The 72089-nt window shown below is 37.1% G+C and overlaps 2 protein-coding genes and 1 non-coding gene across 4 annotated transcripts; 1 reads left to right on the plus strand and 2 right to left on the minus strand.

Moving 5' to 3' along the window:
* Positions 1-17369: 17369 nt before the first annotated feature.
* Positions 17370-23381, minus strand: LOC145086108 (putative alkaline/neutral invertase D). 2 transcript variants are annotated; one of them, XM_079023843.1, is made up of 5 exons: positions 23270-23381; positions 22444-22911; positions 20712-21143; positions 19063-19621; positions 17370-17863 (listed from the first exon to the last, which is right to left on the minus strand). In XM_079023843.1, the coding sequence occupies exons 2-5, from the start codon at positions 22876-22878 to the stop codon at positions 17568-17570; spliced, it is 1722 nt and encodes a 573-aa protein (XP_078879969.1). In that variant the 5' UTR covers positions 22879-22911; positions 23270-23381; the 3' UTR covers positions 17370-17567. The 2 variants fall into 2 exon arrangements, with proteins under 2 accessions (XP_078879969.1, XP_078879968.1); XM_079023842.1 differs by having other exon boundaries at positions 22444-22916.
* Positions 23382-44037: 20656 nt separating this feature from the next.
* Positions 44038-44811, minus strand: LOC145089129 (uncharacterized). The gene has a single exon (XM_079027613.1). The coding sequence runs from the start codon at positions 44809-44811 to the stop codon at positions 44038-44040; it is 774 nt and encodes a 257-aa protein (XP_078883739.1).
* Positions 44812-45699: 888 nt separating this feature from the next.
* LOC145090936 (small nucleolar RNA R71) lies at positions 45700-45806 on the plus strand. Its single transcript, XR_013701858.1, has one exon. It is a non-coding gene; the product is annotated as a small nucleolar RNA R71 (small nucleolar RNA).
* The last annotated feature ends 26283 nt before the right edge of the window (positions 45807-72089 follow it).

Here is a 72089-nt window from a genome sequence, read left to right on the forward strand (position 1 = left end):
GGTTAGATAACATCTTGTCTAACGGTCAAGAACAATTTGAGTCACAAGAGATAAAGTTACAAGATGATGAATTTAATCCAGAAAAGATTTGGAGGAGCTGGAAAGGTTGTTAGCAGAGAGGTCGGACGAAGAACAAGAACAAGCTGAATTGCAGGAACCAAGTTGTGGTTTGACCATTACCACGACATGGTACCCTGTTCTTCCGGTTTGTGTTTCGAAGCATGGGGTGACGATTCCAACTTTGGAGAAAGTTCTGAAGCGCGATCCATTTCTGATTAGTACCCGACCGGTCCCAACCCTTGTCAGAATTCTTGGGTTTTATGTATTCAAGCTCGTTTGGCCAATTTTAGAAGAAAAGAGCCAAATTTTACAAATTGTTCCAAAGAAAATATTTAATGCAATGGATGGATGGACATCGAATTTATTAGAAGTTTATTAAGTTGGGAGTCCAGCTAAAGACTCGCACAAAAAGAAGCGCTTGCGGGAGGCAACCCGTCATTAGAGTTTGCTTTTCTTTTTCTTTCAAAACTTCTAGTATTTAGGGATAATTTAGGATTTTTATTTTGATGTTTTTTTATTACTTGGTATTTGGTTTTGATCTTTTCAGTTCGAGTGTAAGCATACATGCGAGAGTCTAGAGTCAAGGTTAACCAAGGGAAAAATCGAGTCCAGGCGAGAGAGAAAACGAAGTTTTGAGTCTAGTTACGAGTCTGATGCTGAAAGAGGTTATTAAGAGCTCATTTACTGAAGAAAAAAATGGGGAAAGTATCCATTTAATATTCCCTACACACATCAGAATCGGACCTTGAGTAGAAACATTTTTTTCCATACAGCGATGGACTCGGCGAGTGCACTTACCTACTCGACGAGTCCCAGTATAAAAACTCGACTTCTGCCAGTATTACGCTACAACTCGGCGAGCCACCCTACAGACTCGACGAGTTGATCCTTATTTTGTCTCTCAAGCTGATGATTTGATACGACAATTGGCTACACCTTTGAAGAACATTTTCCGAGCGTTTTTTTTCGTCTACATTTGGAGCTATACCACACGATACTTGACACCCAAGGCATGGAAAAGTTGTTCCCATGTCTAAAGTTAATTGAAGATGGAGCTAAATTGAAGACGATCAGCCTCGCCACTGCTATCCCAGGGGAGTTTGTTCCAATTCCCTCTTTACTTTAGTATTTTTCTTTATCATGCATAGCATGCAATGGGGACATTGCATCATATAAGTGTGGGGTAGGGGGTTGGTTACATAATAGTCAATTTAAAAAAAAAAAAAAAAATTTGCATACCAAAAATATTATTTTGGACTTAATTAGAAAATTTTGGTAAAAATTAGGATTCCATATTAGAATTGTGTTAATAATTGCATGATAACCCAAATGTTTAGTTGAGCCTATATACGTTCTAATGCATTTGTGGCTTCCTTATTCCAGTGAAATCATGGGACAAAAACACGACCTCGCTTAGTTTTAAGGATGCAATATGTTTAGCAGCCTAAACCTGAAATGTATCCAGGAAAATTTTTATCATTAGCCAATAAAGGTTGAGATTGAGCGCCCCTGCTTAAGCATGTAGGATTTGAGTGAAAAAAAAAGTGAGGTACATGTAAAAAAAAATGAGAGAATTGCAAGAAAAGTTGTAAGAATTTTGGAGCAATCAAAGTGAAGATCAAAAGCTCAAAATTCCGAAGATTCAAAAAGTTGAAGATACCAAAAATCAAACAATAAAGGTGGTGAATTCAAAGATATCAAAGATCAAATTATCAAGAAAGTGAAGAATTCAAAAAAATTCATAGTGGTATCGAAAAATTGTAATTTTCTAGAATATGTATGCTTGGGTTGCTCAATTAAAAACACCTTGAGGGTAAAGAGGTTTTCTGCGGATGGATTCGGAGGGTTGCATAAAATGAGCATAGCTCGGGGTGAGTGGGTGAATGTTTATGAGGATTGTGAGTATTTGGAATATGGGGGGTTCTTTAGGAAAAATTTTAGACACAAATGCATGCGTTGCGGTCTTGGCATAATGGCTGGGTTCGATTGGGATTCTCTTATGTAATATTAGTGTACTAAAATTCAGTTCTGTTTGGGGGCAAGCAAAAGTCAAGTGTGGGGTATTTTGATATGGGCATATTTAGTTATAAAATTCATGCATTATCTTAATACTTTACGTTGATTTTATCTCATTTAATGAACAAAAGGTGCTTAATTAGTTTATAATTTCGTTTTTCAGCAACAATGACATGCTCGGATGGAAAAGGAAGCGGAACTAGCGATTGGAGGCTTGGATCTTGGATTTTGAAGAAAGAAGGATGTTGCTGGACAGCTTGACCCCTCGTCAGTGTTTTGGCCATATCTCATGAACCGTAACTCCGATTGACGAGATTCAAAATGTTCTGAAAAGTAGACACAATTTCGGATGATTTTCGTGTTTTGAGAAAATGCTGATTCGAAACGTACTCGGAGAGTAGGGTCGATTACTCGCCGAGTTGGTCAGAAGTTTCGCGATTCTGGACGCGCTGACTTGCCGTGCACGGGTTTTAAGTGACGGACTCGCCGAGTAGGTCACTGGACTCGCCGAGTAGCCTCTGTTTTGTGAAAATCTATATAAAGGGACTTTCAGATCGATACCCTAGGATGGAGAGAAACCCTAGGAGGCTGAGAAACGATTAGAAGTGCTGCTAGGTCGTGAGGAACTAAAGAATCAACCCTACATTCAATTGTGAAGAGAATCAAGACAATTTTGGTTTATTCTTAGTAACTTTTTGATTTGAATCATGTTTATATACTTTGATTTCGTTTTTGAGTTTATGTTTACTGCCATCATGAGCTAAAAACTTATTCTTCTGTTAGGGTAGACAATTTTGTGAACATGGATTGATTATTTGAGTAGGATTAATTTTAATTGGTAATTATGTTTAGTTAAGCTTGTTAAAGAACCTTATGTGTTGACAATAACTATTCTTCTGTTAATAAATTAGTAATTAAGTTGTATGAACGTCTCTTAGTTATTAATTTCATATGATTTATTGTGACCACATAGTTGTATGTCTAGGAATAACGAATGTGAAACTAGAATTAACTAGAAGATAGGTAAGTTAATGTGTGAGATTGTTTGATGAACATCAGCAATAGGTTAATTGAAGGGTCAATTTAATTAACCATTACAAGTCTTACTTAACCCGAATCAATAATCTAGGAAACCCGTTAATTTAGACAACTGGCCATTGCTTGAGTTAATTTGTTTTCTAAGAATTAGGAATAGCGAACGTGAACCTAATTATCTTAATCGGTAGCCAATGAAGAATTAATCCGATACATTAAAATCATCCATGGGAACAAATGAGTCCTACCTAAACAGAAGTCCTCTTTAATATTGAATTTAGTTGGTAATTAATTGTTTTAGTTGCTAGTTAGTTAATTTGTGTGTTGGTTATTCTAATTAAGTTTCTAGTCTTGTAAAACTAGAGAAAACCCCCCTTTTTTTTATTTGTTTTATTTAGATAATATTAGCATTTATTTTAATTGTTTACCGTTCCCTGTGTTCGATACCCTACTTTCTTGAACTATATTACTAATCGATAGGTACACTGCCTTTCGTGTGTTTATTTTGTGTCTAAGTTAGTAGGATTAAAACTAGTTCGTTTCACACACATCAATACACGTATAGACATAAAGGTTTACATCGACCAGTTCATTTCCCTTGGGTAGCAAGGGCATCCTTCCATTCATCACTCATAGATCAGAGACACTAGTAACTATTATAGGAATAATTAAGAGGTTCTATTCACTCTTTCTAGTACGAGAATTCCAAAGGAGTCAGTTCATTCGCGAGTCTATAACATTTCTCCAGTGCCTCTAATAGAATCCAGAATACGAGATGCATCTTCAGGACACGGATCTCCCCGTCGTCAAGTTGGTAACCAGAGTCTCCTGGAGGGAGAGCGGGCATTGTGTGTATAGATCTATACGGGACTGACACTCCCGCACCCTGACTACTAGCTACAGTCCTCGGCCTACCAAGCCAAGGGGTGAAAAATGTCACATTTATTCCGACGCTTGCAGGGCATTAAGTACTCTAGTGTCAATCAGTATGGTTACGAGTATCTCCATGTTTACCTTATAATTCATGGCCTTAAGACAACAAAAATTAACAATGTATTTATGAAACAACACTCTTAGGATTACTCTTTGTTTTAGACCTTGCTAGTTGTATCGTTCATTTGATACTGTCTGGGGTCTGTGTTTCTTTGTTTTAGACCTTGCTAGCTGTATCGTTCATTTGATACTGTATGGGGTTTGTGTTTCTTTGTTTTAGACCTTGCTAGCCGTATCGTACATTTGATACCGTCTGGGGTCTGTGTTTCCTGTTGTTAGAGTGATTCAGGTGTATCATTTATTCGATACTCTTCTGGAGTCTATGATTTCTTTTGCCTTAGTTAGCAGTGTTTTCTGCTGAGGCATATGTTATTTACCCCTAGTATTTTACTAGTGATATTCTCCTACTTTCTTTAAAGTCAAATACCGTATTTTGGGTAATGATAGTATTTCGGGAAAATTTCTCTTTAAAACACAACACTGTCGAGTCTTGGTAGAAGACTGCTTTTAATTAGAAAATATAGGATTTTCTGAAAAGGACGCTAATACACCGTAGATTCTAAACTACTACTTTTTATAAAGTTATTTTGAATATAATGCTTACTTACACAAATGACACTAAATACTTATGAACTCACCAGCGTTTATAAAAATGCTAATACTCGCTTTCAAAATAACTTGTATTCTCAGGTCAGCAATAGACAGGTACACCCGGGAGCTTTTGTGAAGCCAGCCTAGAACCGAGCTGCATCTATACTATTTTCTGTATTACTTTGATATTACTATAACATGTAACCGATGTAAAATTATTAGTATTAATGCAATGGTTGTTGTACTTTGATTACTATACTACATATGTTGTGATACTTGACTTGACGTCATCCACTCCAGAACGTTTCCGTCGTTCTGGTTTTGGGGTGTGACAGATTGGTATCAGAGCATTGTTTATAGTGAGCTCAGTATATCAATTCATAAAAGATATACAACCTATAAATACATAGGGATAAAACACTCTGACCAAGAATTATACTTTAAAATATAACCATATTTTACCAAAGTATAAGAACATCCAGAATCTAAACACTCGAACACAAGTATCACAAGAAGAACAAGAATAAAAGTCTAAGGCTACAACTATATTAGGCAAGTATTTGACCCGGTTGTGCATGGTCCTTTTGGGTTGCCTTCACCATAGCAACTTGATAAGATGATTTATTAAGAGAGAGTAAATATTATTAATATATTATGAGAATAATATAAAGAATAATATATTGTTATTTGATTAATATAAGTCATAGAATTAATTGGAATTAATTTGGTGACTTAAAGAGATTAATTAAATAAAAGGGTATAAACTGTCAATTGTTTGATAGTTAAGCTTTAGACTATAAATCCTTATAGATATAGAGTGGACGGATTCTAGAAGCTAGGATAGCTTCAAAATCGTCCATGACTTATCTATGGAATGGATTTGGATAGCCTTAAGAGAAGATTATCCAATTAGGGTTTAGGTTGTAACCCTTAAGGAGTCTACAAGTATAAATAGACCCCATAGCTAAGGCAAATCGGCACCTCACCTAAAGTAAGAGAACCTGGCCGATTTCCTCCCCTCTCCTCTCTCCTAAATCATCTTTCTTGCTATTGGTGTTTGTAAGCCATTAGAAGAGTGACAATTGTGACTCTAGAAGCTCCAAGACAACAAGATCAACAAGGAATTCAAAGGTATGGTTCTAGATCTGTTTCAATGTTGCTATTTAACCTAATTAGTCATTAGAAGTCTTGGGTTCAAAGCATGTTTAATTAGAAAGCCTAGATCCAAGCATTAGGGTTTTGCATGCGTACATAGGAAAGTTCTTATGGCTAAAACCCATCATTCGGATGTTGAGCATTACCGTCAAACCTGAGCAGTTATGTAATCGTAAGCTGGAATAAATGTAACCTGATCAACTACATTTATTCGAGATGCGATGAACGTGTGTTTGGGAGTGAGAGTGGTGTTGCAACATGTCTGAAACTTACCAAATAGGAATGCTAGAGCCAAACATAAAGTTTAAAATACTATGGGAGTATTTTGGAATACTAAAAGACTCACATTAATCCCATAATCATATTCAGAAGTTAAGAATCAAACAAGAAATTAAAATACCATAGGGGTATTTTAGCATCCATAGATAACCTTGTGTGAAAAACTAAAAAGATCCTTATTGATATACCTACAATTACAAAGGGTATACTCCCAAGGTTATATATAATAAGGATCCCATAGACTAAGCATGTATGGTTTCGCTCTATTTCCTTTTCCTTGTTTAGATGTGGATATAGAGTAGTATCACATATTCAAAGGCCTATCGGATCTACGTTACATATAATTTGTGTGTCCTATGTAATTGTAGCAGGACTCGATATGGATCATCCAGTGAAATGTTAATAATCTCTTAGGATTCTTTAGACATTTCCATTCTTGCACGAACCCTGTAGAAAACCCTATCCACTTCAGTATTCGACAGAAGAGCTGATTCAGATCTAGGAGAAGTTCATTGAGAAGATTTCCAGTTCGGAAATAAATGAACTAGGACGAGACTATTGAAACCACCAAGTGCCTATACCTTTTTAGGGACATCGGTGGGAAATTCGCCTGAACTTCTAAGATTTCCAGTCATCCATCATGAAGTGACGACACTCAGAGTCAGGATCGGAAGTAAGGCGGAATAGAAATTCAATATGTCTTCATGAGAAAAGAACCCTAGGTAACTATCTGAAGAAAAACCAACGTCGGTCCCAGTCAGGGATATGAGGTAGACAGAGGGAGCCAGTACATGGAACCCGAGAAGTGTCTTTTCCTCGTATTTGTCACGCTAATACACCCATAAAATAATACAATTTAGTGAGTTAGTGATTACATTACTCACGCTATGTGTTAGGTAAATCGCCTTTTCCCGTTGCAAGTAATACGATTAGAGCAGATCCCAACACCTCGATTGAGAGTGTTTAGCCATAAGTCTTCATGAGCCTTTCTTCCCGCGGTCTTCATTCCGAACTGTCCTCAGATCTTTCCAAGCCGGAGAGTGAACCTTTCCTAGTATAAAGGTAACTTAGTAGGAACGACTCCCATCTTATGGCTTTTCCGATACTCATACTCCTACCTTGATACCCGGACTACATCATAGGGATGTAGGTCAACACTCAGACAACCAAAAATTATTGCCTATTATAGTAAGGATATCTATGTCCAGGGTTAACCATCGTCTCTCATCAGTTGTGTTCCTTTCCGTGTAGGAAAACCATGCCTCCGAATAAGCATAACCAATCTACTGGCAAGAAACCTACTCTCCTATTCGATGAAGCTACGTCCCAAGCTACAGTCTCGGCAGCCGTAGCAGCTGTCATGGCTCATCTGAATGCTAACAATGTCAATGTTAGCAAGAGCCCTATCGGGATTCCCGATCCAAGTAATGGACAGCAGCAACCAACCTCTATGTACCCAGCCACCCAAGAACCTCAACCAACTCCACTGAAGAGAAAGTTTAAGAACGAAGAGGGAAGTACCTCGGCTCAAGGACCTTCCGAAGGGCAACGAGCTGAGACAGTCAATACCCCTGCCAGCCCTTCCATCCCGACATCAAGAAGACCATACCTAGGAAACCTCCCCCACTGCAGCAAGTGTAGCTACCATCATCATCGTGTATGTCGGTAACTCTGTTGTACTAGGTGCAACATGAAGGGGCATACCGCTCGCGTCTGCAGAACCCCGATTGAGTTCATCACATCAACCACCAATGTGGCGACCAATCCAGTTTGCCGTCTATGTGGTCAGATTGGACACTTCAAGAAGGACTGTCCAACCGAAGCAAACGACAAGGACATAGGAGGAGTCTAACTCTAATGCTTAGGGAGAAGCATCAAGAAACCCGGTAGATTTTTGGTACGTCTCTCAATCTCAGATAACTAACCGAAAACATTAAAAGGATAATTCTAAATGTGATTACTTCCCCGTTAAGGCAAAAGTCGCAGCACTGTTATAAAATTTAAAATTTCATCAGGTAGAGCTATAATGGCTCGATATATACATTAAAGCCATGTATAATTAAGATGGATAGACCTAGAGTGAGTGATGCTGCCTCATTTCCTGTTCCTCGTTTGGTTGTGGATTTAAGGCAGAGTCGCTCAGTCAACAGTCCTCCCCACTTTAATTATACATGACTAGTATATGTTAGGCGATTATAGAAAGGCCTCGTGAGAATCCATTCATGAAAGGTAACCTATTCTGAAACACTCAGGGCCCTCTATAGTTCCGCGTCAACTCTATCGGTCCAAGTATCCGCGACAGTGATACACGGGACGAAACCCGAGACGCCTAGAACTTGTGCGCCCATTCCGCACATGGCCCTATCGACCCTCATTTTATATCATGTCGATGTATGCCAACTTCGATGCCCCTATCAATCATGGTTCGACTTCGTGCAACCATGTGTAAATCCATAGTGCTGTGTAAAAAGAACTTTCACCGTAGCCATTTCGGCAAATAAAGGTTCTTCCGAACCAAAATATATTAAAACCTAATGCGATCTGTCGGCCGTCCCTCTTGTCTCAAACCTTCCGAAGTACCTAGGAGAAGGGTACCGCGCGTTGTTAACCAACCCCTTCTTAGACAGATAGAAACCGAAGCAAAAGACACTACAGGAATTCCAGAAGACGATAACCACCCGAAACCCACTCCGTAGAACCCCAGAAGGACCCTTCACACCTCACAATCAGGTTCGTGAATTAAGAGGATATAACTCATGGGACTGACTACTATAACTAAGTATATGCACAAGAGTGGTATATAATTCAGATCAAAAAGATTTAAGATGTGTGCTTCCTCCCTACTCCCTGTTCCTCGTTGGGTTGTGGGTCTGGGGTGGAGTCGCACAACTGAACATCCTGCCGACCTCAATTATATACGGCTTGCATACACCAAGTATTAGTGGTTAAGCCGAGTATGAGCTCTACCACGAACCTCATAGCAAAACCCTTCATCCTATCCCATAGAATAGGAATTAGAGTCAAGAGAACCACTGCGGGTTGAGCTACTATAATGACCACAAATCCGAAATTTGTTGTCATCCCGGTTAAGCCAACGTAGTAGCTAACACCCTCAGTTGGTAAAGAAATTTGAGTCGTAAGAGTCAAGGACATTGACTACGACCATCCATTCACGCTTAATCCCCCGAATTAAGCATCTCAGCGAATATCCCGGAACCTTGGAAGTTGCGATAAGTTAAATTCTGAGAAGAGTGGATGAGAAGATTAGAAGTTCCGAGTAACGAAACCCTATATTTCTAGACTTAACCTAAATCAAGAAAACTCAGAACCCCCGGAAGAGTAGTTGCAGAAGATGCTCGCACTACTCAGGCACTTCGTCCTCCTTGTTACTGACAAGTAGTGCCTAGGACACTCCGCCTCCTCACATGGTAGAAGTCACCGTCGCCCTGTAGACAATAGACTACATTCTCCGAAGTGAATACTAGAATGCTAAGAACCACAGGATAACCTCCGCAGCCAAGAATACTTGAATAAAGTACAAAAGTAGGTTGCGTTAAGCCTTATAACCCAGATCCCGAAGAGATTATAGACTTGATGCCAGTCTAGGTGTTAGTTGATGGGTTATACAAGAGCACGCGCTTTCTGCAACTAAAATAAACCGACGCCTTAGAGGTGAGAGCATGTCTTAAAGATTCATCGGACTACTAGGTGTTCCAAGAATACTATCTCGCGCAGAGATAGTAGAACCACCTCCCGAGGTAGTCCAACACTTCGGAAAATCTCTAAGGATTGAGTTAGCCCTGAGCAGAGCTTGCTATTCATGGAATAGCAAAGCAAGTAAGAGCATGATTCCTTCCCGTTAGGAATCATATTGTGAAAGCGTCAACTAGACGATGATGAAAAGTTTCAAAACTTTCTACACAATCGTCTGGTAAAACCCTATCTCACCGACTACGAGAGTTTTCGTTAGAAACATCTAAAGATCCAGAGGTACAGGTTCATTTCGCACTAGGTTGAGATAGACACCTGCAGCAAACAGATACCGTAGACATCCAATTCATCCGATGATCCAGAAAACCTTTGAAAGACAATCGACAAGAAACACAAATCCAAGGATAACCCGAGCTTTCTGAGAACCAACCAGAAGGACTACACTCCCAGTATGAGAGAACGTTTGGAACTTTAGAAATGGCGATCACGCCAGTGATGATCTCGCCATAGGAGTACACTATGTTCTAAGTACTGAAAAGCTCTACCCTTCCGAGAGCTTAGGACCATCCGAGATTCTTTAAAAAAAAAATTTTGTCCAACCCTTGTCAGACCACGACTACTTTTGGAAATTCCACAAGTTTCACCCCAGATCAATCCACTTCTTAGACTTGAAAAGTGTTTGCCGGACGTCACTCTTTGTATCCCACTCATCTTGATAGAAACCATTGCGAACCCTAACTTCGTAGACGCACCTATAGGAATCGCTAACTGAACGAAACGGAAATCCACATCCCGTAAGTGAATGTTTGTTAGAACGCCAAGCAAAGGCCAGAGTTCACTTGGGAGTGCGAGAACCAACCGAATGGGAAGTACCCTCACACCTCTACCCAATTGTTCATGATTACTTCTTTGACTAAACCCTAATTTCGGGACGAAATTCCCTCTAACGGGGGGATGATGTGACAACCCGAAATTTATCCCGTCATTTTTAACCACATCTTCCGTTAATAAAACCGCTTTATTAATTGTACGTTAACCTTTTGGACTAGGTTAATTAAATTGGGACTTATTATGACTTCGTAAGGGTTGAAACAAGTTAGAAACACCCTCAATAATTCCTTGAAAAGTTTTAGTTACAACCAAGTCAAAATACGACCATTTAATCGGGTGCGACCAAAAGCCCCGTTTAACGTCAGTATCGGGTAGATTTCCACCGAGCCACAAACTCAAACCCCTATATAAGGGTGAGTGGACTCTATTTGAGACTTTTCATTCTCTCTCTACACTCTCTCTCTACAAGTTGCTTTTGATCCAAAAACCGCCCATTTCGAGCCCCAAACTAGGCCATACACTCCCTTATTTGCAACCCAATAGCCTCCTAGCACTTGACCAAAGTGTTTTTCGCACATTAGGATGCTTATGCATGTTTAATTGGTATTATAATTACTAATTGTATGTAAACATATGTCATCATATGTTAATAGGTCACTAAGTGTGTTCAAGTCTTTACTTGACACCGAGCACCCAACCGGCACCTCCATCCGATCCACTTACAACAGGTGAGTTCATACCCCTGAATTAACCTTTTAAATGTTTTTACATGCTTTTATGGGGGGAGGGGGGAATACAAGTTAAAACATACTAGTTATCATATCAGTCATATGTGATTAATATCCCGCATGTACAAGGATTTATCACACTTTCAGTTGTTTTACCAAGTATAATACTATAGATGGTTTTCCAAAACGTCTTTACTTGTTTAAATCTTTTCTCAAATTATCTCTCGTGCTGTATGTTTTACTTCTACACTAGTTACACCAGTGTTTTAAACAAATGTTTTCTTTACTTATTTTGTGTTATCAAATTATATTCAAAACGTGTTTATGAATGGTTTTCAATGCTTGTTTTACATAAAGATATCAAGTTGTAAATTCTTATTTTTAAAGGTTTTCCAAAGGTTTTACCAAAGTTTTCTTCTATACTTCTATACTTCTACTTCGTTAAATGCATGTCTGTACTTGTATACTTATATAAATAATGTTTAAAAGACTTAGGAAGGCTAGTTCGCCCTATTTCCTTTTCCTCGTTGGGATGTGGTCTAGTGGGTATCGGATATCTGTCCGAAGGTCGTTTAAACATTAGTTATATATCATGTATACACGTATAGACATAAAGGTTTACATCGACCAGTTCATTTCCCTTGGGTAGCAAGGGCATCCTTCCATTCATCATTCATAGACCAGAGACACTAGTAACTATTATAGGAATAGTTAGGAGGTTCTATTCACTCTTTCTAGTACGAGAATTCCAAAGGAGTCAGTTCATTTGCGAGTCTATATCATTTCTCCAGCGCCTCTAATAGAATTCAAAATACGAGATGCATCTTCAAGACACGGATCTCCCCGTCGTCAAGTTGGTAACCAGAGTCTCCTGGAGGGAGAGCGGGCATTGTATGTATAGATCTATACGGGACTGACACTCCCGCACCCTGACTGCTAGCTACAGTCCTCGGCCTACCAAGCCAAGGGGTGACAAATGTCACATTTATTCCGACGCTTGCAGGGCGTCAAGTACTCTAGTGTCAATCAGTATGGTTACGAGTATCTCCATGTTTACCTTATAATTCATGGCCTTAAGGTAACGAAAATTAACAATGTATTTATGAAACAACACTCTTAGGATTACTCTTTGTATTAGACCTTGCTAGCTGTATCGTTCATTTGATACTGTCTGGGGTCTGTGTTTCTTTGTTTTAGACCTTGCTAGTTGTATCGTTCATTTGATACTGTCTGGGGTCTGTGTTTCTTTGTTTTAGACCTTGCTAGCCGTATCGTACATTTGATGTCGTCTGGGGTCTGTGTTTCCTTTTGTTAGACTGATTCAGGCGTATCATTCATTCGATACTCTCCTGGACTCTATGATTTCTTTTGCCTTAGTCAGCAGTGTTTTCTGCTGAGGCATATGTTATTTTCCCCTAGTATTTTACTAGTGATATTCTCCTACTTTCTTTAAAGTCAAATACCGTATTTTGGGTAATGATAGTATTTCAGGGAAAATTTCTCTTTAAAACACAACACTGTCGAGTCTTGGTAGAAAACTGCTTTTAATTAGAAAATATAAGATTTTCTGGAAAGGACGCTAATACACCGTAGATTCTAAACTACTACTTTTTATAAAGTTATTTTGAAAAAAATGCTTACTTACACAAATGACACTAAATACTTATGAACTCACCAACATTTATAAAAATGTTGATACTCGCTTTCAAAATAACTTGTATTCTCAGGTTAGCAATAGACAGGTACACCCGGGAGCTTTTGTGAAGCCAGCCTAGAACCGAGTTGCATCTATACTAGTTTCTGTATTACTTTGATATTACTATAACATGTATCCGATGTAAAATTATTAGTATTAATGCAATGGTTGTTGTACTTTGATTACTATACTGCATATGTTGTGATACTTGACATGACGTCATCCACTCCAGAACGTTTCCGCCGTTCCGGTTTTGGGGTGTGACAAACTCGGCGAGTCGTAAACCGGACACATTCTTATGAGGAAGATGAACTCGCTGAGTTCAAGGAAGAACTCAATGAGTCGGATGATGATGGTCCCGATGGTTTGAATGAAGGAGAACCCGTCGAGTTCTTGCTAGACTCGACGAGTGGATTCGGGGTTGGATCGGGTTAGTGGGGTATGGACTCGATGAGTTGGTAGACCAACTCGGCAAGTCAGGTCAACTAGGTGTTGACTTTGACCAATGTTGACTTTGCCTGGTTTTGGTATGACCCCGGTTAGGGTTGCATACTCAGATGAATAACTTTGAAGTATTTTCGTGTAGGGATCTAGGAGTCGAGGGTAGTCGACTTGTACGCCGGAGACAGTTCAGATACTGCACGACATCGAGGTGAGTTACCTTCCAATAGGGGTGGGTCTAAGGCCACAATGCCGGCCCACCAACAAGAGTAATTGGTAGATAATTGTCTTTGTGATAATTAGCTTGGCAAGATTATGTGATATGCTTATGAGATATGCTTATGTGATATGCTATGTGAATTAGTGGTAGTAGCAAGGAATAGCCTTTCCCTGACTTGGTCATTAGGACCGAAGGGTAGGTCAGTACCCCAGATATGCCTGAGCGTATGATTATATTTGGTTATTATATGATAGAGGTAGGGGTGAAATAGTCCCCGATGCTGGGTGAGATAGACCGGAGGCTAGTTGGCACCCTAGAACGGCCTGACAAGGGTAGTCGGCACCCCAGAACGGCCTGGCAAGGGTAGGTCGGCACCCTAGAACGTCCTGACATGGGTAGGTTAGCACCCCAGAATGGTTTGACATAGGTAGGTCGGGCACCCCAGAATTGCCCGACAGTATGTATGTTATGTGATTATATGGTATGTGGTATGTTGGGGGAACTCACTAAGCTTTGTGCTTACAGTTTCAGTTTTGGTTTCAGGTACCTCTTCGTCTAAAGGGAAGGAGCCAGTGGTGTAGCAGCGCATCACATACACACATGATTTCCGCTTAGAGTTTTCTGGGATTGTACTCTGATATTTTGTTACTCCAAGATGATTTGGTTTTGTGACATGATATTATGGTTTTATGTATTGACATGATCTTGGCAATGTTTTGATAAACTAATTTAAAAACCACTTAATTAAAAACGAAATTTTTGGACTCAAAAATTGGGATGTTACAATATAATAATAAGAGGCCATGATAGTACAACCATCTTCAAAATGTACAAGTGGATGCAGGAGGACATCGAACCAAAATGACAAAACCCAATTTGTCAAAACCGTGGCATCAATCATTCTTCAATAACACTATGCTCGGATGCTATCTAATCAAGATATGAGAATGCCATGTTCAGGTCCAATCTACTGCAACAATGTCAAGTTTTTTAGTACGATCATGGATAGTTTCTTGTTCGATACCAATCGATGGTATTGAGTAATTGCAGGTGGTGGTAAGAATTTATGTTGTATTTTGGCTCCAATGCCACAGTTGTCATCATGTGTCGATTTTGCTGGTTTCGTCGAAAGATAGTTGCTCATCTCAGGTTATGAAAAGCTTCAGTTTAGTCCGATGATGGGGATTTTAACATCTCGTATCACAAAAAGTCGATTGGGTGAGAAGAGAATGAAGAAGGTAGGTGGGATGGGGGGTTATTTTGTATGATGTATTCATTTTGTCGAGTGAGAGAATTAGAGAAATGAGCACAAGCGAAGGGTATTTTCGTCAGTTACTTATCTGTTCCAGTGAGTTCCACCTTCACCTGTGGGACTAAAGTTTATAAAATTAGTCCCATCGAATTTAGTTTTTGTTCCATTGAGTCCATGTTCTATGTTTGCCAAACACCTTGTCAAATGATTTTGTTTTGTTCTGTCCAATTCTGTCTTACGTGCCAAACTTTGCCTAAATGTTTTGTATGTTGTTTGTGTGAAGAGCCCGATGGGACTGTACATTCGCATCGAAGATATTGGTTTATGTTGTTTTGTAATTCAATTATGTTAACTATATGGTTTTCAAACAAATGGATGTTACATCATGATTAAAGTAAAAGGTTTTTAAATTGTTAATCTATTTTTAAATGAAAAATATCTTTTGTAATTTATGGACATTACAAGTTGGTATCAAAGCTTTAGTTTGATGGATTCGGGCACACCTATAGTGTGTCTAAACTCAAACTGGGGATTTGTAAAAATCTTTTACAAAAAAATGTTTTTATGAAAAGGATTTTTATAAAGAAAAGGATGTGATGTGTATAGTCAGCTGAAGCTCAGGAATTAAGTAATTTCCGATATACACATATGGTTGTGTATTTTGTGTTATGGATTGATATGCATGATAGATTTAAAGCTAAAGATTTGTTCAGGAATTACATGCTAGAATTGCTTGATTTGTATAAATGTATAGTACACCCACTTACGCAATGTCAGAGCAGCCATCAGAATCAGTGGCCTGAATCTGGAACGATCTGGCAGCAAAACTTCAGTTACCGGAAAATAAAACTCTCTCTCTCTCTCTCTCTCTCTCTCTCTCTCTCTCTCTCTCTCTCTCTCTCTCTCTCTCTCTCTCTCTCTCTCTCTCTCTCTCTCTCTCTCTCTCTCTCTCTCTCTCTCTCTCTCTCTCTCTCTCTCTCTCTCTCTCTCTCTCCAGATGAACACCCAGACAAAAATAAATAATCTAAGATACAATAACATATACAAAACCCATATATCTTATATACAAAAGTACAAAGATAAACCTTATTCAACGTACACACACAATAATGAACCTAGAAATGATTTGACACATATGAGACCAAAAACATACATTTGTTGAAGATCTTACATACAAAACCTGAAATCTTATATACAAGACCAAACATACAAACATGATTCAACACATAAATCTCTTCAGAGCACTGCCTTCTCGTCGAAGCAAAATCATCTTTAAGCTATATGTTGTTTGGAGCAACTAAAAAAAACAAGGGTTTCAAGAAATTCTCGTCGTCTTATCTTCCGACCAAGCCATATGTTCGTTTGCACATCTGGAGAACCAACATCTTTAAGTTGCCAGTAAAACTAAGGTTTTTTTTAGCCGCCGCTACTAGGGTTTTAGTGCCGCCACGATGGAGAATTGGTTTTGTTTGTCGTGAGAAGTTATGTTAACGGCTCCGGTAAGTATAAGAGAGAAAAAGTGTGACAACATATTTGAAACCATTGTCGTCACTGAAGATATATGTTCGTTGGTGGTTGGTTTACAAACGTTGAATTGACGATCAACGTGGACACATCTAGTAACGGGGAAAGCTGGTGACGATTTAGAGAACGCGAACTCAAAAGGTGTCGATCTTCGGCCAAAATGATGATGTCGGCGATGGTTGTTCATGGAAAAGGAGAAGTGGAGAAGACGATTGAAATGTCAGAGATGCAGGCTGGTTTGTGAAACATGGGACGGGATGATGGGTCATATATTTTTTTTTTCTTTTGTTAGTTAGGAAATAATTAAATAACAAAAAGAAAACGAAAAAAACAAATAGAAGATGGCAAACCGTTCTAAAATGTTTTCGCCCAAAACTATAGCAAAATAAAAGTTTTTGATCAAATTTACCAAAATGTCAATTCAGTTAATCACAAGTTTTGTCAAGAATAAATAAAGGATCGACAACGCCAAAAAGATTAATTTGCATATCATATTAAAACACAAAATACAAGATATATGGGACCTTCGAAATCTTAAAAGAAGGCTAATAACTAAATAAATACATTCTTAAGACTAATTTCAACTATTAACCCTATAAATAAATATTACCTTAATTACTTAAACATATTTTCTGAAAATAATAATATGAGGAATAAATAAGAATTTATTGAAAGAATTTGACAAAACCAAATGTTAGCATGTCGTAGAATATATTCAAACACTTGAAGTCCCAATAAGCTCTATCAATACTTCTTACATAATTCACCTCGAAAATCATTACGTTCGCAACTCCTCACCCATATAACAAAAAAAAAAACAAATAACAAAAACCACAATTCAAACCGAACATTATTAAACCGCTTGCAAAATTTCATCAATTCACATTGTTCAAAACCACAAACAAATCCCGACTTGTCAATGGGCATGCGTATAATACACCAAGTGTTAGAAACAAAACCCGAAATCATGGAGTGAAAAAAACACAATAATAATAATGATGATAATATATTGAAGTTGAAGTTGTGTTCTTCAATTTAACAAACCCATGAAGCAGATCTTTTCATCTGAGGCTTCATTTGTTTGTCTTCTTCAAGTGATATCATACCTAAATGAGATGGATCTTCAAGCATCATTTTGGCTACCAAATATCCGGCTATTGACCATGTTTGGTTTTTACGCGCTTGTTTTCCGATAAATCGGCCGAGTTTTCCATCGTAATATTCCGGCCACTGGTCCATTAGTAACCGACTTTCCGCTAATTCTATTGCACGTTTCGCTATTTGGGGTCGCCCTGCTTTAATGCACGCGGCCGTTAAAAGCCATATTAGAACTGCAAAATACACATGAAATTGATATTGTCAGTATAACAGTATGTTTGGTTAACTAGCTGAAAAGCTGAGCTGGCTGAAATATGTAAAATGACATAAAAAATACAATATTGTCGCATAAATTGGTAAAAACATGAAACATTTTTTTCTCGGTAAGTGTTAGCGTAGATAAATGATGTTTTAAACTCGTTATGGTTTGGTCAAAATTACACGTTTGGTCTCTAACTTTTTGCACTTGGATTGTCCTTATGGTTTGATTTTGTTGCGTTTTCCGTCCTTTACATATATAAAGTTAGGACCAAACTTGCAATTTTGACCAACCATAGGGACGAAAAACGCAACAAAAATCAAACCACAGGGACAATAGGGACTATCTAAGTGAAAAAAAAAAAAGTTAGGGACAAAATGTACAATTTTGACCAAACCATATAGACGATTTCAATAATTTATTCTTTTAAATTTAGTAGCAAAAAATAAAGCAAACAACTTTTCACAATTTTCTCAATTTTTGTAACAAGGTGATTTTCGATACAAAATATGTAAAGATGTCTTAATTTAGTACCAAAAAATTGCACATGTTAAAACAATGTTCCATGATTCTCACTAGTTACATAATTGGTAAAAAAAATAATAATAATAACAAAAATAAAATAAAAACACTTTGTTGTGTAAAGGATTTATTTGTTCTTTAAGTCGCTCATCTTTTAATTTTATTCAATAGACCAAAATTTCAACAGAATAATGAGAAATGAGTTGGTTATCCTTTTATAACATTAACCCATTTGTAAAAAGGTGAAACATTAGTAATCTAGTTAAGCAACACATATCAAAATAGTTATCTATCTCACAAAAAAGTGTGCATAAATAATATAAGGCCTAATTCATATTTATGCAAGAACATTTCATATTTTTCCCAATTTATGACATAAGATGTTGATTTTTTATACAAAATACACAATTTAGGACCAAAAGATGCAAGTATTTTACCAATATGCCCTCTTAACCTAGTAGCTTGTTAATTGTTTGAATTGATAAAATGCACATCATTGTTGCATAAACTGATAAAATTGTGAAACATTTACATATTTCATTTAAAAAAAAAAACTTTTTTTCCATAAATCTACAAAAGACAAAAAATTATTGGATAAAAATACGTATTTAACCATTATAAAAAAAATTAAAAAAATAAAAGAGCACAAACCTGGCCACGATCCACCATTATGATAACTCCAACTCGTATTCTTCGGATCACACCCGGTAACAATCCTCCACTCATGACTCTCCATCGCCGGATAACAAATCTTCAACGGCATCTCTCCGACGAGTTCCCCCCACCTCGACTCAATCAAATCCATAATCGCCGAACTCTGTTCAGGCGTCGCTAACGACGACAAAATCGCCACACAATTCCCCAAACAAAACCACCGGAAATCCATTTTCGCCGGACTTACGTTCCCAATAAAGTATCCGCCACGTGTCGGCATGAAATCGAAGACCCATTCGGGAAGCGAATCGGGGATTACGTTGAATTTGTTGACTGCGGTGTGAGAGTACTCTTCGGTTTTGTAGCGATAGATGTCGTTGAGTTGTTTGATGTCGAGCCAAAAGTAACTTCGCATGTGGAAGGAGAGCGCGTGGAGGCGTTTGACTATTCGGTCAATGCAGTCGTTGCCTTCGCAATCGCGTTTTAGGAGAAGTAAGGCGCATCTTAGCGCCATGAAGAATAGTGCTTGGATCTCGATTGGATACCCGTATACACCCTACAAATCAGCAAAGATTGTTGAAATTACGGATTTGCCCATCAACGTTAGATCAAGATCTGAAAGATGTCTATCGCTAAAAGGGTATTTTGTCATTTACATGTGAACACAGAAGGAAGGATCATACAGAGCAAAAGTATGAAAGTTGCAATTTTGAGTAAACGAGCAAAAACTGTAAAATTACGTATTTGCCCTTCAATGTTGGATAAAGATATACAAGATTCTACCTAATTGTAAGGTATTTTTGTCATTTGCATCTGAGTGGAAACACAGAAGAGAGCAAAAACAGGAAAGTTGTAATTTTGAATAAACATGCGGAGACGATAAAATTACGTATTTACACTTTAACGTTAGATAGGGATGTACAAGATTCTATAAAATTGTCTATGGTTGAAGGGTATTTTGGTCATTTGCATGTGAAGTGAAAAGGGGTTTCAATTGAATGGAAGGAGCATACAAAACAAAAGGATGAAACCACATACAAGAAATAGGCATCGCACTTAACTAATTTGTTTATAATAGCATATATTCTTTTTATTTCTTCCTATTAGAAAATCATACCTTGGAAAATCAAGACAATAACTTAAAATTGCTTTGAATTCGGATATGACGTTGCAAAAGGGTTAAATGTAACGATTTGTTAATTATAGAATTCTACAAAACTATTTTTTACTCCTAGAAATTGGGTATATTTTTCAAAGCATAATGTCTTAAACAAGAAAAACAAAAAATTCAAAGTACAATACCACAATAAAAATAATAATAAAATAAAGATACAAATCCTATAAAAAAACAACTATTTTGGACCAGTTTACGGCTAATCCCAACTTTTAATTTTTGAACAGAAAAACCTCAATGATTTTATATTTTTTGCCCAAATAAACAAAACAGTCAATTTTTCGTTAACAAAAAATTACAGATTATCGTATAAAATTAGATAATCGGAACTTTTCTCTTCAAAAAATAAAAAAATTTAGATTAAACCATAAACTGGTCCAAAATATTATGACTTTATCGAAGATTTCCCAAACAATTAAACCAAAGTATGTTACTATTTCTTGATAAAAGTAGAGATATATCAAAAACTAACCATTCTTCGATCAATCATACAACATCCATCCGCACATAGCAAAGTAGGAAACGTATCAAACCCTTCGGAAAGACACAAAGTCATAATAAGTCTAATTCCCCTTTGGATTTCAGGCATTTCGGCTAAAGACGAGTCACCCGTGGATTTCGTATACGCACGAAGCAGTATAATCCACCAAAACCCTGAGTCAACCGGGGCCACACGCCCAATCGCGCTTTCACCATAATCCGCTAAAATTGTCTCCGTGTTTCTCACGGGGTCATGAAGCACTTTAAAACTTGCGGGCATTACCCCTTCGCCTAATTTGAAATTGTCGACCTTTTTTTCGCGTGATTGGAGGAAAACGGTTTTTAGGAGGAAGTTTTTTACGATTTCGGGTTCTCCGTTCATTAAAAAGGCTAATGCACTTGGCACAAAGTCTCTTACAAATACCTACAAAAGGAGGAATAAATGTCAAAAGTTGAATTTAGTTTTGAATGAAAGAAATTAAAGAAGTATTTTCTTTAATTTGTTTATTATAACGCATTTTTTTCGTCCCGTTACAATGTTATATTTTCGAAGGAAAAAATAAGTAAATAAATAAAATCCGAAGACAAAGAAATTAGGGTTAATCTCGTAAAAGATTTTATATATTGTGTTTTTTTTTTTCTCGGGATTAAACCTCAATTTTTTTTTCCGGAAAAAACCTTGTGTTTTTAGTTTTTTTCGAAAAAACAACCCTTAACTTTGGATTTTTTTTCCGAAAAAACACTCCACTTTCAAACTATTTCCGAACAAACCCTCACTTTCTTTTTGTTTTTTCCAGAAAAAAAAACCCTCACATTTTACAAGTTTTTTCGAAAAAAAATGACTAAAAGATCCAGATTGAAAAAAAATGAAAAAATGTAAAGTCTTTTTCAGGAAAAAAATAAAGTTAGGTTTAATCGAAAAACACACACACACACACACACAAAACATAAAATCTTTTATGAGATTAAAATTGTTATAATCGGATAGATTTTTTTGAAGTATAACTTATTAATATAAAAATATAGAAAGTATAATGCTTTAATAAATTTTAATAGAGGGTAGAATCTAGGGTTAAATGAAAGAAATAGCAATGCACTTTCTTTAATTTATTTATTATACCATTTTTTTCACATCTTTCATCCAAAGGCAAAGAAATCATTATTGTTATAATCAGGTAGATTTTTTATGTATAATGTATTAATAAAAAAATATTAAAAGTACAATGCTTTAATAAAAAGAACTGAAGGGTACAATTTGTAATAGAAATAAAGTATAATAATAGCACTATAGTAGTGAATATTGCTTTTTATAATAGTGTAATAGGAAGAAGAATTATTTTCAAAGTTCAGTGGTTTAATAAGAAAAAGTAACGAAAAAATAGAATGGTTTAATAGGAATAAATGTAAGTATGATGCTATAAAACACAAATAATTAAAAGGAAAATTGCTTTTTTTGTATTTAAATAAAATTACATCGACATTTCTTGCATTTTACAAAAATTTCATATAAATACATATAGAAATTGGGTAGCTATATACAAAAATAAATGGAAATACGTAGCAATTTCTTGCATTTAATACAAATTTTATAACCAAGGATCATGAAGGACTCGATTGATATGAAGATTCAAATCTCTAAACATCATAAATCAAAAGTCAACTTGAACAAATCACAATCCGTTAATCAAAATCAGCTTCATAAGAAAAAAGGAATTGAAATTCACCTGATCATAATTAAGGTCCTCTGAAGAATTATCAAGAGCAGCAATAGTCCCAACAGGTTGACCACGAAAGTTGACCAATGATCTTCTCAAAGCCTCCCAAGCATCTCCAACAATCGGATGAGGCTCAAAATACCCACTCCGAGGAGTTCCAGTCCATCTCCCCGGAGAATAAACGCCGTCGAGATTATCAAACCCCCGTGATGAATTTTCGCTCATTTTGTAGAAATTACTACGTGGTGGCGACATCGTAATCGACATTTCACTAAATGATCTTTCATCGAACGATCTTTTTCTCTCGATGTTTACTGGTCGCGGTTTTTCTAGAAGCCTCGTTAGATCGGAGTCATCGATTTCGAATAAAGAAGGTGTTGTTTGTTCTTCCTCTTTTGCTTTTACAGACCCGTTTGACGTCCCTTCTATCGTTGTCGGAGCCATTGTTTGATTAATTTTTGAAGAAACTTCGAAATTCTGATCTGGTCAATAAAGTCAAACGATAAATTTTTTGAATTCAGATCTGGTCAAACGTTTTCAACCGAAGGTAAACAAACTTCAATCAGATCATTACATGTTCATCTTAATTCCACATTTTTCGAATGAATCAAAGAATAAGAAGAAATCGACTGTATCGAAATACGAGTTATGTTCTTAGTTGTTTTCAGAGTTTTATTAAGGGCCTAGCAAAATCCAGAAGTAATATCGTGAATTAACTAACATGTCTAATGTCAAAACCCTAAAAATCGAATCATGAACTGGAAGAAAAGCAAAGATTGAAGCTAATTCATATCGTAGATCATTGGAATGGGGAAGAGAGAAAGAAGAATCAAACCTGGGGAACTTGGTAGATGAGGAAATCGATGAAACCTAGAAAAGAGGCGTTGAAGGCATCATCAAACTTAAACAAAGAGGGATCAAAAGAGTATACTTTATTCAAAATGAAAGAAGGTGACCCCCTACTGAACAGGCCTACATATATAGGTGACAAAACGGTGGAGTTTCAAAAATAGACCTTATACTTTAGCAAGTTTTGCAAATTCAGTCCTCCGTTAGTTTCCTTTTTCATTTGGGTTAACGGATATCCACATTTGTATATGGTATTTTGGATACTATCATGACCAAGTTTAGACTTTAAAAAAGGTTCATTGACATTTATATGACTTTTGTTAGTTGTCATATTTTTACAATTGTAAATAAAAATGATAAACTTTAATCAACAAATTATATAAAAAAAAAAAAGATGGTTAGCATTTTATATAATTATCTTATTTAACTTTTTATAAACGTTGTAAACGGGTTTCCTCAACAAAATATGCAACAAACTATATAATTTGGTTTCTTGATAATAGTTTTTATAAAAAATTAACTATAAAAGATTTCATATAAATAATTGCACGATCGTTAACTTCATTTTTAAAATCAGAGAAAACTCCATTGATCAGAGACAATCGCTAGTAGGGATAATATTCGAACAATAAACAAGGTATTATTGATATTTACAAAGCAAACAAAGTTCAATAGTAGAAAACAAATATTATTCCCTCCAAAATTAGAACAAATTCTTGATAATGGGTATGGCATTATACTAGAAGTGTATCCAAAATTGTCCACTTTTAGCCCAAAAAGTATATATATAATCTTTTAACTAGTCAAGTTGTTATTTTACATATAACTCTTTAACTATACTAGTCAAAGACTTATCACATGAGCATATGAGTAGTGCTTTGGTTTTTGCCGTTATAATAATAAGGAATATTCAATCAAACAAGACATAAGAGGGCCAGTTTTGCAAAACCAGGTAAAGTACAAGGTCCTTTTGGTGAATACTGGACGACTGTTTGTTAAAGCTTAAAATGTGTGTGAAGTTTTAACGAACCCAAGCAACCGGACAAACCGGATAAGTTAGAGTAATACAGATAAAGTTTACCGACACGTGGAATTATCTTGGAAGATCCGACGAAATTTTTTGGAGAAATCTACGGTCAACTTGTCCGGTTGTAATCTGGAGTATCCGGTACGGATTTGGCAGATTCTTTCTATTTTATCACAAAAAAGGAAAAAGGATGATAAAAAAGAAAGTTACCTTTTTTCCATAAATTTGGTAAATCTTTTATTCACTTGTATATCCACAAATATTACGAAATGGGAACAGACGTATTGGGTCAAAATAAATAAAGAAAATATGAGAAATGTTTAGATGAGATCAAGCGTTATATTTTATAATAAATAACATAGTAGTATTAAACAATAATTTAAAAGATTGTAGAGATATTAGTATGTTTTACGGGTTTTAAACGGTTCGATCATTTTTATTTAGTTTAGTTTGTATTGAAACTGGTTTGTGTATAATATTTTTCTCTATATATAGTAGTTTATCCTTTAAAATTTTATATTATATATAATCATGTAAAATCTAAATGCTTGTGTATGCTTTTCCATTTTTGTATAAGATGTTGTCTTCTTTGTTTATTAAATTATAACTTTCAACTCAGATATAAGGGTAAATTACATGAATGGTCCATGTCTCTAACAACGTAAATTTTCAAAACAATTTTTCATTTTTCAAATAAAATAAAACTCATTCAATATTTTCAAATTTCAAGTTTAACAAATGTCATCATGATAAAAACATATCCCAAAATCATAAAATAAATCTTCTGTCAGTGTGTACGGATCATGCCGGCGCTTTCCCGCGATCATCGCTAGTATCTGAAACACATAACACATAACACTGTAAGCATAAATGCTTATTGAGTTCCCCAAAATACCACATACAACACATACGCCACTCAAGGCCATAACTCTATGGGATCTTCCAATCCATGTGTCTCAGGGGACTTCCGTCCCAACTCTGGTAGACCTTCCGGCCCTACCTGTATGACCTTCCGGTCCATACACTGTTGACCTTTCGGTCCATATCATGGTACTCATAACATAGCATAACACATACATATCAGATAGCAACATATATCACATACTTCGCATAACATATAAGACCTTCCGGTCACACATAGTTACCACTCTAGGTAAAGTATAATGAGAAGACTCACCTCATATACTGTCTAGTAACTCACGTGCTCGGTATCCCTGAACCTCGTAACAATGACCTAGCCCCGCCTAAACACATAGCAATCATCTCAAATCAATAACGGCTCTCCAGGCTAGACTAGTCCGTTCCAATGTTCTCTTAGAAGGCTAAAAGACCATTTTACCCTTCTAATGGTCCAAAAGTCCAAGTGTTGACCCAACCCTAAAAGTCAACGAAAGTCAACAGTCAAACTTTGACCAGACTCGTCGAGTGCACATAGGTGACTCGGCGAGTCCAAGCGTGTCCTCTGGATCTTTCTAAACCTCACTCGACTTGTCGAGTGAACCTTCCACTCGACGGGCTACTACTGGTCAAGAGTCGCGAGGCAACCCGACTCGACTCGTCGAGTCCCCTTATGGACTCGGTGAGTTTCTTCCATAACAATCACCCAAACGACCTTCTAAGTTCAGATCTGCTTCTCTAACCTATAGATCTGACTTCCCCATGTCCAATAATCACGTAAAGGTCAAATCTTGACACTCATGCAACGCACTCAAGGCTTCTTTTGGTGAAATGGCTTCTAAAATGGTATCCTAGGTTCATTTCCTCCATGGAACAACATAAAGCGGGATAGATAATGCTCTCTATACCTCTAAAGGTCCAGATCCAGAGTCTAACACTCAAAGGGACAACATATGCATCAATTCAAACCAATAAAGGGGTAGAGAAAACCCTAACTTCAAGGATCTTGTACAAAACAGAAGAAGGGATCGATTTACTACCTCAACAATGAAGACCCAAGCTTGAAAACCACAGAATCGCAATCCCCTTGACCTTCTCTTGCTGGAAACACCTTCTTCTTTGCAAAGCCACAACAAAAAGGATCAAAATAGCTCTCTCTCTCTCTCTCTCACACAACTCGCTCAAGCTCTCTAGGATTTCTCTCTCTGGACTGGTAGCCACAAATGAGGGTTATAAGGTCCCTTAAATAGAGCACAGGCCCGGATATTTAGGATTTCTGACCTCAGCGCGGACTCGTCGAGTCCACCCATTGACTCGTCGAGCCGTTCATTAATCCAGTCAGCAAATCGCGATCCTACTCGATGAGTCTAAGCATCAACTCGTCGAGTCCCTCCTCATAACTCAAAATAAACAATTAAAATATGATACCTGGAAATCCGGATGTTACAATGTGGTTTAGGGTAATATCTAATAGGATAAGTGTTTGGTTTCTTACAATTTTTTTGTAACTCGAACCATCGCTATAATTTGCCTTTTATGTGTTTGGTCCCTCACAAGCATAAAAAGACTATATTGTCCTCATGTTTTTTTTTGAATTTATTTTATTGTTTATTTGTTATTGAAGACAAAATTATATGAATTGGTCCCACTAATTGCCATCTCTTGCTCACAGCCTCACCCTCAACTTCTAACCCCTTTTCATCTTTAACTTCAATTTCGACGAACCAACACAAAACTCACCACCTTCTCTTGACTTTTGTACAACCACCACCCAACCTCTCACAACCCTTGTAGGAATGATCCTGTAATGCAAAAATGTAGAAACAGACCAATTGCAAAACCATAATCTGATATACAAATGCAAAACAAAACCTAAAACCCAAATAAAGGTCAAAATCGATCGATTTTTGAAAAAAAAAATAATAATAATATTGATCGATTTTTGAAAATGAAAACCAAAATCACAAAACCCGATCATACTTAAGAGAACTAAAATCAATCTATTTATCTACAAGTAATCAATCTATTTATCTACAAGTTTTGGATTCTGAAATAGGACATTCTTCACTCCCGTCGGCTCCCTATCGTGATGCTCAAATGAGGTTCAAACCTGCAATAAGTAAAATGGATCACATAAGAACCGTTTTTTGGTATATCTGGTGTTTGTTATGGTCGACTCCCCATTGTGATGCTCTAGCGAACGCATGTACCAGCACCTGTCATCAATGAGATTCTCGTCAATAAGCTGATTGTTTAGAGTTCTATGGAGTTCTCGAAGATGGAGAGGAGGGGGACAAGGGTCGCCGATGAAAGATAAGGTCGTCTAAGAGGGTGGGTCGTTGACGAGGGTAAGGTCGTCGATGTTGGAGGGATATAGCTTCTTTAGTTATAGTTTTAGGTAATTTAGGTTACACGGAAAAGGCATTGAGAGATTTAATAGAAAACGTTAGTTTAGGGTGGGCCGATAGGTGGGTGAATTAATTTGTTTTACTTTTTTTTTAACATAAAATAAAATATACTGATAATATATATATATATATATATATATATATATATATATATATATATATTAATGGTAAAATGGGTTTTTTTTTAAGCGGTGACTAAACGCACAACAAAAATAAATTATATCAACGGTCCGAATTATAAAAAAATTATAAAGGACCAAACATAAAGATTGCCCTACAATATATAAGTTCGTAAAATTTACTGTAGATATAAAACTCAATAACCTTATTCTCTTAAAATGGTAAAATATATCTTTAGAGGCTCATATATTGTTTCCTTTGTTTTAGTAATTATTTTACAAATAGTATGAGACACGATACTTTGTATTCACACTTTTCACGCCAACCAATATTTTGGGGTAAACAATTAAACGTTTATATTGGGTTATATGTAAAATTAAATATTATATTGTTGCACGTAAGTACAAAACGTCTCGACTCCAATTGAATATCCAAAATAGAGAAAGCTTCTAGATTTTTTTTATTACCACTATCTTCTAGTGACTATTAATAAAATAAATAACTAAATTCCAAATAGAATATGAATAACTTTATTTTTATGATGGTTCAAATAAACATTATATTTTTCATTTGGAAAAGATGGAGTATTATTTTGTTTATTATTTGGTGTCACATCCATGTCAATATTAGATTATGTGACATTTGGTTTTAGGACTTAAAGAACTTTAAAATAAAAATAAAACTTTTTATCAAAGATACAGGTGAAAATATTGTGCACAATTGAGTATGTCAAGGATGGCATAGATCTTGTGTGAAGAGTAAAAGACTCAACAAACTAACCCAAATGGTTCAACAAAATTTCCAATGAAACAACAACTAGCTTCTCTGTTAGGGTTGTTTGATTTCAATCTAGCTGATCTAGTTAGAGTTTTTTTCTTTGATTTGGTCAGGTTGGTTTGTTTGATTTGCACATTTAATGATTTGACATTGTTCTTATCGATACAATAAAAAAATTAGTTGACTGAGAACCTTCACATTTTTACCCCTTGCGGCGATCTCCTTCGGCTTTGAACTAGCAACATTATAGTCAAATCCTCATCATCTCAACGACAACAATCCTTAATCCATGTGACACCGCTGCCATCATCCAGCCTCGTTGTCGTCATCACTTTCATCCTCCATCGTCGTCACTAATTGATTTGTAGTATTAAAAATTGATATTGTAACTATTGTTTTACGTGTTTTGGATAATCAAAAGATCTTGGTGAAGGTCAAATTCGATCGTTCAGGTGATATCAAAATGATTTACGGTTGAACTTGAATTCATTTAGCTTAAAACTAAAAATCATATTGTTTTTCCTTTATAAATGAGACTTCATAGTTCCTTTAGCATCATTGGTTCTAACCATTTGTTTGCAACAACTTACCTATCAAACCATCTATGCTAATCGATTTGTTTAATTGTTAGCTTTTAGATCATATGTTGTATACATGCATCTTTAACTGATGCATAATATGTCGGGATTTTCGGTTACATAAATGTTGAACGTGTTACTCTACTTGAGGATGCTGTAAGTTATCATCATATATTTGACAAATAAAACTATTGCAATTTTAATATTGATATATGAAACAAATGTTTTGATTTTAGGATTGTTGCATAACTTTAAGCCAATATGAAGATGGAATAGTGCTTCATTCGCTACCCTGCAAGTATAGTGTCCTAAAAGGAAATGAACAAGTTTAAAAAATCAAAAGAATCTGGATTTCACACGGGCTAGTATGTTGTAACAACCCAAAAATCAAGGGTAAAAATTTCATTTTTCATTATAGTCAAACACCAATGTTACTTAATCCAACCATTCAAAAATCATTGCTTGATTAAAACATTCATCAGAGTTACATCTCAAAATCACATAATGCGGAAAAGCACGGGTGTGTGCGGTGCGATCAAGTCAGACCCTTCCTTTCCAAACCAATGATAGTTGAAACCATAAACAAAGCTGTAAGCACGAAGCTTAGTGAGTTCCCCATAGCATACCCCACATAATCCACATAAGTCATATAACCGCATAAACCATTTCAATCACATAAGCCATATCAGTCACATAAGTCATGCATATAAACATATAGGGATGTCGTGGAAACCCTCCAAGGTCTTACACCGGGTGCCATAGGAACCCCCTCATGGTCTTAACCTACTGCCATGGGAACCCCCACATGGTCTTAACTAAAGATGCCATACAAACCATACATACAAACATATAAGGGTTGCCCCAGAAACCCTCCAAGGTCTTACCTCGGGTGCCATAGGAACCCCTTCTTGGTCTTAGCTAACTACCATGGGAAGCCCCATATGGTCTTAGTCTGGAATGCCATGGGAACCCCCACATGGTCTTATATCCAACTGCCTAGGGAACCCCCCGGGGTCTTCCATGCAATATCACAATGACAACTAACATATCATATATCACATAACCAACCAGTATACCACATATCACATAATAGGCCATGGGAACCCCCACATGGTCTTAACTAATTGCCATGGGAACCCCCACATGGCCTTCGCATAAATACATAACATATTGATAGCACATTCGCAAGTAACCACTACTTGCCAGAGTCACGAAGACAACTGACATACTACATATTGATGGATTTTAAGCACTCTAACAACCTTAAGGTGAAAATACAACCCTAAATGCTTTGGATCTATGTTTTCTCTAATTGTACATGCAATTTGATTTTCCAAAGCATTATCCTAACTAGCATACAAAACATGGATACTTGTGTAACAAAAACTAGTTAGATGGCATACTTTTCTTGTAGCTTGATACCTTGGACCTTTAAGAGCCTAGCACCATAAATGTGATGTCTCAAATGTTTCACAAAACACCACCAATAATGGAGGACTTGAGAGAGAATAACTTGCACACAAAAATCGGCTATGCTCTTCCAAAGATCACTAGTGGCCGATTTCATGAGCTAAGGGACTCCTTTTATAGTGTGGCAAGGATTAGGGTTACACCCATGTAAACCCTAATGTGCATGACCTTTCATCTTACTTAGGATCCATGGGTTAAACCTCCATGGACTATCCATGGACTACCATATTGGTTTAGCCCATCCTAAATAACCATAGGCCCACACTATAATGATCATTGATTTACCAAATCAATCCCCTTACATTTAATTAGTCTCTTTTGATCACTAAATTAATTCCAAATTAATTCTTGATCAATACTAATTAAATAATATGATTTCATATTAATATATTAGAACTTATAATATATTAATAAATCATAAATAACCTTTTCTCAAAAGTCCATCCTTTCAAATTGTTCTAGTGAAATGCAACCCAAATGGACCATGCTACTCTCGGGTCAAGTACATACCAATCATAGTTATGGACTTAGACACCTTATCCAACAATCTCCCACTTGGATAAGTTTAATAACTATAGCTTCCGGTACGACTTCAGAAACCGAATAGCAATCGTAGCTCTTAAAGCCTCTGTCAAACTCTGACATGCCATTTAGATAAGGGATCATATAATCTTCTGTTCTTCAAGATATCAGCCAGACAAATACATGGAACAATTTCATACTTATTGTCCAACAGTTTGTTTCTCGATTTCCGATTTGTTTGATATAGAACTTAATCGAACAAATCTATTGATGTCTGACCGGGCCCGACACATAAGTCAAAACAAAATCATCGAGGGACCCAAGATATCACTTTTAATCCTCCAATGACTAAAAGGAACAAATAAACTTTGACAATATATGCTTGTACTAACTACTTGTTAAATCATACACAATAGCGCGTTTTATAACATCAAGTTACTAATGCGGTTTCGCATATCAATGTACAACCAACTCATAGTCAATAGCTCATATATCTTGGTTTGTAGACTTATAAGATATTATCGTCTCACGATCACTCGAGATAAATTCCATGAAGTGAAGTGAGCGTGGGTTTAATCCAATACGCAGACCTTATGAGCACTCATGAATGTTGTAGCAAACTTTTCTATGTCTAATACACTTCAAACAATCTACAAGCCAAATTCATGATAGTCTTGCCTCAATACCTACTTCCAAAGTATGACCGACTATGGACAGTTTTAATAATATAATTATTATGGAAGTCAAAACATGCAAAATGAAACAATAGTAAATGATTGACACAAGATAGTAACATTACTTATAAATAAAAACACCTTTTATTTAATCATCAAATGTTATTTACATTTCAACTATTACAAGTTTCTAAACAACTATCTAATCATTAAAACTAATATCGTCCTTCATCCTGATGCACCTCGCATACTATAAGTGTTTAACCCTACTGAGTCCCTTCGTGAGGGGATCTGCAGGGTTCTCCTCTGACGATACCCTCTTTGCTACGAGGAGTCCTTCTATTCGATGTGTCTGGATCTGCCATGATCCCTTGGTTCCTTGGCTAAGGCAATTGCACTCTCGTTGTCACAGAAAATCTCCATAGGCTCCTTTATAGCTGGTACAGCTCAAAGGTTTCCAATGAAGTTCTTCAGCCATATTGCCTCCTTTGTCGCCTCGCTTGCTGCTATGTACTCTGATTCGCATGTTGAATCAGCTAATGTCTCCTGCTTGGAACTTTTCCAAGTTACTGCTCCTCCATTCGGGGTAAATACCTAGCCCGAATGAGAGCGGAAATTATCTATGTTGGTCTGAAAGTTGGCATCACTATACTCTGTTACTCTCAAGTCATCACTCCCACCGAGGGGAAGGACCCAGTCCTTAGTCCTCCGCAAGTACTTGAGAATCTTCTTTACCGCAGTCTAGTGAGCCTCACCGAAATTCCCTTGATATCTGCTGACCATGCTCAAAGCAAAGGCCACATCAGGATGAGTACAAGTCATAGTATACATGATCGAACCAACTACGGAAGCATATGGTACTCGACTCATCTCAGCTATCTCAGCCTCTGTACTTGGACTCTAAGTTTTACTCAGTTTGGTATTGGCTCAGATGGGTAAGTCACCTTTCTTGGACTCCATCATGTTGAGTCTTTTCAACACCTTTTCCAAGTAGGTACTTTGACTAAGTAAAATTAGTCTTTTACTCATGTTTCTTAATATCATTATCCCCATAATATTGGCAGCTTCTCTGAGGTCCTTCATAGCGAAACACTTCTCAAGCCAGGACTTAACCTCCTGCAAGGTTGGGATGTCATTTTCTATGAGTAGTATGTCATCCACATACAATACCAGAAGGCTAACTGTACTCCCACTAGCCTTGACATACACACAAGACTCATCATCGCTTCTCGAAAATCCAAACTCTTTGACTTTCTCATCGAAACAAAGATTCCATCTGCAAGATGCTTGTGTCAATCCATAAATGGATTTCTCAAGCTTACACACTCTATTAGGGTACTTTGCATTGACAAAACCCTCTGGCTAACTCATGTAAACATCCTCAGCCAACTTTCCATTACAGAGAGCGATTTTGACATCCGTTTTCCATATTTCATAATCATGAAATGCAGCTATAGCTAGCATAACCCTAATAGATTTAATCTTCATTGCTGGTGAGAAGGTCTCATCATAATCAACTCCCGAAGTTTGAGTAAAGCCCTTCGCAACCATTCGCGCCTTATATGTGTGTACTTTCCCATCCATGTCAATTTTCTTCTTAAAGATCCATTTGCACCTGACTGTCTTACGACCCGGTACATTGTCAACCAAGTTCCAAACTTGATTGTCATACATGGAATGAATCTTGCTGTCTATAGCCTCTTTTCATTTAACGGACTCGGGGCCTGCCATGGCTTCCTTGTATGTCACACTGCCAAACCAAGGATCGCGGAAACGTCCGAGGGTGGAGGACTTCATATATAGTATCATAACAACAATTATAGTAGTGCTCAAAGTATAGACAACCAACATAAATATAATTGAAAAGGTTACATCATAATATATGATTACATGTTTCCTAATCAATTACATTATGTTGACAAAAAGAAATGAAACGTTTGACGCCTTAGCGTTCCATCCTCAAAAGCGATCGATTACCTGTTTATTTATTCCTTGAGAATACAAGTAGTTTTGAAAAAGTGTCAACAATTAAGTTGGTGAGTTCATAAGCTTTTGAAAGTGATACTAAAATCCTCTTCTTGTATAAGTGATGTTTGTTCGAGAAAAATCCAATATTTTCCTTATGTAGTGCAATGTAGTCTTAAAAGTCAAGACCAAAGTGTACAAGTATTTTACCATACTTAAAGAAATTTATGCAAGTTTGAATCGACATAAAATCGTTGAATTTAGAAGTAAAACCCATAAATCTTATGTTTTGTTAATACCCCATGTGAGTTATTATAACCATACTGTGACTTAGACGGCCTCGTAATACGACGTTCTTCAGGCGTTGCGGTTAAATGACACTTGTCACCCCAGACCTGCCGGTCTAGTTGTTGCATGCAGCTCAGGTTGGGTTTGTCAAACCCAATATAGATCTATACACAACTATCACGTTCTCCCTACAAGAGACTCTGGTTACAATTTAAAAGACTTTTGATTTCGTTACTTTGGATGTAACGCGAAGCGAATATCTCACAAATTTATTCATTAACAGATTTACGTGAACTGAACTGAAAAACTTTGGTAATGAGTTTGAAATGTAATTGAAACATAAACTATACCTATTATAGTTTATCAAAAACGTTTGTAATGCAAATGAACCCCATTTTATGTGAGTCGAATGTATAGCAAAAACATAACTATGTTTATCATGCCTTATCTGGTATTATTTGTAATGGCAAAGGAATCTAACAATCAGCGAGTATTTTCTTTTATATAATTATACCGCAACAGAAAACACAGGTAAAATATGAAATCATCAAAGATTAACACTTTGCTCAACACGTTACAAAGTGTGATGAAAGTTGTAAGCTATTAACTTGTTTTTAACATTACTGCACTGTTTTGGAAAAATCACAGAAAAATTATACGAAGTCGAAAAATTAATCCGTAACCTCCGAGAGTTTATAAAATGTGTCTAGTTGGTTCATAAATTTTATTATGATTTTTAGATGTCTTTAACTTGTGTGAAAGTGTCCATATTCACAGACTGGTCCAAATTCGTAGCTACAGTGATAGGACGTTTTGTAAAAATCACCATAAATTGTAGAAAAATCGTATGGACATGTGCAAGTAGTCATTTTAAAGGTATAAACCTGAACTATTTGCACCTAATACAGTTTTGAAAACTAAAAATTTTAAGATGCTCAAAACAGTTCGTGAATTAACATTAAGTTTTCTGTTGAAAGCTGTTGTTTGAGTTTAGTTATGTTGTTGGTGTTTTAACTTGTATTCTCCCCCTAAAACTTGAAGAAAACAGTAAAATGTGGGAGTATAAACTCACCTTTAGTGATTTTAGTGGATGGATGTTGAAGAAAGGAAGTGTTCAACTCAAGAACACTTAGAAGATTGCTTGAAGATTCGAAGTTCTAACATAAATATGATGAAGTTGGTGTAAGAAATCTATGATTGAAGTATAAAGAGGTGGAATAATCATATGAAGGATGATTTTACTTACCAAAGGTAGATGAAGAACTTGCAAATCAGCCTTGAAATTTCGAAATCTTTAGAGAGAGAAGTGAGAGAGAATGGAGTTTGTTCTTTGGTGGAGTAGGAGTGAAGTGGGAAGAGAGATGAGGATTTTCCAGCTTTTGTTAAAGAGTATGACTGGAATAATGGTGGGAAAAAGGACAATGATTGACCAGGTATAGGGGAATAGTGGCTGGGTATGGTCTTGGAGTGAGTGTGGGAGGTTGCTTGTGTTCTTGTACAAAGGATAAGTCAACACTCCACCCACATAACTTACCCACTATATTTTAATCTTAAATAAAGATTCCCATAAAAATGTGTTTAAATTATGGGAATATGTGATCTTATATGCTAAAATATAAGTTTGGGTGAAAATCTCGCGTTAAAATCACGAAAAACGGGCTTAACGTGAAAATGGTCAAAAACCGGGAAAATATGGAAAATTCGAGATCAGGGTCGGAGGTTCGGTCCCTTATGATTAGAACTGAAAGTAGGAGGGATCCGAGGGGAGGGATCGGTCATAGGAGAGGAACCGAGAGAGAGGTTCGGTTGGGTAAATTAGTAGGTGAGGAACCGAGCTCGGAAACATGGAAGCGAAGGCGAGGTTCGGTTCTGACATGATCGGCTCTGACAAGCTCGACTTGGTTCCTAGGGTTTCGGTTGATGTGAGGTTCGGCTCAGGCAGGAGGTTTCTGTTCTTTGTGAGGCTTCGGCTCCTTAGGAGGGCTCGACTCCTTAAGAGGGCTTCGACTCCTAAGCGGCTGATTTTTCGCGTTAACTCTTCGTTTCGCGTAGTTTATGGCTGAGATAAGGGTCAGGATGACTCGGATGACTATAAAAAGTTGAGAGAGACTTTGAGAGAGATTTGGGAGAGATTTCTCATACATAGAGAGATTTAGGAGAGATTTCACATACTTAGAGAGATTTGGGAGAGATTTCACATACTTAGAGAGATTTGGGAGAGATTTCACATACTTAAAGAGATTTGGGAGAGATTTCACATACTTAGAGAGATTTGGGAGAGGTTGAGAGAGACTTTGTTTGTGACCTTTTTGGGTGTTTAGCTTTGCAACGCAAGGTTCGTACACCCCGTTTAGCTTAGTTATGATGGTTTTATGCCCCCGAGGGATATGAAATGACGTTTTATTAGTTTCATCACTTACCCTGATTAGGGTTTGAAATTTCTGAACGAATGAACTTTCCAAGTGATATCTTCTTATTAAAATAGTGAGTTGCACAATAGTACATAGTGTAAGCCCTAATATACAAGGGTTAGATGAGTTGGCCGGTTTGACCGGTTGACTTTAACTTGATCGGAAATTGACGGTTGTCACATTGTAGTTGTTAGGTTCATCCAAATTTATCAGTGTGTTATCACTGATAAATGTATCACCCTCAGATGTTATATGGAAACCATATAACACAGGTGGAACACTAACTCTAATGGAGTGACTCAGAGGTACAAACTCGTCAATCGGCTCAACAAGAGTTTCTTCTTTAGGTTGATTGCTAGTGTTTGAGGTTCCTTCACCGCTGGACTCTTGAAGCACTTCAAGGTCAATTTGCCTCCCACTGTCTCCTTGGCCTATGAGTTCTCTCTCGCGAAAGACTCCTCTCCTTGTAACGAAGACAACATTGTCACTTGGTCTGTAGAAGAGATAACCAAAGGATTTATGTGGGTAGCCGATGAAAATACACTACTCACTACGAGGTTCGAGCTTGTCGTGAGTCTCAAGTCTCACGAAAGCCTCGCAACCCCAAACCTTGATGTGTGCTAACGAGGGAATCTTCCCTGTCCACATCTTGTGAGGTGTTTTGGCAACCTTCTTAGTTGGGACTAGATTAAGGATATGCATGACAGTCTCTAAGGCATACCCCCAGAATGACATAGGTAACGAAGCTCGACTCATCATGGAACGAACCATGTCCAACAAGTTTCGATTGCGCCTCTCAGCTACACTATTAAGGTGTGGTGTCCTAGGTGGCGTCAATTGTGAAACAATCCCACATTCCTTGAGGTAGTCTTGGAACTCGATACTAAGATACTCACCACCCCGATCGGATCGTATCATATTTATCTTCCTGTCCAGCTGATTCTCCACTTCTTGTTTAAACTCTTTGAATCTCTCAAAGGTTTCTGACTTATGTTTGATTAAGTAGATATATCCATACCTACTATAATCATCAATAAAAGTCACATAGAAGCGGTTAGCATCACTTATGGCAGTTCTGAAGGGTCCACACACATCGGTGTGTATGAGATCCAACAAACCTTCACCCTTTTCACAAGTACTAGTGAAGGGTGACTTGGTCATTGATGTGTGTGAAACGAACTAGTTTTAATCCTACTAACTTATACACAAAATAAACACACGAAAGGCAATATACCTATTGATTAGTAATATAGTTCAAGCAAGTAGGGCATCGAACACAGGGAACAGAAAACAGTTAAAATAAATGCTAATATTATCTAAATAAAACAAGTAATAGAAAGGGGGTTTTATCTAGTTTTTCAAGACTAGAAACTTAACAATGAAATAAAACTCAAACAAAACAATTAACAGCTAAGCAAATAAACAATCAACTGAATTCAATAATGGATAAGACTTCTGTTTAGGTTTGATTCATTTACTCCTATTGTTGATTTATGGTAAGTGCAATGGATTATTCGTTATTGGCTACCGATTAGTGTGATTAGGTTCACGTTCGCTATTACTAATCCTTAGAAAATAAATTAATTCAAATAGTGGCCAATTGGTTAAACTAATGAGTTTCCTAGATTATTGATTCGGGTTAAGTAAGACTTGTAATTAGCTAATCAAATTACTAATTCAATTAACCTCTTTTTGATGGTTCGTCACACAAGGCTCACACATTAATTTACCTATTTTCTAGTTAACCCTAGTTTCACGTTTGCTATTCGTAGGCATACAACAATGTTTTCACATAAATCATATGAGATCGACAATTAAGAGATGTTCATGCAACTTAATATACTGGTTAATTAACAGAAAATAGTTGTTGTTAACACATGAGGATCTTTAACAAGCTTAACAAAACAAAACTCACCAAATTAAATTAATTCAACCACAAAAATCAACACATAGTCATAAATTCATCTACCCTAAACAGAAGTTATGAGTTTTAGCTCATGATTACAGCAGAAAGTAGCTCAAAAACGAAATCTAATAGTTTACACATAGTTCAAACAAAAGATTAAGTAAAGAGTAAACCTAAATTTCCTTTTCTCTTCTCAAAACTGAAGTTTAGGGTTGTTACACGAGTTCCAGAGCTTCTAACTGCACCTGCAGTCACAAACTAATCCCCCAAGGGTTCCCCCATTCGTTAGGGTACGAATGAGAAGCGTTATATATATATATATATATATATATATATATATATATATATATATATATATATATATATATATATATATATATATATATATTCAAAAACCAGGGATGACTCGGCGAGTCCAATGACCGATTCGATGAGTCCATCACTTAAAATCCCGTGTACGACAAGTCAGCGTTGAGAATCACGAACTTTCTGATCAACACGTAGAGTTAAGGCCCAACTCATTGAGTCCGTTTGGAATCAACATTTTCTCAAAACACGAGAGTCGTCCCAAATTGTGTCTAATTTTCAGGACATTTTGAATCTCGTCAATCGGAGTTATGGTTCATGAGATATCGCCAAAACACTGAAGAGGGGTCAAGTTGTCCAGCAACATCCTTCTTTCTTCAAAATCCAAGATCCAAGCTTCCAATTGCTAAATCTGCTTCTTTTTCCATCCGAGCATGTCTTTTAGGCTACAGATACATTTTAAACATATTTAAGTACCTATTGTTCATAATTTGCAATAAAATAGCCGAAAAGTATTAATATTTAACACAAAATATATGACTAATTATGCACATATCAAAATACCCCACACTTGACCTTTGCTTGCTCCCAAGCAAAACTGAATTTTAAACATACTAGCATCACATAAGACAATCCCAATTAAACCCAGCCATTATGCCAAGATTTCAACGCATGCATTTGTGTCTAAACTTTTCCTAAGGACCCCCTAATTCTAAATACTCACAATCCTCATAAACACCCGCCCACTTCTTTTGAACAATGCTCATTTTATGCATCCCTCCGAATCCATCTGCAAAAAACTTCCTAACCTCAATGTATTTTTGGTCCAGCAACCCAAGCATACATAATCTAGAAAATGACAACTTTTCGATATCACAATGGATCTCTTTGGAATTCTTCACTTCTTTGATAATTTGGTCTTTGATTTCCTTGAATTCACCACCTTTTTTATTTTTGGTATCTTCAACTTTTGAACTTCTTTAGAATTTTGATCTTTTTATCTTTATACTTTGATTGCTCTAAAATTCTTACAAATTTTCTTTATCATTCTCTCTCTCTCTCTCTCTCTCTCTCTTAACATGTAACTCACTTTTTTTTTTCAATCAATACCTACATGCTTAAGCAAGGGCACTCAACTTCAACCTTTATTGGTTAAAGGTATTAGTCTTCCTGGGTACATTTCAAGTACACGATGTTAAACATATTGCATCCCTCAAACTAAGCGAGGTTGTGTTTTTGTCCCATGAGTTCACTAGAATAAATGGGGCCACAAATACACTAGAATGTATATAGGCTCAACTAAACATTTGGGTCCTCATAAAATCATCAAACACAATACTAGCATGAAATCCTAATTGATTTTATCATAATTTTCTAAATTAACCCTAACAATTTTTATGCAAAATTTTAAAAAATTATCTAAAATTTTCAAGATTTTCGAAATTTGACTAAAATTTCAACTAATGTAACCAACCCCCTACCCCACACTTAATTTATGCAATGTCCCCATTGCATGTTAAAACAATTAAAGAACATAAAAGTAAAGAGAGAATCAGAACAAACTCCCCTAGGATAGTAATTGCGAGGTTGATCCTCTTCTTTTGAGCTCCATCTTCAATTGACTTTAGACATGGGAACAACTCATCCATGTCTTGGGCGTCAAAATCTTGAGTGGTACAACTCCAAATATGTAGGAAAAAAAAACTCTTGGAAATGCTCGGAAAATTATCTCCAAAGAAAAGAACTAATGCCCATATTAAGTGTGGTCCAACAGTGAACTTGACAATAGAATAACGAGTAACTCGACGAGTAGTTATGCTAACTTGCCGAGTTGTAGCGTGACTGGCAGAAAAGTCGTGATATTCCACATGGACTCGTCGAGTCCATAAGATGCACTCGACGAGTAGACCGCAGTGTGAAAAAAACTTGTATTCTGCCCAGATAAACTTTTTATGTATGAAGGTAATAAAAACCAATACTTTCCCTCATTTCTTCAATAAATAAATACTCGACTCAAAACTTCGTTTTCTCCCTTGACTCGATACCCTCACATACAATCCTAAGCCTGAAACTGAAAAGATAAAAGTAACCACAAGTGATAGAAAACAAAAACATCCTACATAATCCTAGTAACCATAAGTTTAAAATAAAACAATTAAAACAATTAAAAAGAAAGCAAACTCTAGATATCGGGTTGCTTCCCGAAAGCGCTTCTTTTTGAGGAGTCGTTAGCTCGACTCCTTCCCACTATACGTTGCAACGACTTCCTCCAAATCTAATCATTCCTCAAGTCTTTCGTCTCTTGGCATTCCTTCTTCATATCTCTTCACCTGATGCCCATTAACCTTAAATCTTGACCCATCTTTGCCCCATAGCTCAACTACTCCATAAGGTTAGAAATTTTTTATTGTAAAAGGCCCGACCCACCGAGTGTGTAATTTTCCCATAAAGAGCTTTAGTCTTGAATTATACAATAGAAATTTTTGCCCTTCCTCAAACTCCTTATTACCCTTCAACCTTGCATCATGCCATCTTTTGGTCTTGTCCTTATAAATCAATGAGTTAGTATAAGACTCATTCCTCAATTCTTCCAACGCATTCATTTGCAAAAGTCAACGTGTACACATCTCATTGTCTTCAAAGCCCAATAAGCTTTGTCTTCAAGTTCCACAGGAAAATGACAATTCTTACCATATACTAGCCTATAGGGTGTGGTTCCAATGGGTGTCTTGAATGTGGTCCTAAATGCCCAAAGTGCATCATACAATTTATCAGCCCAATCTTTTCTATTATTCCCCACCTATTTCTCCAATATTTGTTTAAGTGTCGTATTCGTAATTTCAGCTTCCCCATTTGATTTTGGATGGTAGGGTGTTGAAAATCTATGTCGTACCCCATATTTTTGCAACACTCTTGCTAGTTGATCATTAGCAAAATGGGTTCCCCTATCACTAATTAGCACATTAGGTACTCCAAATCTTGAAAATATCTTTTTTAAAAATTTGACCACAACCCTTGCATCATTGGTTGGTAATGCTTGTGCTTCTACCCATTTTGACACATAATCTACCGCCACTAGTATGTATTTGTTGCCTTTGGATGAAGGAAATGGCCGGATGAAATATACACCCAACACATCAAAGATTTCGCAGACTTGAATGTTTATTTGGGGCATTTCATTCCTTGCCGATATATTACCCGTTCTTTGGCAAGCATCACATTACCTTATGTAGGTAGCATTATCTCGAAAGATAGTAGGCCAATTGGACCCCACATCAAATACTTTTTTAGCAGTGTACTGCACCCCATGATGTCCTCCTGCTGGTCCATTGTGACAATGCTCCAAGATGTCGCGACTTTCCTTGCCAAACACACATCTTCTGATGATTCCATTTGCACAGCTCCTAAAAAGATATGGTTCATCCCAAAAATAATATTTAATTTCTAAAAAGAGCTTCTTCTTTTGTTGATGTGTAAGGCCTTTTCGAAGGTAGCCGCCAACCAAATAATTTGCAATATCTACGTACCATGGTTCTTCATCCATGAGCAACATCAAGTATTCTTCTGGGAAGCTATCTTCAATACCCATATTATCTAACTCCTCCCTTTCTGGGTTTTCTAACCTAGAAAGATGGTCAACAGCTACATTCTCCATTCCCTTTTTATCCTTGATCTCGATGTCAAATTCTTGTAGTAAGAGTACCCATCGGATCAATCTCGGCTTTGCATCTTGCTTGGCAAACAAGTACTTAATATCAGAGTGGTCAGTGAAAACAATAGTTTTTGATAAAATAAGATAATGGCGGGATTGTCAAAAGCATACACCACATCTAATAATTCCTTTTCGGTTGTGGTGTAATTTTCCTGGGCGAGATTTAATGTCTTGCTTGAATAATAGATGGGTTGAAAGTGCTTATCAACCCTTTGGCCAAGCACGACTCCTAAAGCAAAGTCGCTCGCATCACATATTATTTCAAAGGGTAGGTTCCAATTTGGGGTGACAATGATCGGGGCATTAGTTAACTTTTCTTTTAAAACTTCAAATGCAGTTAAACATTCGTTAGAAAAATTAAAAGGTGCATCTTTTAAAAGTAATTGAGTTAGAGGTTTAGTAATTTTTGAAATTTTTTTTATGAAACGGCGGCAAAACCCCGCGTGCCCTAAAAACTCCTAATGCCCTTCACATTAGCTAGTGGGGGTAATTTAGCAATTGTATCAATCTTTGCCCAATCCACCTCTATTCCCGCCTTGGAAACTTTATAACCTAAGACTATACCCTCTTTAACCATAAAGTGACATTTTTCCTAATTTAAAACTAGATCAGTCTTTTACACCTAGCCAACATCAAGTCAAGGTTAGTGAGACAATCATGAAATGAGGAGCCAAAGACAGAAAATTCGTCCATAAATACTTTCATAAAACGTTTCTACCATGTCATGGAATATTGCCGTCATGCATCTTTGAAAGGTCGTGGGCGCATTGCATAACCCAAAAGGCATGCGGCGATAGGCAAAAGTCCCACTTGGGCAAGTGAAAGTAGTATTTTCTTGGTCAATTAGATCTATGGGGATTTGAAAATATCCCGAGAATCCGTCTAAGAAACAATAGTAACTATGTCCAGATAATCGTTGAAGAATTTGATCGATAAAAGGAAGGGGAAAATGGTGTTTACGAGTGACATCGTTTAACTTTCGATAATCGATGCACACTTGCCAACCGGTTACCGTTTGGGAAGGTATGAACTCATTCTTCTCATTTGTGACAAAGGTCATCCCTCCTTTCTTAGGCACCACTTGAACGGGACTAACCCATGGACTATCGGAAATAGAATATGTGATCCCTGCATCCAAAAGCTTGACCACCTCCTTCTTTACCACTTCTTGCATGTTCGGGTTCAATCGCCTTTGATGTTGCACTATCGGTTTTGCTCCTTCTTCTAGGTTGATCTTGTGGGAACTATAAGAAGGGCTAATTCCTTTAATTTCGGTAAGATTCCATGCAATAACATTCTTTCTCCTTTTTAGAACTCGAACTAACTCTTCTTTTTCAGATTCGGTAAGGTCAGAAGTTATAATTATAGATTTTTGTTCACCTTCTTCAAAAAATGCATACTCCAGATGATTAGGTAAAATTTTCATCTCTGATTTCACGTTCTGTATGCTAAACACGTCGAATCCCATGAAGGGAATCATCGATTCCTGGGCAAAATTCATGTCTAGTCGCATTTTTTCAGAAGGACTCGTCAAGTCGGAGGATGCTACTTGGCGAGTCAGGCTTTCAGCACTTCTGTTTAATTCATTATAATCAGCTTCTTTAAGCAATCTCTGTATCTCCATCAGATCTCTCTCAGCATCAAATTCATCTTCAAAAGTAATGGTAGACTTGCTAAGTTTATCTTCCTTACACTATTCCATCAACTCTTCCAACATATCAATCGAGAACGCCGTGTCATCACTACACCTTGCATGCTCCATGGCTTGATCTATTCCAAATGTAACTGATTCCTCCCCCACCCGAAGGGTAAGTTTAGAATCTCTCATATCTACTATAGCACTCGCGGTGTTGAGGAAGGGTCTTCCAAGTATAATCAGGACTTGAGGGCCCGCCTCCATGTCTAGCACTATGAAGTCTGCGGGAAACATGCATGTGTCAACTTTTACTAATAGGTCCTCACATATCCCCCTCAGAAATGTTACCGTTTTATTAGCTAAGTGAATTGCCATTTGAATTGGCCTTGGTTCCGGAAGGTCTAATTTCTTGAAAAATGAGTATGGCATGAGGTTTACACTTGCCCCTGAATCGGCCAATGCATGGATAGTTGATAAATTCCCAAAATGGCAAGGAAAGGTCAAACTACCCGGGTCACCTTTCTTCTTGAGTAATTTTTTTAACATGGCAGCTGAACAATTTTCATTTAGAACCACATTTTGTACTTCTTCCATCTTCTTCCTATTTGTAAGAAGCTCTTTTAAGAACTTGGCATACTTAGGCATTTGTGCAACTGCCTCGATGAAGGGCATATTGATTTGAAGGGCTTTGATGTGTTCCATAAACTTTTGATAATCAATATCATTCTTATCTTGTTTAGAATGTCCTGGAAATGGAAATGGAAATGGAGGCTGATATGGTTTAACAGGAGGCTTATTATTCTGTTCAGGTGGGGGACTCGTCGAATCCATGTCTTCGACTCAACGAGTCGAATCGGGTTTCTATGATTTTTGATTTTTAGACTCTGCCTCTTGCACCTTTTTCGGGTCTCCATTCTGAATAGGGGTTAGAGGAGTAATAATCTTTTTGCTCCTAGTTGTTATGATGTTTATATGTGCTCCTTTCAGATTGTTTTCGGTATTACTAGGAAGCGTACTTGGTTGTCCTTCATTTATTTGTAGTTCAAGTCGGCCTAGCTGTTTTTCAATGTTGAGGATTGAAGCTTGCTGATTTCTCATCAAATATTGTTGCTCTTTCATCATGAGTTGTTGTTCTCTTATTGCAACATTAGTTTTGTTGTGTCGTTTCTCAGATGCAGCTGCTAGTCTTGTGAGCATATCTTCAAAGTATAGCTTTTTCTCTTGCACTGGTTCCTCTTTTTGAAAAATAACATCGTCTTCATTTTCTCCGCCTTAGCCTTTTTGTACTCATCATAAGGTAGCCATTCTCTTTTTGGTTTTTGCCAATCTTCATCGTATTTATCCCCACTCGAGTAACACACTTGCACCTTTCGGTTCCTATTCTCATCAAGATCGCAATCCCTTGTAAGGTGAGGTCCACTACAATTTTCACACCCCACTCTAATGGCATGGATGGATTGGTCCATCTTAGTCATCCTTCGCTCCATATTCTCCAATTTGGCCATCACAGTTGCCATGCTATCATTCACCGAGTTCTCCACCCCTCGAGTCGAGTCATGCCTTAGGTTATGATATTCTCTAGAGTGCTTAGAGAATTCTTCAATGAGTCTTTAAACTTCAGCCGGATTTTTCTTTGTTAAAGGGCCTTGAGAGTCGAGTAATTGTCTAGTGGTGACATTTACTCCATCATAGAAGGTTGACACTTCTTGCTGCACATTGAGGTCATTTTGTGGGTAATTCCTAAATAGACCTTTGTAGCCCTCCCATGCTTTGAATAAAGACTCTCCCGCTTGTTGCTCAAAATTGGCAATGACCTTCTTGAGTTAAGAAATTTTAGATGGTGGACAAAATTGTTCCAGAAACTCCTCACGCATCTTAGCCCATGTAGTAATATCTCCCGGTGGTAGTGCTTTTAACCAATTCTTTGCAACCCCTTTAAAAGTAACAGGGGGCATCCTTAATAACACCGTCTCTATAGGTATGTTTGGAATGTTAAAGTAGTTGGTGATGTCATTAACTTCATCGAGGTGCTTGTATGCATCTTCATAATCCTTTCCAGTGAAAGGAATCTCCTTAAATGCAGTAAGGATGTGCCCCTTAAGTTCAAACGTGGTAGTGGCGGGTATGCCGGGTTGCACAAGCCCCAGAGTGCTGTCGTCGTGAATCCTCTTTTTGTATGCTTCCATCGAAAGGTCTGCAATATTGTCCATTGTGTTGTTGGGATCTTCTTCGTGATCACTCTCTTCAAAATCGGTAACACTTTCCTCCTTCTCGGTCTCGTACTCGGTGTCTTCTTTCGTGTTGCTGGATTCCCCCACTTTCTTTCCCTTCTTCTTGCCAAAAACCTATTTAAGACTCTTGAAATGTGACTTCTTCGGAGTATATTCTTCGGTCTTGTCCTTGGTCTTGTGAAACGATGATTCCAGGTTTTCTAGTGGTGAAATCAAGGATGAATTTGATCCACAGGTCATAAACAATCTGCAAGAAACAGAAAAACATGCGTAAAAAGAACAAAATATACTAAAAAACGAAACTGACAAATTGACTTGGACTCATCAAGTCGGTGCGAACGGACTCGGCGAGTTCAAGGTTAAAACATAAAAAAAAATTAAAACGAAATTTCTAAAAGAAAAGAAACTAAAACTTAAATCTAATTAAAACTTTTCCAAAAGCAGTTACTTTGTGCAAGAAAATCTTACACATAGGATCAATAACACAAGTAATTAAAATTAATTTAGAACCGTTTCCCGGCAACGGCGCCAAAAACTTGATGTGTATGAAACGAACTAGTTTTAATCCTACTAAACTAAACATAAAATAAACACACAAAAGACAGTGTACCTATCGATTAGTAATATAGTTCAAGCAAGTAGGATATCGAACACAGGGAACAGTAAACAATTAAAATAAATGCTAATATTATCTAAATAAAACAAGTAATAGAAAGGGGGTTTTCTCTATTTTTTCAAGACTAGAAACTTAACAACGAAATAAAACTCAAACAAAACAATTAAGAGCTAAGCAAATAAACAATCAACTAAATTCAATAATGGAGAAGACTTCTGTTTAGGTTCGATTCATTTACTCCTGTGGTTTATTTTATGGTAAGTGCAATGGATTATTCGTTATTGGCTACCGATTAGTGTGATTTGGTTCACGTTCGCTATTACTAATCCTTAGAAAACAAATTAATTCAAACAGTGACCAATTGGTCAAACTAATGAGTTTTCAAAATTATTGATTCGGGTTAAGTAAGACTTGTAATTAGCTAATCAAATTACTAATTCAATTAACCTCTTGTTGATGGTTCGTCACACAAGGCTCACACATTAATTTGCCTATTTTTTAGTTAACCCTAGTTTCACGTTCGCTATTCCTAGGCATATAACAATGTTTTCACATAAATCATATGATATCAGCAATTAAGAGATGTTCATGCAACTTAATATACTTGTTAATTAACAGTAAATAGTTATTGTTAACACATGTGGATCTTTAACAAGCTTAAGAAAACAAAACTCACCAAATTAAATTAATCCAACCACAAAAATCAACACATAGTCATAAATTCATCTACCCTAAACAGACGTTATGAGTTTTAGCTCATGATTACAGCAAAAAGTAGCTCAAAAACGAAATCGAATAGTTTACACATAGTTCAAACGAAAGATTAAGTAAAGAGTAAACCAAAATTGCCTTTGATCTTCTCAAAATTGAAATCTAGGGTTGTTCCATGAGTTCTAGAGCTTCCAGCTGCACCTCCAGTCACAAACTAATCCCCCCAGGGTTCCCCTGTCAAAGTTCACATTCAACTTTAGAAAGCGGTCCACAAACCTTTGCATTGTATTCAAGTGGGTCGTGATGGGTTCACCATCGTTCATCTTAGTTTTTATCATGGAGGCGATGGTTTCATACCTCTCTTGACGAGCACTCTGATTGTATCTTTCCATTAGGTCTTGGTGCATCTCAAAAGGGTAGAAGTCCTCATAGGACTTTTGGAGTTCAACTGTCATGGTGGCTAACATGATACAAGACACCTTGGTGGCATCCTTCTCATGAGTCCTAAACTCAGCGATCTCCTCAGGAGTAGCAGACGACTCATCGATTTCCTTAAGCTCCTTGTCTAGGACATATTCCTTGTCCTCATAGTGAGTGACCATCCCGATGCTCCTAATCTAGTCATTGAAGTTGGTACCATCAAAGATAACTCTCCCACACAAGTTCATGAGAGAGAAGGAGCCAGTAGGGTTTGAGCCAGAAGCAGTGTTGGAAAACATCTGAAAAAGAAAGACAAAGTTTAGATTAGATAAGAGTCCTTAATATAACACCCAAATGAAATATTAAGGCTAGGACCCAACACAATATTTTACAATTTGGAAGAGGGATGTCGTAATCCAAATGCAAAATATTTGAAGGTAGGAAAATGACCATTTACCAATTTCCACCATGAAAAACAAAATTTATTATTAAGTTTTAATTGGATTGAAATTCCTAGATTCCTTTGAGATTCATTGAAATTTTCAATGGCATGTTTAAATCTCGATTATGCCCTTCAAGTTTGTGACTAGGATACCGAGGATCACAAACAAGGTGTGAATAACCATGCAAATGTGCTTGGTACACTCGATGTCATTTATCACCTAATCAATGTGTCGGTTAACCACACACGCTCCATCGATCTATGACAAATGATGTGCACAAAAATACCCACTAATTTTAATATTTATAACCTAACTAACTTAAACTAACTATGCACTTATAGGTAGTGTACCTAATCAGATTACAGTATAGCTTGGGTAAGTCGGGTGTCGGTCACAGGGAACAGTGTTACTAATTAATTTACTTACTATTAAATTAACCTAATTATTAACAAGTTTAAAAGGGGTTTTTTTATCTAATTTTACAAGATGAGACGAATTTAAATCAAATTCAATAAGTAAAAACACACTCTTGTCTAGTTTGAATCCACTTCTTTCTTATGGCTAGCTAATGTTTATGGATCATCTAGTTGGTTTTAATTATATTAGTAATTTAGTTCTAACTTTACCAATAATTAACTAATTCATGTCAAACCATGTATGTTCACACACAATTAAACACAGAACTAATTATGAATGTAAATATGTTATGTAAGATTTGTTATATAAATGCAATTATAGTCACAATACACGTTCTCTAGCATAGCTAAGCTTATTTACTCCAATTACTAACTAAGATCGGTCACTCCTAGCTCTAACAATTCAATGTTCACTAAATCATTAGGTAAACAAGTTCATGCAGTTAATGGTCACTAAGCTACACAGAACATGCAATCAAGAAATTAGAGAAACAAACATAAGCATGCTAGGTTATACAAATCAAACACAAGCCATTTTACCAACTAAATAAATCCATAAAAATTGAGCTATTCATAAGTTGGAAGCTTCATCTAGCTAAACAAGAGTAGCTAGATTCAGCTGCTCATCATAACAACTAACAAACTAACACAAATTGAAGTTATATAAAACATGTTCTAAATAAACTAAATTAGCCTAAATTATGGACCTTCACTCTTTTTGGTGTTGAAAGCCTCTTCCCAGAACTTTTCTCTCCTCAAAATCGTCTTCTGGAACTCCTCTTTCTAGCCAAAAGTTCTATCCATTCGTAATGGTCAAGGATTTATATAGTTGTTGATATCCATAAATTCACGTCGTGAATAATAAGAAATTCACGTCGTGAGTTGTAGATAACCGTGCCCGTCAAGGATTCCTTCACCCGCGTACATATCTTCTAGACCCAAGAATTCACGTCGTGAATTCTTTAGTCTCACGTCGTGAATAATCTTTTTCCAGATTTTTCTTCTCTTTTAATCTTTTAATTCCCAAAGTTTCTTTCTTTAACACTTTTAGTCCCTTTTCTTCAAAATGTCTTCTTTTTGGCTATAAATAACATTTAAGCTCATAAGTACCATTATTCTAAACAAATTACCAACTTATTAATAAAAATGTACTTAAATATTGCCTAAAAATAGGTATAAATATGGCAATATCAACAAACATCAAGTTACCCTTTGCCACCCTTACTAGTCCAAGTTAATGTGTCGGTTAACCACACACGCTCCATTAACGACTTGGCAAGGTACAAAGTGCAATATCATGGATTAGCATCAATTACACATTTTTCCTAAAGTAACTAAGATTGGGAATTTAATACAACATTTAGTTACTTTATAATTTTCATTATACTTTTAACGAGAGTTAATGTCATATCCTACTCGTTCGGGTAACGACCCTCCACCAGTCTAGGATGCGGTGGGTGAGAGTGGACACCTATTAAACCACCATTTTATAGGCAGTAACCTTATACCCCCCCTCTTATAGACCGGCTTCGTGAATGAGGCCTACTAATGGTAAGACTGACTTGTCTTATACAAATATATAATTATTAAAATTTTAATATTATAATAGTATAAGAGTTGAATTTTAAACTTTTAAAATGCTAGGGTTTGGAACTAAAGTATTCATAAGTGATACTTTATAAATTTCAAAACTTGAGGGCAAGTTTTGAAACTCTTCAAGACTTTTCATTTCCATAACTTATGAGTTTAATGTTTTTTTAAAGAAATGACCTTTCATTTTCCATTATTTGAGGACAGGTTATGGAGTCCATTAAAAGCATTTAGATCATTATTTAATTAACACAATAATCAAATAATTCATATATGATCTAATTACACTCATAAGAACAAGATAATTCATATCAACAATCTTCAAGAAATTAGCCTAATCATATAAAATAATACAAATCTTGAAATTATGAAAATTATCTTTTAATTGGACAAGCATGATCATTACCTTATGAAAAAATAGATTTCATGGTTCAAAAAAACAGTTTGGGGTAATGATCCTAATCAAATTTTTGGCCAAAATTCGAAATTCTGCACACTGAAGCACCAACTCGGCGAATGCATGAACTGGACTCGTCGAGTTGATCAGTTTCTGACTGGACTCGTCGAGTCACCCAGTGGAGTCGGCGAGTTCACCAGTCAGAAGGCAGAAAAACAATTTTTTCAACTTTGAAAACCACTAACCATCAAGTATAATAGAAAACAATCCTAGGCTCTGATACCACTGATGGGGTACAAAGTTCTTCATTCATGACTTTGTAAATGTTTGACTTTTGTAAAACCCACTTGCATGTGGTGCTTTATCCTTTAGACCCATTTAGTAGTTAGAGTGAGAGAGAGACATGTAAACACCTCTATAAATAGTGGGTTTGTCCACTTGTAGAGGTGTGCTTGAGAGATGTAAAAGTGAGTGTGTAAGTGTGTGTTATTTATGTAGTCTAGATCTAGATCATTTTTGTGTAACACTATATACATTCAATATATCTCTTAAACACCCAAATCACCATGTTCAATTGTGCAAACTTTAATTCCGCATGCCAAACCATGTTCTTTGTCACTACAATTGGTATCAGAGCGGGTCTTCAAGATCAAGGTGATTTTTGAAGAACGATTCTTGCTTTGACAATTTTTGTCGCAATTTGATCAATTTTGGTGAGTCTCTCTCTATGATCTCTCTTAATCTCGTTTAAATCGTGCGTAACGTTTTTGAATTTTTGATCGGTTTGTTTCGTTGGATCTACTCCGTGTCAAAATCCTTTGAAGATCCAATAATTTTTTTTGATCAAATCATGAAAATTACTATCCACTGATCACATTTGAGCCCAAAATTCAGATTTATTATTGTTCATCCTTCGTGATTTAGCCCAATACTCTTAATCTGTTACTGTTCATCAATCCACTTTAGTGAGCCCAAATTCAATCACAGCTTAGAGAAGTCTTTGATTTAGTCACACGCTCTCAAATGATCGATATCTATGATGTTCTTCATCTTTCGCTCTTCTTCTGTACATTTCGATCTATAAAAGTCATTCATTGATCTTCTTTAGGTTTCTACTAATCACTTCTATGAATCGATGAATATTGGTTATGATTCTAAAGTTGTGAATCGATATTCTTTTATATCAATGATGATCACGTTATGATTTTGAAACCGGATGATATGGGCTTATTTAGTCATAAAAATCATGCATGATCTTAATACTTTGTGTTGTTTTTGTCTCATTTAATGAACAAAAGGTGCTTAATTAGTTTATAATTTCATTTTTCAGCAACAAGGACATGCTCGGAAGGAAAATGAAGCGGAATTGGGGATTGGAGGCTTGGATCTTGGATTTTGAAGAAAGAAGGATGTTGCTGGACAGCTTGACCCTTCGTCAGTGTTTTGGCCATATCTCATGAACCGTAACTCCGATTGACAAGATTCAAAATGTTCTGAAAAGTAGACACAATTTCGGACGACTTTCGTGTTTTGAGAAACTGCTGATTCGAAACGTACTCGGCGGGTAGGATCGATTACTCGGCGAGTTGTATTGAACTTTCGCGATTCTAGACGCGCTGACTTGCCGTACACGGGTTTTAAGTGACGGACTCGCCGAGTAGGTCACTGGACTCGCCGAGTAGCCTCTGTTTTGTGAAAATCTATATAAAGGGACTTTCAGATCGATACCCTAGGATGGAGAGAAACCCTAGGAGGCTAAGAAACGATTGGAAGTGCTGCTAGGTCGTGAGGAACTGAAGAATCAAACCTACATTCAATTGTGAAGAGAATCAAGACAATTTTGGTTTATTCTTAGTAACTTTTTGATTTGAATCATGTTTAAATACTTTGATTTCATTTTTGAGTTTATGTTTACTGCAATCATGAGCTAAAAACTTATTCTTCTGTGAGGGTAGACAATTTTGTGAACATGGATTGATTATTTGAGTAGGATTAATTTTAATTGGTAATTATGTTTAGTTAAGCTTGTTAAAGAACCTTATGTGTTGACAATAACTATTCTTCTGTTAATAAATCAGTAATTAAGTTGTATGAACATCTCTTAGTTATTAATTTCATATGATTTATTGTGACCACATAGTTGTATGTCTAGGAATAACGAACGTGAAACTAGAATTAACTAGAAGATAGGTAAGTTAATGTGTAAGCTTGTTGGATGAACATCGACAAGAAGTTAATTGAAGGGACAATTTAGTTAACCACTACAAGTCTTACTTAACCCGAATCAATAATCTAGGAAACCCGTTAATTTAGACAACTGACCATTGCTTGACTTAATTTGTTTTCTAAGAATTAGGAATAGCGAACGTGAACCTAATTATCTTAATCGGTAGCCAATGAAGAATTAATCCGATACATTAAAATCATCCATGGGAACAAATGAGTCGTACCTAAACAGAAGTCCTCTTTACTATTGAATTTAGTTGGTAATTAATTGTTTTAGTTGCTAGTTAGTTAATTTGTGTGTTGGTTATTTTAATTAAGTTTCTAGTCTTGTAAAACTAGAGAAAATCCCCTTTTTGTTATTTGTTTTATTTAGATAATATTAGCATTTATTTTAATTGTTTACCGTTCCCTGTGTTCGATACCCTACTTGCTTGAACTAATTACTAATCGATAGGTACACTGCCTTTCGTGTGTTTATTTTGTGTCTAAGTTAGTAGGATTAAAACTAGTTTGTTTCACACACATCAAGTTTTTGAAGCGAGAAATCGAGTCTAGGCGAGAGAGGAAACGAAGTTTTGAGTCAAGCTATGAGTCCAATTGATAGAAGGGTTATAGAGTGTTTATTCTCTGAAGAAAAACGAGGGAAATTATTCGTTTATATAACCCCCATACATCAGAAACGGACTTGGGCAGAATAAAATTTTTTTCACACAGCGGTCTACTCGCCGAGTGCATCTTATGGACTCGCCGAGTCCATGTGAAAATTGACGATTCTTCTGCCATTTACGCTTCAACTCGGCGAGTCTACATACTTACTCGACGAGTTGCTCATTCTTCTTACTTTTGAGCTGAAGATTTGATGACATTTGATATGGGCATTGGTTCTATTCTTTGAAGATCATTTTCCGAGCATTTCCAAGAGTTTTTCCCTTATATTTGGAGCTTTTATAAAGACTGTACCACACGAGATTATGACACCCAAGGCATGGAAGAGCTGTTCCCATGTCTAAAGTTAATTGAAGATGGAGCTAAATTGAAGATGATCAGCCTCGCCACTGCTATCCTAGGGGAGTTTGTTCCAATTCCCTCTTTACTTTAGTATTTTTCTTTATCATGCATAGCATGCAATGGGGACATTGCATGAATTAAGTGTGGGGTAGGGGGTTGGTCATATTAGTTGAATTAGAATCTTAGGGGGTTGGTCATATTAGTTGAATTAGAATCTTAGGGGGTTGGTCATATTAGTTGAATTAGAATCCTATTTTAGGTATAATTTTAAAATTTTCCATACCAAAAATGTTGCTAGGGCTAAATTAGAAAATTTTGGTAAAAGCAGTTAGGGTTCATGCTAGTATTATGTTTGATGATTTTATGAAGATCCAAATGTTTAGTTGAGCCAATACACGTTATAATGCATTTGTGGCTTCCTTATTCCAGTGAAATCATGGGACAAAAACACGACCTCGCTTAGTTTGAAGGATGCAATATGTTTAGCATCGTGTACCAGAAATGTATCCAGGAAAATTATTATCGCTAACCAATAAAGGTTGAAGTTGAGCGCCCCTGCTTAAGCATGTAGGATTTGAGAAAAAAAAAGTGAGTTACATGTTAAAAAAAAAGAGAGAGAATTACAAGAAAAGTTTGAAGGATTTTTGGAGCATTAAAGTTAAGTATGAAATTAGAAGATCAAAGTTCTGAATTCAAAAAGTTGAAGATACCAAAAATCAAACAACAAGGTGGTGAATTCAAAGAAATTAAAGATCAAATGTCAAAGAAGTGAAGAATTCCAAAGAGCTCCAATGTGGTATCACCGGAAACTGATTTTTAGATCTTATTAATCTTGGACAAGAACGTGATGAACAAGTGATGAAGAATTGTTCGAATAGCTTATTTGATCTGAAAATCGGTGATAGAATCGTGAATACAGTGTTTCTTGTACTTTGATTTCGAGAAGACAAACTGGAGGAACAATAAATTTTGGGAACGAGATGATATGGGGACGATGATTTCTAAGGTTTGGATTGATTTTGATTGTTGATTGAGTAACAGTTGGAGTTGATGATTGATGGACGATTCGTGAAGGAGAATGCGAAGTCAAGAAGGAGTGGGAAATCGATGTTTGCAAAAGAATGAAAACTCGATTTTGGAGTTGTTGATGTTGATTTTGCGAAAGTATCTCAATTGTGTTCGCATCTATGAAATCAGTTCGCATATGACATCAATTGAGTTCGCATTTGGTTTTGTGGGTCAAAATAGTTCGCATCAGAAGTTCACGATTTGATGTTTGAGGTTAATTGATTTTGATTTCGCAAGCTTGGAGTCGGAGAACTGGATTGTGTTCGCATCTATAGAATGCGAAGAGAATTTAATGGTGATATTCAGTTCGCATTTGTTGAGAAAATTTTGTGATTGATTTGTGCGAGTTCGCATCTGGGTAGTTCGCATTTTTTTGAAGTTCGCATATGAGATTATGAAATGGTTCGCATTTTGGAAGACAAACAGAAAGTTCGTTCAGTTCGCATTTAGATCACAATCAATTTCGCATATTTGTTTAGTTGGTGATATTGGCTGAAAGATGCGAAGGGTATGTGGATTAAAATACGAAGGTGCGAAGCATGATATATGAATTGAAAAAGAAGAAGTCGAATTTACGAAACTGGCCCTTAAAGTTTTGTTTGTTTGACAAATGATTGGGTTCACATTTATGGATTGGATTTCGCATTTGGTGATACAGTTGATTTGTTAATGCGAAGCCAAACTATATTCGCATTTGTGTGAATCAAACTCAGATTCTCATTTGTATAAATGGAGTTCGCATTTGATGGTTTGTTCAATTTTGGAGTCAAAATGCGAACAAAATGAAAAATGTGCGAAGCATGCAAAGTCTTTTACAGTAGAATGCGAATTGGGGAAGAAAGCTAAGAGTTTCGCATTTGGTCCCTGCTCTTTTTAAGAAATAATATAAGGGATCCAACTTCTCAAAATGGAGTAATAAAAAGACAAAAGCGCAAAATTTTCATTTCGCATCCCTGCAGTCTTCGCAAAATGGCAAATTTTACCCAGTTTCGCATTTGGGGTAAAGATTTTGAGAAATTGGAATATTTTCAAATCTAGTCCCTGCAGTTTGTGCGAATTTACACATTCTACCCAGTTTCGCAAATGGGAGTGTGTTTCGCATATTTGGCTGTTTTGGGTGCAACGGGTCACTGCAGAATTTTGAAATTGACAATTTCTACCCATTTTTGAGAAATTTTGTCAAAGGCAATCCGTGAACGACAATAAAAATTGAATATTTTTTGGGTTTTCCGGATTGAAGCACAAAGTTTATGCCACATGTTAAGGGGGGTGTTTTGACATGAAAAATTCCGAATAAAGCACGTTCTTTTTTCCTTGGAGTTTTATAATCAAATTTCGATTATAAAAAGGGGGAGAAGTTTTATATGGAAATTCGAACTTGAATTTTTCATATTACGCGGATTTGAAGACCGAAGTGATCTTGAAGTTTTGAAGCTTATGACATGATGCAATTGGAAGTTTGGAAGTGATGTATTCGAAATGGGTTTGGTTTTATTGAAGATTTTTGGGGTGTGTTTTTATGCGCAACTTTTGGGTGATTATTTGGAGTTGGAATACTCTTAATCATTCGTTGCTGCTCGGTTTGTAAGGTCTCACATCCTAGAGCCCAAATTGAAGAGTCATGGAAGAATTAAAGATTGAAGTTCGTTTCGACATGTGTCACCTTTGAGGCTCGAACCGCGTAGTGCTTGATTTTGGAAGATTTGAAGTGGGTCATTCATTCCTAACTTTGAGGGGGAGAATGTTGGGGTACAAAGTTCTTCATTCATGACTTTGTAAATGTTTGACTTTTGTAAAACCCACTTGCATGTGGTGCTTTAGCCTTTAGACCCATTTAGTAGTTAGAGTGAGAGAGAGACATGTAAACACCTCTATAAATAGTGGGTTTGTCCACTTGTAGAGGTGTGCTTGAGAGATGTAAAAGTGAGTGTGTAAGTGTGTGTTATTTATGTAGTCTAGATCTAGATCATTTTTGTGTAACACCATATACATTCAATATATCTCTTAAACACCCAAATCACCATGTTCAATTGTGCAAACTTTAATTCCGCATGCCAAACCATGTTCTTTGTCACAACAGTTTTGAGCACTCTAACAACCTTAAGGTGCACATACAACCCTAAATGTTTTGGATCTATGTTTTCTCTAATTATACATCCAATTTGATTTTCCAAATCATTATCCTAACTAGCATACACAACATGGGTACATGTATAACAAAAACTAGTTAGATGACATACCTTTTCTTGTAGATTGATACCCTGGACCTTTAATAGCCTAGCACCCTAAATGTGATGCGTCAAATGCTTCATAAAACATCACCAACAATGGAGGACTTGAGAGAGAATAACTTGCACACAAAAATCGACTATGCTCTTCCAAAGAACACTAGTGGCTGATTTCATGATCTAAGGGACTCCTTTTATAGTGTGGAAAGGATTAGGATTACACCCATGTAAACCCTAATGTACGTGACTTTTCATCTTACTTAGGACCCATGGGTTAAACCTCCATGGACTATCCACAGACTACCATATTGGTTTAGCCTATCCTAAATAACCACAGGCCCACATTATAAGAATCATTGGTTTACCAAATTAATCCCTTACATTTAATTAGTGTCTTTTGATCACTAAATTAATTCCTAACTAGCACGGGATTCACAGATTCATAATCAAATCATAACAGATAACAAATGTGGGTATTCTGGGGAAACTTACTCGAGCTCGACTAATTGCATGCACCGCACCTTTTCTTGTCTTAGAAATTCTTTACTTAAAACATTTTTTGAAAGCTTTACTGATCCTCAGTTTGTGTTCAGACACACCCGAAAGTATGTCCGAATCCCTCAAACCAAGGCTCTGATACCAACTTGTAACGACCCAAAAATCAAGGGTAAAATTTTCATTTTTAATATAGCTAAAACATTAATACCATTTATTTCAAAATTTTCAAATCATCGTTAAGTAAAAAATTTATCAGAGTTCATCCCAAAATCATTCATTATGGTAATCATATGTGTGTGCACTGCGATCAATCCGAGCTCTTCTTTCCCAAACCGATGATACCTGAAACCATGACTGTAAACCGCAAGCACAAAGCTTAGTGAGTCCCCCATAGCATACCCCACACACAATCCACATAACACATATCACATGTCGTATTAGCTATACAAGCTATCTCTACCACATATCTCATATCAATTAGCTATAAAGCTATCTCTACTGCATACCACATATCAATTAGCTATAAAAGCTACCTCTACCACATAATACATATCAATTAGCTATAAAGCTATATTTACCATTAGCCACAAAGGCTATCTCTATCATTAGCCATAAATTCTATCTCTACCATTAGCCGTAAAGGCTATCTCTACCATTAGCCCCAAAGGCTATCTCCACCATTAGCTCCCAAGGCTATCTCTACCATTAGCCATAAAGACTATCTCTACCATTAGCTGTAAAAACTATCTCTACCACGTATCACTACATAAATATGCCACACACCTCTACACAACAAGTATACCAACTATCATAAAATAGGCCGGCCTTGGTGCCTTAGACCCATTGATACGGTGAGAAGACTGACCTCACATTGCAGAAGCTTCCCGCATGAATTCCTTAGCTGCTGCCCCACTAGCTTCCTGAGCTGTCACTACCAAACAATATACCCAATTAGCAATTGGGACCCATAACAAAATCCTTAATCCTTGCATGGGGTAAAATAACCATTCTACCCCTGGCCCAGTATGATCCAAAACTAAGGCCCAAACCCAAAACAAAAGCCTAACACTCTAAAGTCCATAAAACCATCAATGACCCAAAACATCTAACTTTTGATGGCCCATTAAAGCCCAAAGTCCATTGCTTGGTCGAACCCGAGGTCCAAAGCTCACCAAGCCCATAACTGATGAGTACGCCGGGCGTACTCTTCTGTACGCTGAGTGTACTAGCTGAAAGGAGTGTATGTTGTGCGTACCTGCATGTACGCCCAATGTACTCCTCTGTTAAGCCACCTTTCCATTAAGTGCTTAATACTCTAATTCATAAGCTACAATTATAGATCCAAGTCCTCTTCAACTTCTTAAACCATAAAGTTGCTTACTTGATCGCTTTGCATGACCCATATAAGCTCAAACTCCAAAAATGATAATCTACTTCCATGGAAATGGTATTAACTCATGCATGAACCCATTAAGACCTCCAAGATGGCAACTCTCTGCCTTAGGGACTCCTTTAACACTAAGAGTGCCAACTTTAAGCCTAAGGATCGGATTTCAACCATAAAGTTCCATCCTTGGGACCAAAATGAAATAAAAATCACAATGGTAGATCTAAGTGATGAATGATCAAGATCAAAGCTTTATACCTTCATCAAGCTGAGAATGACTCCCAAATGGCAGATCCACAAGCTCCTCCTTTTTCCCATCTTCGCAACAAGTTCCAACTTCTTGAAATGAACCAAAAACCACCCAAAATGCACCCACAAAGCTCACAACACTCTTGGATGAAGCTACCACTCGAAATTAGGGTTTAAGGCTCTGAGAATGAAAGGAGGCGCACCCCCTCAGACTTAAGGTGCTTCAAATAGTGAGCCAACCCTAAAATTAGGGTTTTGGAGATCCTGGACGTACGCTGAGCGTAATCCTCGTACATTGGGCGTATGTCTTTAGCACCCGAGATTCCTTATCCAAAACTATGTTGGGCGTACCCCAACTTACGCTGGGCGTACTCAGCTGGCTGCTACCTTGCATGCATGGGCTAAAATGCAAACTTTTCCATTCAAGGACTAATTCTGCCAACAACTTTGAAGTAATATAACTCCTTTGTTCTAAGTTCGTTTCCGATGAACTTTATATCCACGAAAAGGTGGCATGAAGCCCTACGCTCCTAGCTACACCCCAAGCCTTAATTTTTTTTAATAAGACCCGAGACCTATAAAAAACTGAATTGTTAGATTACGCTTATACGCTTGGCCTATGAAGACACAATCGTACACTTTCAAAATCGGGTGTTACATTCATATTACTATATTAGAACTTATAATATTTAAATAAATCATAAATAACCTCTTCTCAAAAGTCCATCCTTTCAAATTGTTCTGGTGAACTGCAACCTAAATGGACCATGCTACTCTCGGGTCAAGTACATACGAATTATAGTTATGGACTTAGACACCTTATCCAACAAATATAACTATTTGTTATGGGAACCCCACATGGTCTTATCATAAAGACATAATGTATTGATAACACACTCACAATAATCATCACAACCAAATACATGGGTCGGTCGGTTCCTTCGACCCATGGGTATGGTGAGGAGACTCACCTTGAATGCAAAAGCTTCCAGAATGGAATCCTTTAGCTGCTACCCTGTCCACTTCCCGAGCTATCAATACCAAAATATCACCCAATTAGCAATTGGGTCTCAAACCATGATCCATAATCCATACTTGGGGTAAAGTGACCGTTTTAACCCTAGCCCAACAAGAATCATAACTATGGCCTAAGCCCAACACCAAACAATCCCAATACTCCAAAATCCATAGAAGTCTACTAATGGCCCAATTTTCCAAATTGGGCTCAAACCCTTGCATGGTCCTTACTCTAAAGCCCAAGAACTTATTCCCAATCCAAACATACCTCCTTAACTGGTCCAACGATCAACAAATCTAAATAATACCCCAAACCCGAAATAGCCTACCAAGTCCAATACGGCCGAATCCATCATGGACCTAACCCAAGAAGGCCCAATATCCAAAAAGGCCTGAAATATTGAGTGGTAAACCCCCAGTCAACTCCGGGTCCAAGGTTAAAGTCAAGGTCAAAGTCAACGCTCCGAGTTTACATAACTCGTCGAGTTATCCCTGTAACTCATCGAGTCCATTCCGAAGCCAGAATCACGATGTTGCGATTCCACTCGTCGAGTTATCCTTGTAACTCGTCGAGTTCCTCTGTTTTCTAACAGAATCGGGGTAACCTCATGTAACATCCCAAGTCCAGGTATACCTTAATCTCTTGTTCTTTTGGTAAATTGTCAAGTTTAGCCCTTATTGAGAAAAGGTGATAAATGAGTATGCGGGGAGTACGCGAGTGTACGCTCAGCATACTTATATGCGTGTTTGTAATGTGGAAGCCACCTAGTACATCGGGCTTACTAGGTGCAGAGTGAAAACCCTAATTTAAGGTGTGTTCCTATATAAAGGATATAATGGCCTCATTACTGGCCACCATTCTCAGACAAGAAACCCTCTTAAACCCTAAACCTTCGTTCATAGAGCTTGTGAGTGCATTTGAGAGCCTTTGAGTGATTTTTTTGTTCTTGGAGTGAAGAAGAAGCTTTGGAGAAGAAGGAGTGAGAGTCCAGGCCCTTGGATCTGAGCATATCTATGTTGGGAGCTTCATATAGAGGTATAAAGCTTCAACCTTTCTCACTCTTTCGTTTTGTGCATCATAGTAGATTATTTTAGGGTTTTTGTCCTAAAAGTTGGAGACTTTATGAGATATTGAGCTCCAGAGACTATGATCAACCCCCTTTGAGTGTATTAAGTGGTGTAGTGTCATAAAAATCAACACTTGGACGTTGGAATCAAACCATGCATGAGATAAGAGCATTTTGAGTTAAGAGAGTGAGGATTTTGTGTGTTTGTGACCTTATCAGCCATAAAAAGGTTTAAATTCACTGACTTTATGGAATAAGAGCTATTAGGGAGTCTAGATCTGTGATATGAGCCAAGGTCTTAACTGATTAAAACCAAAAGAGTAGAAAGAGCAAAACTTGGGCGTACATCGAGCGTAATCCCAGTACGCGCAACGTAGGGTTGAGAATCCCCTATGCATGCGTGGCATCGAAGTACGCCCTTCGTAGAGATCTTATACGTATAGCGTACTCGCTGGCGTTGACTTTTGTTTGCCTTTTAGGGTTTGGTCAATTGTGGACTATTAAGGCCATTGAGGGGTAAAATGGTCTTTTACCCTTCCGTGAGTTTGTAGAAGGGTTAGTTTAGCTTCTTGAGAGCCGTGATTAATTAGGGATAATTTTTGTATGTGTTAGGCGGAGGCTAGACCGGTGATTTAAGTTCGAGATTATCCGATTTCTTGCGAGGTGACTCTTCTCACTATACTTACCATGAGTGGTATCTTTGTGTGACTGAGATGTCTTATGTGCTTACCTGTGTATTGTGCTATTCTGCATTATGCCTTTGTGATTTATGTTGAGTATTATTATTATGAACTTATTGAGTTAAGACCGGAGGGTCCATCCGAGTTGTGGGGTCGGAGGGTCTCCACTGAGACACATTGATTGGAGGGTCGTATTGAGTAGCTGCGAGTGGCTAATGTGATGTGTGTGGTATTTTGGGGAAGTCACTAAGCTCCGTGCTTACCGTGTTATGTGTTATGTGTTTCAGGTACTTCTCAGGATTAGGGGAAGGCACCGGCTTGATTGTACACACACCAGAGTTAGAGTTATGTTTTGGGAGGATCCTGGATTTGTGATATATACAGTTTTGGACATGTGTTTTGATGATTTGACATTTGTGGAACTTTTATGATTTTTAAAATGAGATAAATGTGGTTTAAATTGAAAATTTTGGTTTGAAAATTTACGGTGTTACAAGTTAGTATCAGAACCTTGGTTTGAGGGATTCAAATGCACCCCCAGGTGTGTTTGGAATCAAACTGAGGATTTGAGAAAAACTTTCAAAAGATATGATTTTTCTAAAAAAAGAAGAAGTTTTAAGAAGAAAACGAGTTGGAGCAGTGTGTACAATCAACCAGAGCCTAAACGGTGATTTACCAAAATACCCTTACTTATTTGTGTTATGAGATATTTATGAGATATTAGAAATGCATGCTAGAGAATAGGCTAAGTATTTCATATTCTAGGGCTAGAGTTGCCTGATTTGTGATGCCCTAGCCTAGGAGATGCTATTGATCAGTGTTATCTGTTATTTTCCTAAGTATGTGTGACAGCCCCATTTTCATGGCCAGAAAAGACTGATTTTGTTTATGCTTTATTAAAATCAGAGTACCTCTTTTAATAAAAATGTTGCGGAATTTGTCCCCAGTAAAACATGATAAATACGTTATCAAAGCATTTCCGAAGAAAAGTATTTTTATTCATTTTAAAACATTTGGGATGGCATCATCAGTATAGAAACATAAGCATAAACAGAACTTACATTCATTATCACTAGTGATTTATATCTCCTTAATATCTCAATGTAATGTGACTTCATATCAACACTTGTGATATAAATAAACTGAGTGAATCAGGTTGGGAAACCTGGTGAGTACATAGGGTTTTCAACCCACACTAAATAAGTTTATTAACTTTATCAAACCAAACAAACCCGATTACCCATTCCCGTTATCCTCACTTTACGTCCCTAAAACATCTAACACAAGGGACCTAGTCTAAGGACTTTTATCGGGGTGACAACACATGCTTCAGGGGTTCCTCAGCAATTCATGTCGAATAAGGCAACCATGTGGGGGATGGAGTACTGCTGGTGAGCACACAGTTCCAATAAACACCTACAGGTTGCGAGCCTGCTAGCATTCCACTGGACTGTCTAGAATAGTCCATGGTCGTCATCTATACTCCGCTAGATGACTGGATCATAATAACATCTATATCGAGGCCTCTCATTATTTTATTTGGTTACACAACAACTATTACATCTACCCATGTTTTACCCAACACGTTTTGTAGATATAAAATACATATATAGTTTAAATCATTTAAAACGTGTATAAAATTGTTCATCCAACATAGATAGCAAGTATACAGATAATATGCACACACAACACGTAAATTATATAAAATACTTCATATTTATGTGTAAGCTGAAAGGGACCATGCACTCACTTAAAAATGTGGTGATTCCAAACTCAGACAGCGCTTCGCTTCTTAAAAATAATTTCCTTCGACGAAGCCTAGTATTATTACCACTAGAGTTTAGTCTATTATTCGTCGAGACTAATTAATAGTCTAGATATTATTACTATTATATAAGTGTTAAACAATACTTATATAACCCATAATAATAGCCCAAGTACTTATTATAATTTCCTAATAACGTTACTATAATTAAATTAAAGCTATATTAAAAATAGTGTAGGCGTAGCTCACTTACAGCGGGTTTTATAGAAAACCGTGCTTTTCTTGGAGCAGCGTTCCCGAGCCGAAAAGATCTTCTTCTCAGAGCCATCGAGCACTTCGGGGCTTCTGCCTCGTACTAGGGAGGTTTCCTAGGCTTTTCGGGGCTCGAGAGAGGTTCTAGAGAGAGAGTAAAGAGAAGAAAGAATGGGAAAGGTGTGAAAAAAATGAGGGTGGGAGAGGTTCTACTTATGGGGTGAAAAATGGTTGAACTTGGTGCCACATGTCACCATCTAATGGCAAGACTTGGGGAGAAAGCAATGGCCAAGATTGTGCCACATCACCCATTTTCGCATAACACACTTTCGACTTCTAAAATCCGTAACTTTCACATACGACCTCTGTTTTTGACGTTCTTTATATCCACGTATAGGTAAAAATAAGATCTACAACTTTAGTTTTGACTCCGTTGGCTAATTCTCGACCGATCTTAAATTTAAAAGTACGAGCATATTATATTGTTGAATGTCCGCGTAAAATTCATAACTTCTACATACGGACTCCGTTTTCATTTTTCTTTTTACCGTTGAGTTCCTATTAACGAGATCTTAAAATTTCATTTAGGTCGCATAGGATAAAAACCGCTCGAACTAAAATTCGAGTTTCGGGTCGTGCACTACTATGCTAAATCTTAGAAAAATCATAACTTCCTCATACGAAGTCAGATTTGGGCGTTCTTTTTATGAACGCTCTCAGATTATCATATTCTTTGACTTTTGTTTAGATTACCAAGGCTAAAAAGTCATCTACCTTAAATTTACTATTTACGTCTCCTGGTGTCGTGCTGGTTTTGCCGTAAAACTTCGACGGGCCATACTTCTTCGTTATAACTCGGATTTCGGTGTTCTTTATATGTACGGAACCCTTGTAACATATACTACAACTTGGTTAAGATTAATCCTTCTAAATAATATTCCATCAAAAACTCATTTTTGATGCTCATCGCCTCTAAATTTACTAGCCCGGATTTGCAGGCGTTACAATTATCTCCCCCTTAGGATGATTACGTCGTGGAATCATCAACGAATCAGGGCTGCATAATGACTCCATACGTTATCTCTCTATCCTAGGTAATAATCGTAACTTCTATGTTCCTTTGAATGAGTATCTAATTCTTGGACTTCTCGACTGCAAGCGGTGCTCAATCTTGCACTTGCTCCCTATCTCACGTTAGACTCCAAATTATGACCGTCAAGTCACAATCTCAATCCTCACTGGATACGAACTTAAGATAAGTTCTTTTATTACTACAATGGAATGATGTGTCATATTCTAGTGACCTATCAGCGTATGTTGCAATGCTTAGACTAAGGTCTCTTAGAGTCTTGTAGAACAAACTATACTTTCCTTCATGTTCTAATCTCATCTTAAAGGTAGCATTTCTAGCTAGAAGCAACTATCGCGATACCTCTACCAATCACTCTGATTATGTTTTATTTCAATCTTCCGGCTTAAGTCAGATGCTACATCAAACTTGGTTCTCTGAACCACGTAACATACTCATCGTAGTCGGACTCAATTCGATATGACCACTAGGGTCGGAATAACAACCATCCTTTTAGTCATTACCAAAACGATGGTAATGACATATTTGAATAAAACGGTATCAATCACTAGCTTCTTGGTAACCTTGTGACTTTCCCTGATCCAAGCGTGAGTCCTGTGCTTCCGGTAGTATAGGCCTCTACTACCTTTCACACCTACTCATACTCGTCCCAAGTATTGTCTCGCAGTTCACCCAAGTCACCATACAAGAAAATCACATAACAAATTGACACATTAGATAACAAAATGAAGGTTTTATATTATTCCTTGAAACGATTACATAGGTGTGCAAGTTCAACCTATACTATGCCTCTAATAGGCTACACTACGTGGTACTATTTACATGACTACTTCATAGATCCTCATTCCTGATCCCCTTTCATTTCCATCTTCTTCGTCAAGGATCATATGGAAAGCTCTTGCCTTCGGTTTCGGTGGAATGTTTGGTCTTGCCGCCTCTTTCTTCTTCGGGCAATCCTTAGCAACGTGCCCTTCTTCACGACATTCATAACACACCCTTTTGCTGGCGGTGCACTCGTTGACGTAATGTCCGGTCTTCCCACACTTGTAGCAAGTCACTTCCTCGCTACATTTCCCGATGTGCTTCGTCTTGCACTTCTCGCACCATTTCACTTTGTTTCCTCATCCGCTAAAATCCTTTGAACCAGAATTGATCTTCTTATTGGGCCTCGTAGACCCCTCAAACTTCCTATTTTCACCAACCTCAATCTTGTTGGCAGGTCTTCCCTTAATCATATCCTCCACAGACTTGGCAGCCCAGATAGCTGCCTCCAGAGTAGGTGCCTGACGCACTGGCACCGCGTACTCCCATGGAAGTCCCTTTGTGTACTTGTCGATTTTTGTCAGCTCATCCGGAACAAGATGCAAGGCGAACTCCATCTTCTCTGTGAAGTTGGTGTATTCATCAATTGACATGCTTCCTTTCTTTAAGGTCAGGAACTGGTTCTCTAGCTCGAGCAAGTTTTGAGCTGAGCAGTACTTTCGTTTGAACTGTACTAAAAACTCTGCCCATGTCAGTTTTAGGGGCTCATTGGGGCTCAGAGTCTTCCCCAGGTTATTCCACCAGCGCATAGCACCTCCTTAGAATTGACGTACTGCAAAGGTGATCTGTAACTTGCCTCTGCAACCACACGCCATGAAAGCTAACTCCATCTCCGAGATCCAATCCATGACTCCGATCGGATCTTCCTTTCCAGTGAAAGTCGATGGCTTGCAAATCAGAAAATCCTTGTACTTGCATCCATTCCTCTCGACTCAGTCATCTTGATTGTTCCTCCTAATTACTGGCGGATCAGCTAGAACAACGGTCCTACTGTAGTTACCTCCTTCTGAATGCCCGTCATTCAGCTCGGGTTCTACAATTGGTATGGTAGCTTCCTCGCGATTTTGTTGGAGAAAACATATGGTTTCCTTCATTTGGCGATCCAACATCATCTAGATCATTGCATGCACTCCGACCATCGTCATTGGTTCAGGAGTGGCTACCACAACTGATATTTGCTCAATTACTGGAGGTTGGTTTCTGTTTCCATTCGCATTCCAAGCTCCACTGCGGGTTCTTGTCATTTTGATCTTTACACCGAATAGGGTGAATTTAGATCTTTACTTAGGATAGACATTTAAATCATCCTTATCCCTCTGAAACGTTTATATGCTAGTTCTAATATCGTAGTCGTATGTTTAGAATCCTAAACAAATAAGGTTTCTAGATCCGGTTGGCAACAGACCATAGATGTGAACAAATAACAACATATTAGGCACAAAGCATTTAGCACATAAAAGCATTTTTCGGCATAATTCCTAAAATAAGCTAGTGCTCACATCTCACAATCATCGCTTAGCATTCTAATTTTAAGTCTAGAAATCCTACAAGTTCCTAGTTTGCTTAAACTAATGCTCTGATACCAACTATGACATCCCCATTTTCACGGCCAGAAAAGACCAATTTTGTTTATGCTTTATTAAAATCAAAGTATCTCTTTTAATAAAAATGTTGCGGAATTTGTCCCCAGTTAAACATGATAAATACGTTATCAAAGCATCTCCGAAGAAAAGTATTTTTATTCATTTTAAAACATTTGGAATGTCATCGTTAATATAGAAAAATAAACATAAACAGAACTTACATTCATTATCACTAGTGATTTATATCTCCTTAATCTCTCAGTATAATGTGACTTCATATCAACACCTGTGATATAAATAAACTGAGTGGGTCAGGTTGGGAAACCTGGTGAGTACATAGGGGTTTCAACCCACAATAAATAAGTTTATTAACTTTACCAAACCAAACAAACCCGATTACCCATTCCCGTTATCCTCACTTTACGTCCCTAAAACATCTAACACAAGGGACCTAGTATAAGGACTTTTATCGGGGTGACAACACATGCTTCAGGGGTTCCTCAGCAATTCATGTCGAATAAGGCAACCATGTGGGGGATGGAGTACTGCTGGTGATCACACAGTTCCAATAAAAACCTACAGGTTGCAAGCCTGCTAGCATTCCACTGGACTGTCTAGAATAGTCCATGGTCGTCATCTATACTCCGCTAGATGACTGGATCATAATAACATCTATATCGAGGCCTCTCATTATTTTATTTGGTCACACAACAACTATTACATCTACCCATGTTTTACCCAACACGTTTTGTAGATATAAAATACATATATAGTTTAAATCATTTCAAACGTGTATAAAATTGTTCATCCAGCATAGATAGCAAGTATACAGATAATATGCACACACAGCACGTAAATTATATAAAATACTTCATATCTATGTGTAAGCTGAAAGGGACCACGCACTCACTTGAAAAGGTGTTGATTCCGAACTCAGACAGCGCTTCGCTTCTTAAGAATAATTTCCTTCGACGAAACCTAGTATTATTACCACTAGAGTTTAGTCTATTATTCGTCGAGACTAATTAATAGTCTAGATATTATTACTATTATATAAGCGTTAAAAAATACTTATATAACCCATAATAATAGCTCAAGTACTTATTATAAGTTCCTAATAACGTTACTATAGTTAAATAAAAGCTATATTAAAAATAGCGTAGGCGTAGCTCACTTACAGCGGGTTTATAGAAAACTGGTATTTGCTTGGAGTAGAATTCCCGAGCCAAAAATCTCTTCTTCTCGGAGCCATCGAGAACTCCAGGGCTTCCGCCTCGTGCTAGCGAGGTTCCCTAGGCTTTTCGTGGGGTTTCGGGGCTAGAGAGAGGTTCTAGAGAGAGAGAGAGTAAAGAGAAGAAAGAATGAGAAATGTGTGAAGAAAATGAGGGTGGGAGAGGTTCTATTTATAGGGTGAAAAATTGCTGAACTTGGTACCACATGTCACCATCTAGTGGCAAGACTTGGGGAGAAAGCAATGACCAAGATTGTGCCGCATCATCCATTTTCGCACAACACACTTCCGCCTTCTAAAATCCGTAACTTTCACATACTACCTCCGTTTTTGACGTTCTTTATATCCACGTGTAGGTAAAAATAAGATCTACAACTTTCATTTTGACTCCGTCAGCTAATTCTCAACCGATATTAAATTTAATAGTACAAGGAGATTATATTGTTAAATGTCCGCATAAAATCCATAACTTCTACATACGGACTCTGTTTTCTTCTGTATTTTTACCGTTGAGTTCCTATTAATGAGATCTTCAAATTTCATTTAGGTCGCGTAGGCCAAAAACCGCTCGAACTAAAATTCGAGTTTCCGGTCGTGCACTACTATGCTAAATCTTAGAAAAATCATAACTTTCTCATACGAAGTCAGATTTGGGTGTTCTCTTTATGGACGCTCTCAGATTATCATATTCTACGACTTTTTTTTAGATTACTAAGGCTAAAAAGTCATCTACCGTAAATTCACTATTTATGTCTCCCGGTGCCGTGCCGGTTTTGCCGTAAAACTTCGACGAACCATAACTTCTTCGTTATAACTCGGATTTCGGCGTTCTTTATATGTATGGAACCCTTGTAACATATACTACAACTTGGTTAAGATTAATCCTTCTAAATAATATTCCATCAAAAACTCATTTTTGATGTTCATCGTCTCTAAATTGACTAGCCTGGATTTGCGAGCGTTATAGTATGTGCTGAGTTCTGCGTTGAGGGGTAATCTAGGCCGGAGAGTTACTTAGATGATCATGCAAGTAGACTACTAAGAGAGTAGTTTGAAATTTGTGAGAGATAGAGTACTTGTGAATTAGAATCCTAGGAGGAGGACTAGGGATGACTACAGGCTAGGTGTGGAAGGTAGTATTGGGCTCGTACTACTAAAAGCACCAAGTCTGTATGCAATCCAAGTAAGAATCCTTAGGATGCTAAGGTACAAGTAGGGATGAGTGGTCGAGTGTGAGTATGCTCAAGCGAGTCTCTGATGAATTTCGTGTTGTGTTTCAGAGACATGATGGTGGGTACACGCCACAACCCCGAGAGCAGTGGGACTAGGGATGATGAGATTCACAGGATGATTCATGACGAGGTGGCCGTAGCCATACAAACTATTTAAGCTTCAATATGATACATGGGAAAAAGTCTACAAAAAATAGAGTCCAATGTTGATGATGTTGAACCATGTTCAACGTTCCAAGAAAATACAAATAGTAACCAAAACATCCCTTCATTAGAAACCATCCAAATGTTGAGTCAAGTCCAAGTAGTAAGACCAGCATCAACACAGAAGTGAACCCAAGTGGTGAAAAGAATGAAATCATCCAATCACCTACTGATTTCGAAAGTCAAACTAGAAACACTAGAACACGATCTCAACCTCAAAAATTTAAGGACTACTTCGTGAAGCTTACCCCATCATTTAGTCATGAACAACCCGTCTCTGATCAAGAAGCCTCGACGATACTTCCACTTTCTAATTTTGTTTCTTATAAAAGTTTTTCCAAAAATCATAAAGCTTATCTTGTGTCCATTTCTTCAAACAATGAGCCAACTACTTTTAATCAAGCTTCTCAGGATGAACGATGACATGAAGCTATGAAAAAGGAAGTTAAAGCTCTTGAAGAAAATGGAACCTGGAAGTTGACATCATTGCCTAAAGGGAAACGATCTATTGATTCGAAATGGGTTTATAAAATAAAATATAAACCAAATGTAGAGGTGGAATGATAAAAAGCATGGTTAAGTGGAAAGGGATTTACACAAATCGAAGGAGTAGATTATCATGACACATTTGCCCCTATTGCGAAGCTCGTCACCGTACACACCCTTTTCACAGTTGCAGCTAAAATGGATTGGTTTCTTCACCAACTTGACATGAACAATGCATTTTTGCATGGAGATTTAGAAGAAGAAGTTTATATGAAGATCCAACAAGGTTTTTCTAAAAAAAGGCAAGACTCGTGTATGCCGTCTACAAAAGTCTCTTTATGGGCTAAAACAAGCCTCGAGAAATTGGTATCACAAGCTCACAAAGCTTCGTTTGGATGTGGGTTTTCGTCAATCAAAGGCTGATTATTCTATATTTTTTTGGGATAACGACAACGTTTATATTGTCATACTAATTTACGTAGATGATGTTATAGTGGTTGGCAGTAATCTAGAACAAATTCAACAAACTAAGAGACGGCTTGATGAAGCATTCGGTATAAAGGATTTGGGGAAATTCAAATACTTTCTGGGAATTGAAGTTGCTAAAATACAAGAAGGATTAATTTTGAGTCAACGCAGATATATGCTAGATATTCTCAGGGACAACAGGATGCTTGGCTGTAAACCTAGTTCGTTTCCCATTGAGCAAAATTTAAAGTTGTATTGAGGAGAGAAAGAAGAAACCGTAGATGCTGGTAAGTATCGTCGACTTATTGGGAGGTTGTTATATCTCCAAGCTACACGACCTGATATGACTTATGTAGTAAATGCATTAAGTCTGTTTGTTGCCAACCCAAGACAAAGTCGTTTGGAGGCGTTGAATCGAGTATTACGACATTTAAAGGGAACAACAAGACAAGGGATACTTCTACACAAAGATGGTGACCTAATTTTAACTGCCTTTTGTGATTTTGATTAGCTTGGGTGTCAGTTTACTCGACGTTCAAGGACGGGTTATCTACTCATGCTTGGAGGTGCTCCTATTTCATGGAAAACTAAGAAGCAATCGATAGTTTCACGCTCATCCGCTGAGGATGAATACTGTGCCATGGCATCTACAATTAGTGAAATTTTGTGGGTTCATTGGCTTCTCAAGGACTTTCAAGTTTACATTAATACCCCTACTACTTTA

The sequence above is a fragment of the Lactuca serriola genome, chromosome 2, assembly GCF_051521515.1.
Source record: "Lactuca serriola cultivar US96UC23 chromosome 2, Lser_US96UC23_V15, whole genome shotgun sequence".
Classification (NCBI taxonomy): Eukaryota; Viridiplantae; Streptophyta; class Magnoliopsida; order Asterales; family Asteraceae; genus Lactuca; species Lactuca serriola.

What these genes read in the sequence shown, in the direction of transcription:
- LOC145089129 (XM_079027613.1), bottom strand. Translation starts at nt 44,811, where the DNA reads ATGGATTCGACGAGTCCCCCACCTGAACAGAATAATAAGCCTCCTGTT.
- LOC145086108 (XM_079023843.1), bottom strand. Translation starts at nt 22,878, where the DNA reads ATGGCTCCGACAACGATAGAAGGGACGTCAAACGGGTCTGTAAAAGCA. An exon ending in GTATGATTGATCGAAGAATG is followed by an intron (nt 19,622 to 20,711) that starts GTTAGTTTTTGA and finishes GCTGATTTGTAG; the next exon opens with GGTGTATACGGGTATCCAAT. An exon ending in TAATGGTGGATCGTGGCCAG is followed by an intron (nt 17,864 to 19,062) that starts GTTTGTGCTCTT and finishes TGTATTTTGCAG; the next exon opens with TTCTAATATGGCTTTTAACG.